Source organism: Oncorhynchus gorbuscha, linkage group LG01 (assembly GCF_021184085.1).
Source record: "Oncorhynchus gorbuscha isolate QuinsamMale2020 ecotype Even-year linkage group LG01, OgorEven_v1.0, whole genome shotgun sequence".
NCBI lineage: Eukaryota > Metazoa > Chordata > Actinopteri > Salmoniformes > Salmonidae > Oncorhynchus > Oncorhynchus gorbuscha.
The window spans coordinates 30,228,252-30,300,340 of record NC_060173.1 but is presented as its reverse complement, the minus strand read 5'-3'; the positions used below and the strand labels follow the sequence as shown (position 1 = coordinate 30,300,340).

The window sequence follows — 72,089 nt, the reverse complement described above, 5'->3', positions numbered from 1 at the left end:
GCACTCATAACCTCTGTTCATACATCAGGTGGAGAGTGGAACATTTAAAGGTAACTGAAGAACATTAACAGCTCTCATTGATTTGATGATATGTGATTTAATACAGTGTGATGGTTGGTTGATATAGTCTGATATAATTGACTCATAATGTATTACCTGAATGACAGCAGAGTATCTAACTGTGGTAGCTAGCTGACCCAAGCGATAAAGTGATAAATCCTTTAGTGAGACGGTGTTCTGATTCTCCCTCTCTTATATACACTATGTCTCTCTGTAAAAAAATGGACTGCCACAGACCCGTTTAAGCCTGCCGCGAGGAGACCAGTACATGGGTTACAAGCATACATACAGTACATACAGAGAGAGAGAGACCAATACTATCTTGAAGCACTTGAACAGCATCTAGCACAACATTCTCTATTAGTCTGGACTAGAATAGTCCTAGTTGGCAGAAACACAAGCCCCACTCACAATCTCTTTAACAACACAGAGACTGAAGTATTTTTTACAATGTCTAGTATTGTCAGTGAGAAGAACAGAGATCATAGCTCCATTAGGCCAGTATGTACATGTATGTTTATAAGGAGCATTGATTTGAGTTGGGGCTAGTGATTAAGATGAGGAAAGAAGGGGAGCCGCGACCTGTCTGGTTCTCAGTCAATGCAGTGTCATATCCCAGCATGGCTCAATCACTTACAGCCCTTGGTGAACCGGCTAGTAATGTTATCTCCTATTTGTCAGAGGGCAGGTCTGACCTCCAACAGGACAAATGTTCTACTGACACCTGTCCCACAATGCAGTATGTGCTGTGTGTACTCCATAGGCCTGGATCCAGATGTCTATTTTCAGCCAGTTGCAATTTATTCCCTATTACTTACCATTATTAAGTTTCATTTGAAAAGTCCATATGTATGAAACAGGCTAGTAAAGCATTCCCCTTCTTCTTCTAGGCACATTGCTTCCTGTTTAGATCTACCTTCCAGTTATTTCCCCTGCAGAGTGGCAGCCTGATACGGTCGCTGTTCACCGTCATGTGGTGCTGAACGGTGAAATTCTGATGCATCGCTGTCTGCTTTGGTGGTGCTGAATCGCCAGTAGCTTGTTTATTTACTTTAACACCAATGGACCTTCAACATTTGTGTCAAATGTTATCATAACCAAATGGGAATATTCCTGGTGTCTTAAGATGCTTATTGTTCTGTGCAAGAGATAGTGTAAGGGAAGCCAACATGGTTTTAGGGCAATTCGTATTATTCTGTAAGTAAATCTGTGACAATCCATTTAGTATGATATGTTATTTTATGTTACATTGTGAAAGGAATAGCGGTTGTTCAATGTCATACGAATTAGAGGATGTATACTGTAGTATCATACTTGGAGGACATATTGGAGGCATATTGGAGGACATATAGTATTATACATCTTTCTCTGAGACCAGGTTGCTTGTTGCATTGTAACAACAAAGGAGAATTACGGGGACAATTTACATTGGTGGTTAGGTGAACTAACAACAAAGTTTAGGTTCATTGACGTAGTGAGTTGGGTTACATTAAGAATAAAGGTTAGGGGAAGAGTTAGCTAAAATGCTCCAGTTGTCCCCGACACGACTCAAATGCGCAACCTTTGGTTTGCTAGACGGTCACGGAAAACGCCCACCCTTCCTCCCCAACCAACCTTCTATCTTTTGTTCCTGTCTAAAATAAATAGACCAATATCAGCTATCATAAGTATTGGAGGTGAAATATGTAAAGTGTGTTTCTTATGGCTCTGAGGCCGGGCTGAGAAAGCACAGTAATTTTTCTGTCGTGTGCTTTGGTCACTGGGACTTGAGCTTCTATGTTGTCCTGTCAAAAACTATCATTTTTATTCCCAAACCTACATGGTATTTATTTAGCAGTAATTTGATACAGTCTCTGGGATATTTTCTGTCATTTTCATGGCACAGATATTTAGTATTTTTTTATATTTTATTAGGATCCCCATTAGCTACAGCCTAAGCTGCAGCTACTCTTCCAGGGGTCCACACAAAATACAATGCATAACCTTAATAGACAATTACAGTTGAAGGACATAACTACATAAACAACATTTTATTCAATACAAGGATATAACCAGGAATTAACCAGTTGGTTGGTCCTCTGCCATCAGAATGTCTTCACAAACTAGTGTTGGGGATTTGTATTAGGAGAGATGACTTCTGCTGAGCTGAACATTAATGGCTTCCCAATACCCACCTGTGTTGTTTTAGAAGTTTCAGCCCAGTCACTGTGACACAGCTTGGCACTGAATGTGTTTCAGAAGTGTACCGGTGTGTGTGTGTGTGTGTGTGTGTGTGTGTGTGTGTGTGTGTGTGTGTGTGTGTGTGTGTGTGTGTGTGTGTGTGTGTGTGTGTGTGTGTGTGTGTGTGTGTGTGTGTGTGTGTGTGTGTGTGTGTGTGTGTGTGTGTGTGTGTGTGTGTGTGTGTGTGTGTGAGTGTGTGTGTGTGTGCTTGTGACTGAGGGCTTATTGAGAGTGACAGTGTAGATTACAGCTGTAAGTACACACACATCGCCTGGTAATTAATTGAATTGTTAATGTAGCCAACGACTTCATTTTTAATTGCCCCTCAATGGATTAAGACAGAACTCTGTGATATGCGCTGAAGGTTACACTCATCTGCTCTAAACTGTAAATGCCTTGGTTCTAAAAATCCAGTTGATTAATACACTGAAAACAACCTGAAATTACATGTGGTGTTTTATCCCAGTAGTCTAATGTTAAATAACTGTGTTGAAATAATTAGTTAACAATATGTACTCAAAGAAAGTTGACCGTATTTGTCTTTTTGGGGGGATTTAAATGTCTGAGGTGGCAGTAAAGAAGTGCAGTGTTTGTGGTTTTCCCGGATGTGTCTCGGAACAACTCTAGGAGGGATCCTTTGATCTTAGTTGTAATTAGCTCTTAGTCCCCTCTAGTATTTCCCTGTTCTCTACTGCTAAGACAATACTCACAACCAACCAACACCATTTCTGCCTACTGCAGCATTTACTGCAAGTTTCTCCTGAAGGGCATAAAACTCTTATTTTTCTCTAAGTGTATCATGAATACACTGGTAGTTGACGTGACACCCCTTTTTCTGTCCATAACTGCAAACACATTTGATATGAATTTGATATGTTTTGCTTATTTGCCTTGTTGTTCATCATATCCTGTGCTTGTGCTCGCCATTTTGTACATTTAAAATGTAAGTGGGCATTTTATGAATTTCTTTTATTGAATGGTATAAAGGGAAAATCAATTCATTATGCAGTCCCTGAAATCTTAGGTTTTATAGTGACGACTTCATTTAAATGTGTTTAACATTGTGACATATTACTAAAAGCATTGTTTTTTTACCTGGATCATAAGTAAATCCATGCTGTGTATTATTTGTTTTCTTACAATTTTGAACCAAATATGTTATTTGACGCGAGATGAAATCTTGCGTCTTGTGACGGCCGGCCGCCCAACAACCTGCCCGCTTGACCCTATCCCCTCCTCTCTTCTCCAGACCATTTCCGGAGACCTTCTCCCTTACCTCACCTCGCTCATCAACTCATCCCTGACCGCTGGCTACGTCCCTTCCGTCTTCAAGAGAGCGAGAGTTGCACCCCTTCTGAAAAAACCTACACTCGATCCCTCCGATGTCAACAATTACAGACCAGTATCCCTTCTTTCTTTTCTCTCCAAAACTCTTGAACGTGCCGTCCTTGGCCAGCTCTCCCGCTATCTCTCTCTGAATGACCTTCTTGATCGAAATCAGTCAGGTTTCAAGACTAGTCATTCAACTGAGACTGCTCTCCTCTGTATCACGGAGGTTTGTGATACAAACTGATACAAACCTCCCCACACTGCTAAAGCTAACTCTCTCTCCTCTGCTCTCATCCTTCTAGATCTATCGGCTGCCTTCGATACTGTGAACCATCAGATCCTCCTCTCCACCCTCTCCGAGTTGGGCATCTCCGGCGCGGCCCACGCTTGGATTGCGTCCTACCTGACAGGTCGCTCCTACCAGGTGGCATGGCGAGAATCTGTCTCCTCACCACGCGCTCTCACCACTGGTGTCCCCCAGGGCTCTGTTCTAGGCCCTCTCCTATTCTCGCTATACACCAAGTCACTTGGCTCTGTCATAACCTCACATGGTCTCTCCTATCATTGCTATGCAGACGACACACAATTAATCTTCTCCTTTCCCCCTTCTGATGACCAGGTGGCGAATCGCATCTCTGCATGTCTGGCAGACATATCAGTGTGGATGACGGATTACCACCTCAAGCTGAACCTCGGCAAGACGGAGCTGCTCTTCCTCCCGGGGAAGGACTGCCCGTTCCATGATCTCGCCATCACGGTTGACAACTCCATTGTGTCCTCCTCCCAGAGCGCTAAGAACCTTGGCGTGATCCTGGACAACACCCTGTCGTTCTCAACCAACATCAAGGCGGTGGCCCGTTCCTGTAGGTTCATGCTCTACAACATCCGCAGAGTACGACCCTGCCTCACACAGGAAGCGGCGCAGGTCCTAATCCAGGCACTTGTCATCTCCCGTCTGGATTACTGCAACTCGCTGTTGGCTGGGCTCCCTGCCTGTGCCATTAAACCCCTTCAACTCATCCAGAACGCCGCAGCCCGTCTGGTGTTCAACCTTCCCAAGTTCTCTCACGTCACCCCGCTCCTCCGTTCTCTCCACTGGCTTCCAGTTGAAGCTCGCATCCGCTACAAGACCATGGTGCTTGCCTACGGAGCTGTGAGGGGAACTACACCTCAGTACCTCCAGGCTCTGATCAGGCCCTACACCCAAACAAGAGCACTGCGTTCATCCACCTCTGGCCTGCTCGCCTCCCTACCACTGAGGAAGTACAGCTCCCGCTCAGCCCAGTCAAAACTGTTCACTGCTCTGGCCCCCCAATGGTGGAACAAACTCCCTCACGACGCCAGGACAGCAGAGTCAATCACCACCTTCCGGAGACACCTGAAACCCCACCTCTTTTAGGAATACCTAGGATAGGATAAGTAATCCCTCTCACCCCACCCCCCCTTTAAGATTTAGATTCACTATTGTAAAGTGACTGTTCCACTCGATGTCATGAGGTGAATGCACCAATTTGTAAGTCGCTCTGGATAAGAGCGTCTGCTAAATGACTTAAATGTAATGTAAATGTAGATGTAAGGTTGTGGAACTTTCAACTGACGTTAATTAAAGGAAAAAGGTGTAAAACTCCCTTCACCTACTCTTGTACTTATGACACAAAAGTGTATTTCAAGAAGTCCCCAAGTCCATTCATGATGTTTCCAAACATTTTGTCCCCATAATCAATTTCCACATGGTGTGACACAATTCTGTGAATAAACAACGAACCAGCATTTGGGCACCATTGTGCGGGACAGAGTTCTCTTGCAATGAGGAAGTACAGAAGAAATTGCTGGAGCACATGGTCTGAACAGATTGTCATCTTTTGTAGAAATAGGTGTACAAATATTACATATTTTCTACCATTGCCATAAAAGGGGTATATTTCTTAGTCATTTGGTGTGACATCTTTTGAATGAATAATTGAAAATATTAGTAATTTTTTCATAATTTAAGTATAAAAAGCTATTGTTTATTTTTTGTGGTGAAATCAAATGGAAGGCTTACTGATAACAATAAGGTCCACAATAAATACATATTCCAAACATACTCTGGGACAGTTGTGGGATGCGATAGATCCCAAATTATTACAACCACTCGCACCAATTTTTTTTTAAAGCAATGAGGCTGATGCAACATATCAGAACGTTTAGCTTAAAATGATAAACTATTAGGCTTTTTTTTCACATTATAAGAATAGCAATGCGCACACGGCTGCCACGACTTCCGCCATAGTTGGTCCCTCTCCTTGGTCGGGCGGCGTTCGGTGGTGAAAGTCACCGACCTTCTAGCCATCGCTGATCCACTTTTCATTTTACATTGGTTTTGTCTTGTCTTCCATCACACCTGGTTCCAATTCCATCAATTCCATGTTGTGTATTTAACCCTCTGCCCCCCCCCCCCCCATGTCCTTGTTGGTAATTGTTTGTTGTAGTGCTTATGCAACGGTATGCTGGTATTTACCGGGTTTTGTTTGACCCATTTATTGTATTGTTCTGTTGACGGTGGTTTGTGGATATTAAACGACACCGTTGTAAATCAGTTTCTGCGCCTGACCTCTCTGCCGCCAGTACGCACCTCGCTAAGCGCGAATGTACCAAAATGCTGTTCTCAAAAGTGACAGCAAATGCGATTATGCATGTAATACTTTATTATAAAGGTGCATTTTTATGGTGAATATGAATTTGAATCTAACACGCAGCCTATGTATGCCAGTTAGGCTCTACACTGGTTATAAAGCAGATTATTCTTGGCCAATTTAGTTGTGATACAAACCTTATCAAAACATATCGGCCTATGGGCTAGGTTAGATAAGGTGTGCAAACATGATTTGAAAAAGTCATGAACTGTTTCTTGCCTTACTGCACATTCTGGGCATCATTCACAAGTGACAAAACATCATTCACAAGTGATTGGCTAATATTGTCACCCATCAGACTATTCTTAATTTAATGTTGTCTTTACATTTACTAAATAATATATGTGTGAAATGAGTTTTGATTGAGAATGGACCATTACCATGCACCGGTCTCAAAACAGGGGCAGGGGAAAAAATACATGTTATCTCTGCACTTAAATAGTTAATGGAGGACGCTTTTCCCATGGTCAATTTTCATGCCAGCCAGGTAGGTGATAATCCTGTTGTAAAGCGAAGCAATGTGCTTAATATTAGGAAAGTTGATAATAAATACAGTTGGCCTAGCCTATAGAAGGCTGATGGGATCAACATGAGCTCTTGGGCTCTCATGAAGTGTTTCATTAGATTTTCGATTCATTTGCATTGATGTCAGAGTGATTAGAGGGACAATAGAGTGCTGAGTACCAGACAGTTAGCAAGTTTGGTAGCCTACCATTAGCAGCATCAGAGCTTAGAGAAGCCTAATTACCGTGACTAAACGGTCAAGTGGAATTTGACATATTACCACCGGTACAGTGGTAATATGGTCACCGTAAAAGTCCTTAGGTGTGACAGCTTTTCCCCTTTGGTGTGACATCAATATTGTGTCACACTAGAGGAAATCGCTGTCAGTACAGAACACATAACCCATTAATAAACTTCTATAATGACCCTTTAAGACTTATTTTTCAACAAATACAGTAGCTTGCAGGGTGGGGACAGACAGCCCATCTCATATGTACAGAGGCTTGCCTCAGGGTGGGGACAGACAACCCATCTCATATGTGCAGTAGCTTGCAGGGTGGGGACAGACAGCCCATCTCATATGTACAGTAGCTTGCCTCAGGGTGGGGACAGACAACCCATCTCATATGTACAGTTGCTTGCCTCAGGGTGGGGACAGACAGCCCATCTCATATGTACAGTAGCTTGCCTCTGCATTAATGCTCAGGGTGGGGACAGACAGCCCATCTCATATGTACAGTAGCTTGCCTCTGCATTAATGCTCAGGGTGGGGACAGACAGCCCATCTCATTTGTACAGTAGCCTGCGAAAATATTCACCACCCTTGGCATTTTTCCTATTTTGTTGCCTTACAACCTGGAATAAAAAGGAATTTTCTGGTGGTTTGTTTAATTTGATTTACACAACATGACTACCACTTTGAAGATGCAAATTATTTTTTTATTGTGAAAAAGACAAGAAATAACAAAAAAAAACAGAGAACTTGAGTGTGCATAAATACTTTGTAGACCCACCTTTTGCAGCAATTACAGCTACAAGTCTCTTCGGGTACAAGCTTGGCACATCTAGACACTGGGATTTTTGCCCATTCTTCAAGGCAAAACTACTCCAGCTCCTTCAAGTTGGATAGATTCCTCTTGGGTGTACAGCATTATTTAAGTCATACCACAGATTCTCAATTGGATTGAGGTCTGGGCTTTGACTAGGCCATTCCAAGACATTTAAATGTTTCCCCAAAAACCACTTGAGTGTTACTTTAGCAGGATGCTTAGGGTCATTGTCCTGCTGGAAGGTGAACCTGCATCCCAGTCTCAAATCTCTGCAAGACTGAAACAGGTTTCCCTCAAGAATTTCCCTGTATTTAGCGCCATCCATCGTTCCTTCAATTATGACCAGTTTCCCAGTCCCTGGGATGCTGCCACCACCAATTGGCTCTTTCATCCCCCTCCTCCCCCTTGTAACTATTCCCCAGGTCGTTGCTTTAAATGAGAACGTGTTCTCAGTCAGCTTACCTGGTAAAATAACAGAAAAATAAAAAAATACAAAATAAACCATGCTTCGCTGTGGGGATGATGTTCTCAGGGTGATGGGAGGTGTTGGGTTTGCGCCAGACATAGCATTTTTCTTGATTTTATTTTACCTTTATTTAACTAGGCAAGTCAGTTAAGAACAAATTCTTATTTTCAATGACAGCCTAGGAACTGCCTGTTCAAGGGCAGAACAACAGATTTGTACCTTGTCAGCTCAGGGGTTTGAACTTGCAACCTTCTGGTTACTAGTCCAATGCTCTAACCACTAGGCTACCCTGCCACACCAAATGGCCATAAAGCTCAATTTGAATCTCATCTGACCAGAGTACCTTCTTCCATATGTTTGGGGAGTCTCCCACATGCCTTTTGGCAAACACTGAACGTGTTTGCTTATTTTTTTCTTTAAGCAATGGCTTTTTTTCTGGCCACTCTTCCGTAAAGCTCAGTTCTATGGAGTGTACATCTTAAAGTGGTCCTATGGACAGATACTCCAATCTCCGCTGTGGAGCTTTGCAGCTACTTCAGGGTTATCTTTGGTCTCTTTGTTGCCTCTCTGATTAATGCCCTCCTTGCCTGGTCTGTGAGTTTTGGTGGGTGGCCCTCTCTTGGCAGGTTTGTTGTGATGCCATATTCTTTCCATTTTTCAATAATGGATTTAATGGTGCTACGTGGGATGTTCAAAGTTTCAGATATTTTTTCATAACCCAACCCTGACCTGTACTTGTCCACAACTTTGTCCCTGACCTGTTTGGAGAGCTCCTTGGTCTCATGGTGCCGCTTGAATAGTGATGCCCCTTGCTTAGTGGTGTTGCAGACTGTGGGGCCTTTCAGAACAGATGTATATATACTGAGATCATGTGACACTTAGATTGCACACAGGTGGACTTTATTTAACTAATTATGTGACTTCTGAAGGTAATTGGTTGCACCAGATCTTATTTAGGGCTTCATAGCAAAGGGGGTGAATAAATATGCACGCAACACTTTTCTGTTAATTTTATTTATTTTTTTCATTTCACTTCACCAATTTGGACTATTTTGTTTATGTCCGTTACATGAAATCCAAATAAACATCAATTTACAATACAGTTTGTAATGCAACAAAACAGGAAAAACGCCAAAGTGGATGAACACTTTTGCAAGCACTTATATTATACATATGTTTATCCTGTTGCAATTTTGATCATTATAAGTGTTCTCCTGGTTTCTCCCGCCCTGCAGTTGATCATTGCTCCAGAAACCGATGAGTGCCCATATTACCCGCCAGCATCAAAGACACCTTGCGTTTTTCTCCAGGAAACTCCAAATACTGTCCAGCAGGACACCTCTCGAGCAGTGCCTCGGCTTCAGCTGTTGGTAGGTTGGGGCCTTGCTGTGTGGCCAGGTACACCTCAATGTAGTGGGGGTCTACCTGAGTGATCCTGCCAGTCTTCTCTCAAAGATTAAGCCATGCAAGCCTTAGTGCAGTGAAACTGTGATTGGCTTATTAAATGAGTTATGGTTCCTTCGATTGCTCCAACATTACTTGGTTACTAGGATGACTGCAGCAAACAAGTTAAAACATGCCAACAAGTGCTGATCTTCGCGGATGTATGCATTCATTCACACCCAAAACCAATGCAGGGTACTCTCAGGCACCACAGATGCTTTTGGTAACTCTATGACCTCAACTGATGACGTCTATTTTGAATGTCTGTGGTTTCAACGTTGGATGGTACTGATGGTAGCTTCTTACTTTCTATTTTTATTTGTGTGTTCTTGTTCTACCTTATGTTGCATTGATATTTATTACTGGATTGTTGCGTTTGGAGCTAATAAGAAAGCAATTTCATTGTACTGGTGCATGTGACATTAAATCTTGAAAACGTGGCACTTTCTGTGCATATCATGGTGACCACTGATAACAGGGAATCAGGGCTAGATTCCAGGGAGGGAGCCTAAGAAATGGCTACCACATTCAAGGCACCAGGCAGGCAAATTACCCACTCCTGACGGCTAGGTAGTGACGAAAAGTAACAATACAGGACTCCTATGAGGAATAAGGACTCATTGGAATGAGTACACTTTAAATCCTTTAATGAGGATCCATTACTGATGTTTAGAAGATACATTTTACAGCGGTCAGAAACTTCTGAAAATGTCACACTGGGGAGGACATCATGTGTGTAACAGAGCAGCAGTAGATACAGATCCTCTATCCTGCTGATCGTCCGTCCGTCCGTCCGTCTCTATCTCTGTCTGTCTCTCCTTTTCTTAGAGATGTTAGTAGAGGATAAGAATATTGACACCATGGATAGTGGGATAGTGTAAGTAGACCCTCTAGAGTGGTATCTGTATGAAGCGCTAGTTGTAGCAGGCCAGCAGTATACAGACTGTCATTAGTCTGTGTGTCAAGGTTTACCAGAATTGGACCCAGAAGCAGACCAGGACAAGGTGAGTATTTATTAATCAATGAGAACGTGGAGGTAGATAGTTCCGGGTGGAGGAGCGGGTATCGGAGGTGGATTGATGGGGGTGGATAGGCAGATCCAATGGATAACAACACACTGGTGACGAGCAGACAGGGATGGGGTATGGGTTCCGGGTGGAGGAGCGGGCAGCGGAGGTGGGTTGATGGGAGTGGATAGGCAGATCCAATGGATAACAACACACTGGCGACGAGCAGACAGGGATGGGGTATGGGTTCCGGGTGAATGGCTGTAGACAAAACAAACGGCGGTAAGTTAAAGGCAAGCAAGACGTACAAAACAATAAAACAAACTCTATAAACTGGAGGCTGGTTCGTGGGCACAACATACTGTTCATGGCTAACGATCCGGCAGGGAATGGATGTCAGGTCAGAGCTTTTGAAGGGGAGAGGTGATGATCAGGACAGGTGTGCAGATTACTGATGGGATACAGGTGCGGGTGAACATCGATCTCCCAACAAGCTAATTCGCCCAGCAAACAGACAGGGTGCGTTCCAGGACACCGGAAACACACTCCAGGACAGAAACACAGGCAAACACATACTCAGGAAGCGGGATTCGTGACAGAGTGAGTGTTTGGGCCACGGCAGAGTGACTCCAATCCAACATTTCTGAGGTGTGTTTCCACTCATCCACTTCCTCAGCCCAGCACAACCACAGGAGGAGCTACACACACACACACACTGTGTTGTTATTTCTGACAGCACATTACCCAGTTCAGGGCACACGCACACTGGGGAGATGACTGGCGCAAAGACAATGACACTGAACATACAGACTCTATAATGAACTGCATGGGCTGTTGTCCCCACAAATGAGTGTGGGTGTACGAGAGAGAAACAGAAGAGCATGAGGGGGGGTTCAATTTGTTTTTGTGTTAAAGAAAAGAGGAAGAAAGAGAGAAAGAGAGAGAAAGAAAGAAAGAAAGAGAGAGAGAGAGAAAGAGGGGGAAGGGAAGGAAGGAAGGAAGGGGGGGGCAGAGAAAGTATGTATCTCTGTGTATGCATATAGAGTAAAAACTAAGGTAGAGTTTTATCTCCCTGGCAGTAGTAGTCCCTGAGTACAACTCTGTTATCCCCTGAGTTATTGTTATTTGGGACTGGAGATCCTTGATGAAGCTCTCCCCATCAACAAACTAAGAGCTGCCACTGATCCCTCGACAACAATGCTTCCCTGGTTGCTGTGGGGAGTGCCATGGAGACCAGTGCCAACACTCTACCGAACTGCTAATCAGTCCCAGCTGTCAGATGGCACCTGGCCTGACACCTCTGGTTAAAACCTGTCTCCAGGCATCCACTTATTAAAGTTGCCAGCAGAGAGAAAGAGAGAGCAGTCCTATAGTGAGTATGTCAGGAGTGGAGTGGAGTGGATGGGTATTATTAGATAAGTAGTGGTGTGGATGGAGTTTGTACAAAGACAGATGTACAGTAGTGTGAATGTGAGAGGGGTGTCTGGGGGTGCTCCCCTCATTCTTGTAGGGAGTGAGGGGTCCCAGGACAGCGCTGGGGGGGACAGGTGAGGGACAGGACTATTACTGGACCTGACATTTGGGGCTCTAGCCTACTAATCTCTTACATACACCAATTTACTCACTCACACACAAACACTCAACTTTCTGATCAATGGGACTATTTAACAGTACTTTGTGGACTGCACCATATTCTGAGGTAATTGACAATGGTAGCTTGGTGTGTGATTTTGAAAAGTTTTGGGCATCTGTAAAACTATGATATTGATAACTAGTCACAAACAGCACACACACACACGCATGCACCTACACACACACAGCCTCTCATTTCTCTAGCAGCTGGGCCTTCCTTCAGAATAACAGTCCTGTCACAGCCAATACTCTAAAGCCCCCCTCCTTTCTCTCTCTCCAACACTGTCACTCATAATTTGTCTTTTCATTGTTGCCAATTAACATGCAATCCTCCCCATTAATGATACCAACTGTTCACCAACGATGTCAGAGCATAGCAGAGAGGAGAGGAAGGGGATGAGGGAGGGAGTGAGGGAAGGAGGGAGGGAGTGAGGGAAGGAGTGAGGAAGAGAGGGAGGGAGTGGGGTAATGATGCCACCTCAGCGGAGAGAGGGTGTGGGGCGGAGCAAAGAGAAGTCTTATTGTTCTGGATTTAGTGACTTTCTCTCTCTCTCTTTTTCGTTCTGTCTCCCCTCTCTCTATATATCAGCAGGGTTTATTTAATAACCTGGGTAGATGTACATGTGTGTTTTTTTTACAGGTTTTATTTCCCTGTCAGCAGTAGGCATATTCCTGTGCTTGGTGAGTTATACATACATCTGTTTCAGCGTGGTAGGATTCATCTCAAAACATGAAACACACTGGGTGTCAATTCATTAATACATATTTACTGCTCTGCTTTTATATTGCTCAGTGCAAAGGTTACTGGAAACTGCTGTGTTTTCTGGTATCAATGTCGCAACCCATAATGCCTTGTATGATGTTATTGTGTTTACATCCTGTAACGAGTGTATACACACTGTATTGTAATGGGCATATATTGTATTTTATGTACCACAGGCCTCACAAAATTTATTTCCATGAAAATGGGAAATAAAGTATAGAATCGTATATTTTGGTGTAAGGTATGAAAATTGTATCAATACAGCTGGGTTGGTTGAGAACAAATGAATACGTTGAACACAATGATGGTTTAGAGAAAAATCTTTTGAAGATGTGTTCCAATACTTCCCTTTTCTGTTTCCAACCAGAAGAATCCATGTCGTCCCATGGACTTCATCTGTAGAATATAATTATACCTATTTTAAAGGGTTGAACAACAATATCCATAGCATAAATTAGAGAGAGATGTCAGGATTTGGCCAGGGTTGTTCCGGTTTTTGGTCACTAGATGCCCCCATTGTGCCTTTTGACCTTTTGTTTTCCCTTGATCCCCATTATTATTTGCACCTGTGCCTCGTTTCCCCTGATTGTATTTAAACCCTTTGTTTTCCTCTGTTCTTTGCTCTGTGTTTGTATGTTAGCACCCAGCCCTAGTACTCTGAGAACTCGTGTTGATCCCGGTGGACTCTCTTGTGGAATTCTGTTTTTTTTTGTTCTTGTTTGTTTGTTTTTTGAGTATCTTTTGAGGCTTTTTGTGCTTTACCTTCCACCTTGTGGATTTACCTTTTTTGTCTTGGAGGATTACCTTTGTTCTTGTAGGATTCCTTTTGAGGTTGTGGAGTTACATGTTTTCCTGAAGAACTTCACTTTTTACTTCATTAAATACACCGTCTCAAGTACTGCTGTGTCTGCCTCATTGATAGAGGAATTCTAAATTCCTTTAATGTTTTAATTGCCAATACCAATTAGCACTCATTTCTAATTCATTTAATGAGTTGTAAGTTCATTAATTATGCATGAAGTAGATTGAGACCAGTCTTAAAAGCCAGGTTAAAGAGCGTTTTAATTCCAGAGAGTACTAACCACATACACAGATTTCCACAGGTTATAAACTCAAAATGACATCATCAGTTTCCCACGATAGCCCCGTTGTTTTTTTGTTTAGGTCCGGAGATGCTTTCTACTCCCCTCATAAACCAGACATTACAACCTGTCTAAAAGATACAGATTTCTCTCAACAATGGAACAAAACCCAAACATTCTTATCTGGTCTGAAAAGCTTTTTCTCCCCCTTGACCTTCCCAAGAGGCACAGACAATCAAATTAGTTCTGCTTACATTTTCAGTAACAGCTTAACCAATAACCTTTACTTTTCATATCATAACATAATAGTATTAGAATAAATGGTTTCTAATCATTAACGAATACATAATTGATCATCTAAACTATATTTTCCTCTATCACTCATCTTCTGGGTTCTGCCGACTATTCGTGGCTCAGTTGGTTAAGTGACTGTTTCTCACTCCGGAGACCCTGGTTCGTAACCGGGTCCTGACAGAAACACAGAGCCAAAAAATGAACCCAGAGGCAACCAGTTCCCAGGACCTTGTTGCCATGCTGTCCCACCACCAGGAGACTGTCCAACGCCACAAAGCCGCCCTGGTTCAGCAAGAGGCCTTAATGGCTAGACATTCTCATCTTCTGTCGGAGATGCTGACTTCCATAAAGCAGATATCTGATCGACTTACCCCGGCAACAGTTCCCATCCCAGTACCTCAGATTCATGTACCCATGGCAGTTAACCCTCTGGCTGAACCTCGTCTTCCACCTCCCCAATGGTTCTCAGGTGATCCAAGTGCTTGTAAAAGGGTTTCTCACCCAATGTTCTCTCTCCTTCGAGCTGCAACCCTAGTCGTTCCCCACCGACCGGTCTAAGATCGCATATATCATCACCCTGCTGTCGGAAAAAGCCCTGGCCTGGGCTACTGCTGTGGGGGATGCCCATAGATCCTGCTGTGCCAGCTACTCTGCCTTTGCTGAGGAATTCAAACGAGTGTTTCAAGGCCCAAGCAGTGGTCCTGACTCAGCCAAACAGCTCCTGACTCTCCACCAAGGTCGGCGCAGCGTGACGGACTATGCCATTCAGTTCCGCATTGTGGCAGCAGCGAGTGGCTGGAACAACGAGGCGCTCACGGTGTGCTTTCTGAAAGGCCTTTCCGACACTATCCAAGATGAACTGGCCACTCGGGAACCACCGGACAATCTCGAGTCCCTGATCAAGTTGGCCTAACGCATTGACCAGCGTCTGAGAGAGAGAGAACTCAACCGTAGACCTCTAGCCCCTATCAGTCCCAGCTCCAAGTCCCCACCTTTATCCTCGCTGGCTCCACCGGAACCCATGAAGATTGGACGCATCTCCCAGGCTGAGAGAGACCGCTGGATGAGGGAGCGACGCTGTCTATATTGCGGCAAACCGGGCCATTTCCGTTCCACGTGTCCCGGGCTCCAGGGAAACGCTCTGTCCCGTACAGACCGGGGGGAACTGTAACGGGAAACATAACCTCCTCCCATCCGTCCATCTCCCGTCTGCTCATTCCAGTCACCCTTTCCTGGGACAACCACAAGCTTCACCTTCAAGCCTTGGTAGACTCTGGAGCCGCAGGTAACTTCATGGATGGTGTCTGGGCGAAGGAGCATGGCGTTCCCTCTGAACCTCTAAGTGACCCCATGAGGGTTACTACATTGGATGGAAGCCCTTTGGGATCTGGACTTGTCACTCATGTCACTACCTCCTTGCGACTTTCAGTTTCACAACACCAGGAATTGATGAACTTTCATTTGATCTCCTGTTCCGAGTTCCCTCTCGTCCTTGGAAACCCCTGGCTTCACAGCCATAACCCTCACATCGACTGGTCTGTGGGCACTATCAAGCAGTGGGGTCCTACGTGCCAAGCTACTTGTATTTTCCCGAATTCCACGAGTTCTACTCCTGAGTCTTTAGAATCCATCGACCTGACCCGAGTTCCCGAGTGTTACCATGACCTCAAACTGGTATTTAGCAAACAGAGGGCCACCATGCTACCACCCCATAGAACTTATGATTGCCCCATCGAACTGTCTCCGGGCACTTGCCCTCCCAGGGGTCGGATCTTTTCCCTATCTCCACCCGAACGAGCTGCTATGGATACCTACATCAAGGACGCTCTGGAAGCAGGCCTCATGCGTCCATCCACCTCCGCGGCGGGAGCAGGGTTTTTCTTTGTGGCCAAGAAAGACGGTGGATTACGTCCTTGCATCGACTACCGGGGACTCAATGCCATAACCGTCCGTAACCGTTACCCGCTACCCCTTATGGCCACAGCCTTCGAGCTGCTCCAGGAAGCAGTTGTTTTCACTAAGCTTGACCTGCGGAACGCATACCATCTTGTGCGGATCAGACCTGGTGACGAGTGGAAGAACGCTTTCAACACGCCTACTGGTCAATATGAATACTTGGTGATGCCCTTCGGCCTGACCAACGCCCCAGCGGTGTTCCAAGCGCTCATAAACAATGTGCTTAGGGATATGCTTAACATATTTGTGTTCGTTTACTTGGATGACATCCTCATCTTTTCGAGCGCTCTTCAAGAACACACAAAGCATGTCAGACAAGTACTCAAACGCCTCCTAGACAGCCATCTGTACGTTAAGCCGGAAAAATGTGAATTCCATTCATCCCGAGTACAATTCCTGGGATTTGTAGTGGAACCCGGTCGAGTCCAAATGGACCCCAGGGAGGTAGTGGCGGTAGCGGATTGGCCCACCCCCAAATCCGTTAAGGAAGTTCAGCGTTTCCTGGGCTTCACTAACTTTTACCGCAAGTTCATCAAGAACTTCAGCCTGGTGGCAGCCCCTCTCTCAGCCTTAACCAAGGGTGGCAATGCAAGGTTTTTGTGGGGAAGAGAAGCTGAGATGGCCTTCCAAGGACTCAAGCAGCGCGTCCTCTCTGCTCCTATCCTGATACTACCGACTACGGATGAACCGTTTGTGGTGGAGGTAGACGCCTCAGAGGTTGGTGTTGGAGCTGTCCTGTCTCAGAGGGGTGAAGACAAGAAGCTTCATCCATGCGCTTTCTTCTCACACCGGCTTACCCCGGCTGAGAGGAACTACGATGTGGGGGATCGTGAACTCCTAGCGGTTAAGATGGCATTGAAGGAATGGAGACACTGGCTCGAGGGGGCTTCTCATCCGTTTCAAGTGCTTACGGACCACAAAAATCTGGAGTATATCCAGCAGGCGAAGCGGTTGAACTCTAGACAAGCTAGATGGTCTCTTTTCTTCAATCGATTCCAGTTTATCCTCACCTATCGGCCCGGGTCGAAGAATCTCAAACCGGATGCCCTGTCCCGAGTCTACGCTCCTGCCATTCGAGATGACACGGACATGCCTGTCCTTCCTACTGCTAAGATCGTGGCTCTGATCTCGTGGCAAGTTGAGGATACCGTGAGACGAGCTCAAGCTATTGAACCGGACCCGAAAGGAGGTCCTGCCAATCGGTTGTTTGTCCCCAAGGCAGTGAGGACTCAGGTCCTTCTGTGGAGGCACTCCTCTCGCCTCACCTGTCACCCGGGCGTAGGTCGCACCTTGGAGTTCATCCAGCGTAAGTTCTGGTGGCCTACCATAAGAGAAGACGTTGCCACTTTCGTCAATGCCTGCCCCGTGTGCTGCCAGGGCAAATCTTCTCATCTCCGCCCGCAAGGACTCCTTCACCCTTTACCTGTTCCCCACAGACCCTGGTCCCATATCTCGTTGGACTTCATTACTGGCCTTCCTCCATCCCATGGCAATACTACTATCCTAGTCATTATCGACAGGTTTTCAAAGGCGGCCAGGTTCGTCCCTCTGACTAAGTTACCTTCTGCCAAGGAAACGGCTGAGTTGGTAATTAATCATGTGTTCCGAGTCTTCGGCATTCCTCAAGATATGGTTTCTGACAGAGGTCCCCAGTTCGCCTCTAGGTTTTGGAAGGCCTTCTGCCAACTCATGGGGGCTTCTATCTTCAGGGTACCATCCGGAGTCCAACGGCCAAACTGAGAGGATGAATCATGAGCTGGAAACCACCCTCCGATGTATGACTCGTAACAACCCGTCCACATGGTCGTCCTTCATTGTTTGGGCCGAATACGCGCACAACACCTTGCGCTCCTCCTCCACTGGTATGTCCCCGCACGAGTGTCAGTTTGGCTATGCCCCTCCATTGTTCCCGGACCATGAGGCAGAAGTCAGAGTGCCTTCAGCCTTGAAGTTTGTCAGATGCTGTCGGCTTATGTGGAGGAAGACCCGTCTTAATCTTATGCGTTCCTCACAGAGGTACCAACAACAAGCCAACAGACGTCGCCGTCCCGGGCCTACCCTGCGCCCCGGCCAGAGAGTCTGGCTCTCCACAAGAGACTTACCACTACGGGTGGAGTCTCGCAAGCTGTCCCAAAAATACATCGGTCCCTTTAAGGTTGCCAGGAGAGTTAACCCAGTTTCTTATCGCCTACACTTACCCAGATTCCTTAAGATTAATCCCACATTTCACATTTCCTTATTAAAACCTGTTGTTTTTTCTCCCCTTGTCCCGGCAGACAGACCTCCCCCTCCGCCTCGTGTCATTGGAGGCCAGCCGGCTTATACCGTCCATCGGATACTGGATTCCCGCCGGGTGCAGCGGTCCTGGCAGTATCTGGTGGACTGGGAAGGCTACGGTCCCGAGGAGCGCTCCTGGGTTCCTGCCAAAGACATACTGGACCCTGCCTCATTCGTCAGTTCAGGGCCCTCCACCCTGAGAGAGCTGGTAGGAACGTCAGGAGCCGTTCCTAGGGGGGGGGGATTCTGTCAGGATTTGGCCAGGGTTGTTCCGGTTTTTGGTCACTAGATGCCCCCATTGTGCCTTTTGACCTTTTGTTTTCCCTTGATCCCCATTATTATTTGCACCTGTGCCTCGTTTCCCCTGATTGTATTTAATCCCTTTGTTTTCCTCTGTTCTTTGCTCTGTGTTTGTATGTTAGCACCCAGCCCTAGTACTCTGAGAACTCTTGTTGATCCCGGTGGACTCTCTTGTGGAATTCTACTGCTGTGTCTGCCTCATCTTCTGGGTTCTGCCGACTATTCGTGGCTCAGTTGGTTAAGTTACTGTTTCTCACTCCGGAGACCCGGGTTCGTAACCGGGTCCTGACAAGAGAGACAGAGATAGAAATGGAACGTGCGCGGAAATTGAAGTCAGAGACAGAGCGAGAGCAAGAGAGAGAGACAATGAATAACAGGCAGTGATCCCTCTCTCTGCCCTCTAAATCACCTTCATTATCTCAATATATTTTGATAAATAATGTTGTGGCAAAAGAATGTCCGATCAATAGAAAAACTACACTAATGATGTTTTACAAGACAGATATTGTATCTGGTCAAGGTGTGACATGGTCCATTGTTTGTATCAGGCCTCAGGATAAGACCCAGATGCAGACAGATGTGTATTACAAAACAGGGGTCAGGGAAACAACAGGTCAAGGGCAGGCAGAGGTCAGTATTCCAGGGCAGTGTCAGTGAGGTACAGAACGACAGGCAGGCTCAGGGTCGGGGCAAGCAGAATGGTCAAAACCAGGGGGAATAGAATTACAGCAACTATAGCAACTCGAAAATGGGGAAAAACACACTGGTGGGACAAGACGAACTGGGAACAACAAACAGAAAATGTGAGTATAAATACACAGGAAATAATGTGGACAACTGGGAGACACCTGGTGGAGGATGGAGTCAAGCACAAAACAGGTGAAACAAATCAGGGTGGAACAGTTTGTTCTTTACTTGTCCATGTAATGTTAATTATACTGTTTCCTTTTCTACATCCAGTATTGCCATACTGTATATAGATTCCCTCTTATATTGTTTACATCACCACTCCAAATGCCTAATGCATTTTTTTAAATTGAAAGGGACAATAAAAACAAATATAATACACATGAGAATCATGTCAACATTTGATGAAAAACAGAGAAACATGAAAAACTAGATTCCATAAACTATCATATTACTAAATGCAGTATGTTCATTGTTTATATAATTTATATGATGTACCCACAGCACGTCATTGCTGTAACCCCATTGATAGAGAGACAGAACCATGTTGAAGCTATAGGGAGGAGAGAGACGTACAGAAAAAGAGAGGAGGAAAGGAGGGAAGGAGGAGAGTGGTTCAAATATAGAGTTGGTAGTGGTGCCATTTTAAAAGAGGAGGTCTGGATTAACAGAAATTAATCCCTCAAACAGACAATAACATTATGGCTTAATCCCCCCGAAGTCTCAGATTAGACAAACTGCTCCCCTCCTCTCCGCTGCACAGTAGGAGCCACGGCTAGCCGCTACGCTAGCCTCCACACTGACCTCTGGATGGGAACACGCTAGCAAACGATGTCATTACCACTACTGCTGCGGCTAGTCAACAAAGTCCCATGAACTGTTGTTCACCTAAAGATTCATTTAACCTTTTGGAAGTTCCTTCACAGGTATACTGTAGGTTGAGAGTTGGAGTTTGGAAGTGTATTTTGCAGTGATGGGTTTACTGTTGGAGTTGAAGCAACACGTTGATTTTAGGGGGATGGAGGAGGCAGAGAAATTGGTAGTTTAAACGTTTTTGACACTTTTGATCTTAGTGTAAAATCACATTCTGTGATTGCTTCTAAAAACAGAGACTGAAAGTGAAAGAACCCAACAACTTCCCATAAATTCAACATTTCATCTCAAAGAATGTAACCAGTGTTGAGTAAATAACGCCTATACTTCTCACGTCGGTGTGCCGGTTACTTTACAAAATCATTTATTGAATAGACAAAAGACATCACAAAAGAAGATGCCTCCACTATCAGAGTATTTGACTGTGAAGACCTTGATGATTGTATTAAACCTGTAGTTAGTAGGAGAGATAAGAGCATATAATTACCTCTAAGTACCCCAGAGTCAACAAATATGTTCATCCAGCAAATAAAGTATTACTCTGTGTGTACAGTACTTCACTCCTTAACTCACCCAATTCACCTGGGAGAGACAGAATATAACGGAGAGAGGAAGAGAGGAAAAACTGCTGACATCCACTCCTACATAAGAGCAATGGGTCTCCTTTTTCCAGAGATAAAAAACAGAAATAGCCAAATGCTCTTAGGGATTTTAAAGTGTATTTAAGTGTGTATACCCAGCTGTATTTCATGTTGACTCTTTTTCTCTCCCTTCTTTAAAATATATGTGATGAAAGTTGGGGACGGCCTCAGGTTTGATTTGAATTGTGAAGGAAGTTGCCTGGTTTTATAGGACAATTACAACACTTTATAACCAGTTATTACGCTGTTAGAATACAGTGCTTTCAGAAAGTATTCAGATCCCTTGACTTTTTCCACATTTTGTTGCGTTACAGCCTTATTCTAAATGGATTAAATACATGTATTTCCTCATCAATCTACAAATGTTCCATTTAAGAATGAGGGAAGCCACTATGTTCTTGGGGACCTTCAATGCTGCAGACATGTTTTGGTACCCTTCCCCAGACCTGTGCCTCGACACACTCCTGTCTCTGAGCTCTAAGGACAATTCCTTTGACCTCATGGCTTGGTTTTTGCTCTGATGTGCACTGTCAACTGTGGGACCTTATTTAAATAGACAGATGTGTGCTTTTCCAAATCCTTTCCAAGCAATTTAATTTACAACAGGTGGACTCCAATCCAGTTATAGAAACATCTCAAGGATGATCAATGGAAACAGGATGCACCGGAGCTCAATTTAGAGTTTCATGGCAAAGGGTATGAATACATTTGCAAGAATTTCTAAAAACATGTTTTCACTTTTTCATTATGGGGCATTACGTGTAGATTGATGAGGAAATACATTTAATTCATCCATAAGAATAAGGCTGTAATGTAACAAAATGTGGAAAAAGTCAAGGGGTCTGAATACTTTCCCGAATGCACTGTATGTATACTGTAGCCAATAAGGTAATACTAAGTGTATGTTGTGTTGTAGCCCAGCTGTTTGTAGCCCATGTGCCTCACCTGTCACGTTCGTCATAATGAGGAGACCAAGGCGCAGCGTGATAAGAACACTAAACAAACTAACAAAATGAACGTGAAGCTATAAGACACGAGTGCTGACAGGCAACTACACATAGACAATAACCCACAAAACCAAAAATGGAAAATGGCAACCTAAATAGGATCCCCAATCAGAGACAACGATAAACAGCTGCCTCTGAGAACCAATTCAGGCCACCATAGACCTACATTAACCTAGACAAACCAAAACCCCATAGACGTACAAAAAACCCTAGACAGAGGAAAACACACATACCACCTTCGTCACACCCTGACCTATCCAAAATAATAAAGAAAACAAAGATAACTAAGGTCAGGGCGTGACAGTACCCCCCCCCCCAAAGGTGTGGACTCCCGGCCGCACACCAAAACCTATATGGGAGGGTCTGGGTGGGCTTCTAACCTCGGCGGCGGCTCTGGTTCTGGACGCCGCCCCCCTTCTTTACCCTGAGTCCACTCTTGTAGCATTGACCCGTGGATCATCGTTGGAGGTTCTGGACTGTGGATCCTCGCCGTAGGGCCCCGGGATGGGGACCCTCGCTGCGTGGATCATCGCCGGATTTTCTGGACTGGGCACCGTCGCTGGAGACCCTGGACTGTGGCCCGTCGCTGGAGACCCCGGACCGTGGCCCGTCGTTAGAGACCCCGGACTGTGGCCCGTCGCTGGAGACCCCGGACTGTGGCCCGTCGTTAGAGACCCCGGACCGTGGCCCATAGCTGGAGACCCCGGACCGTGGCCCGTCGCTGGACGATCTGGACTGCCGAGGCTGTAGGCCTGGAGCGTGGTGCCGGCACTGGTGGTACCGGGCTGGGGACACTGGTGGTGCAGGGAGGAGGAACAGGGCTGGGGAGGCTGTAGGACTGGAGCCCACTGGTGGTACAGGGGGGACACGCACCTCAGGGCGAGTGCAGGGAACAGGGCGTAGACCCTGGAGGCGCACTGGAGGCCTGGTGAGTGGTGCCGGCACTGGTGGTACCGGGCTGGGGACACGCACCTCAGGGCAAGTGCGAGAAGCAGGAACAGGGCGTACTGGACTGCCGAGGCGCACTGTAGGCCTCGTGCGTGGTGCCGGAACTGGTGGTACCGGGCTGGGGACACGCACCTCAGTGCGAGTGCAAGGAGCAGGAGCAGGAACAGGGCGTACTGGACCCTGGAGGCGCACTGGAGGCCTGGTGCATGGTGCACATACCACCCTCGTCACACCCTGACCTAACCAAAATAATAAAGAAAACAAAGATAACTAAGGTCAAGGTGTGACATCACCCTAGTAATTTGGTCCCTTTCGTCCCTCATAACTTAGGATACTGTTCTGACTTGATGGTGTGCATGTAGCTTATAGCCTGTTGTAGAGAAATGAAATCATTGAATATTGTAATAGCTTTCATTGTCTGCTTATATTCCAACTTTATTTATCCTATGGTTCTGACTTGGTGTACAGGGAGAATACTGTAATAACGGTCTATCTGCTATCGCGGTGCATTTCAAAAGTGATGAACAAATAGTTCTATTGACTGCATCCGTCCCAACTCGCTTATTAGTGTCTAATAAGAAAATTACGGATGGCCTCTTTTCCGCTCGTCGTTCCTTTATGCCATAGTTTGTACATCTCAAATGTCAGTGGAAACCACATTTCTTTAAGCAAGTCAACCATATCAGTTATGTTTTTTAATAAGGCAGTAAATTAAGCTAAATGAACTGCCAGACAAAGCTCCGCTGATAACCAGGTATACCATTGGTAAGGATTCACTCCATGGTGAAATGGTGCTGAAAAGAAAGCTCTGCTGTTGGGGCAGCTTTATATAGGCCCTCACAGTTTGTGGGCACCGTTTGTCACTGTTATAGTACAATTAACGTATTGTTTAGTGTTGTGTTGGATAGTGGCTTTGCTGGCATGTATTTAAAAAATGTTTACCCCACCAAGATTTACATGCTAATATTGCCACTGAGTATACTACATACTATTGATAGATGAGAACATGTAGTAGCCATTTATTAACTCATCTCCTTGTGGGACAATGTTTATGGTACAGTTGAAGTCAGAAGTTTACATACACTTAGGTTGGAGTCATTAAAACTTGTTTTCAAACACTCCACACATTTCTTGTTAACAAACTATAGTTTTGGCAAGTCGGTTAGGACATCTACTTTGTGCATGACACAAGTCATTTTTGCAACAGTTGTTTACAGACAGACTATTTAATTTATAATCCACTGTATCACAATTTCCAGTGGGTCAGAAGTCAACATACACTAAGTTGACTGTGCCTTTAAACAGCTTGGAACGTTCCATAAAATGATGCCATGGCTTTAGAAGCTTCTGATAGGCTAATTGACATAATTTGAGTCAATTGGAGGTATACCTGTGGTTGTATTTCAAGCCCCACCTTCAAACGCAGTGCCTCTTTGCTTGACATCATGGGAAAATCAAAAGAAATAGATGGTATCATGAGTCAGGAAATATATGTGGATATATTGAAGCAACATCTCAAGACATCAGTCAGGAAGTTAAAGCTTGGTTGCAAATGGTTCTTCCACTCTACAATTTTATTTTTATTTGACCTTTATTTAACTAGGCAAGTCAGTTAAGAACAAATTCTTATTTTCAATGACAGCCTAGGAACAGTGGGTTAACTGCCTTGTTCAGGGACAGAACAACAGATTTTCATCTTGCAACCTTCCTGTTACTAGTCCAATGCTCTAACCACTAGGCTACCTGCCACCCCAAGCATACTTCCAAAGTTGTGGTAAAATGGCTTAAGGACAACAAAATCAAGTTATTGGAGTGGCCATCACAAAACCCTGACCTCAATCCTATAGAAGATTTGTGGGCAGAACTGAAAAAGAGTGTGCGAGCAAGGAGGCCTACAAACCTGACTCAGTTACACCAGCTCTGTCAGGTGAAATGGGACAAAATTCACCTAACTGATTGTGGGAAGCTTGTGCAAGACTACCCAAAACATTTGACCCAAATTAAACCATTTAAAGGCAATGATACCAAATACTAATTGAGTGTACGTAAACTTCTGACCCACTGGGAATGTGATGGAAGAAATGAAAGCTGAAATTAATCATTCTCTCTACTATTATTCTGACATTTCACATTCTTAAAATAAAGTGGTGATCCTAACTGACCTAAGACAGGGAATTTGTACTCGGATTAAATGTCAGCAATTGTGAAAAACTGAGTTTAAATGTATTTGGCTAAGGTGTATGTAAACTTCCCACTTCAACTGTAGATGGCCAATAGAAAAAAGGGAACAACCCTTTTTGTACGGTATCATTTCAACAAATACTTTCTCCACAGGTAGGTCTAAATAGTGACAGGGGTTAGCTCTCATTTGAGGTATCGCTTGACTTTGAAATCTGTGTATTTGTTGGTGGCCAGCGCTTTATTTGATTTGATTTATTAGGATCCCCAATAGCCAACACCAATGGTACAGCTAGTCTAACTGGGGTCCGACACATAACAAACATTACAGACAAAAGACTTTACCATTTCCAGACATTTAAAAACATGAACATGTAGTGTGTGTGTGTGTGCATCTATCAGTTACACATACATGTCAGTACATACACACAACAAGTAGGTCACATGGGGGAGATGTGTTGTGCCATGAGGTGTTGCTTTATTTGTGTTTTGAATTTAGGTTTGCTGTTCACTTGCGCTATATAAGATGGAAGTGAGTTCCATGCACTCATGGCTCTGTATAATACTGTACGTCTCCTTTAATTTGTTTTGGACCTGGGGACTGTGAAAAGACACCTGGTGCCATGTCTGGTGGGCTAAGTGTGTGTGTGTTGATGCTGTGTGTAAGTTGACTATGCAAACTATTTGGAATTTCCAACACATTAACGTTTCTTATAAAAAGAAGTGACGCACTTATTCTTTCCTCAACTTTTAGCCAAGAGAGACTGGCGTGCATAGTATTAATATTAGCCCTCAGATTACAATGACGAGCAAGACGTGCCGCACTGTTCTGGACTGCAGCTTGTTTTTGCAGCACTTGACCACATGACTGTACAATAATCAAGATAAGATAAAACTAGAGCCTGCAGGACTTGCTTTGTGGAGTGTGGTGTCAAAAAAGCACAGCATCTCTTTACTACATACAGACTTCTCCCAATCTTTACAACCACTGAATCTGTATGTTTTGACCATGGCAGTTTACAAACTTAGGTAACACCAATTAATTTTGTCTCCTCAATTTGTTCAACAGCCACGCCATTCATTACCAGCTTCAGCTGAGGTCTATAACTTATGAAATGATTTGTACCAAATACAATGCTCTTAGTTTTAAAGATGTGTTTCAGTGACTTCATTAGCTATGGTTGCTGATGCGTATATGGTAGAATTATCAGCATATATGGACACACATGCTTTGTTTTACGCCAGTGGCTGGTCATTGGTAAAAATAGAAAAGAGTAGAGGGCCTAGAGAGCTGCCTTGTGGTACACCACACTTGACATGTTTGACATTAGAGAAGCTTTTATTAAAGAAAACCCTCTGAGTTATATTAGAAAGATAGCTCTGAATCCATGATATGGCAGAGGTTGAAAAGCCATAACAAATAAGTTTTCAAAACAAAAGTTATGGTCAATAATATCAAAGGCTGCACTGAAATCTAACAGTACAGCTAATCTTCTGATCATTCATTTATTGCAACCAATAATCAGTCATTTGTGTCAGTGCAGTACAATCTGTATGTTTCCTTGAATGTGTGTGTGGGGTTGAGTGCCTTTCTCTATAAGCATGCTGACAGTCTGTTATTAATTTGTTCACAGAGAATTGGCATTGTATTTGGTCAAACACCATTTTTTTCAACAGTTTGCTAAGAGCTGGCAGCAACCTGATAGGTCTGCTGTTAGAACCAGTAAAGGCCGCTTTACCACTCTTCGGTAGTGGAATAACTTTGGCTTCCCTCCAGGCCTGAGGACAAATACTTTCCTCTATGCTCAAATTAAAGATATGACAGATATGAGTGGCTTTAGTGTCAGCTACCATCCTCAGTTGCTTTCCATCTAAGTTGTCAATGCCAGGAGGTTTGGCATTATTGGTCGATAACAGTACATTTTCCACCTCTCCCACACTGACTTTACAAAATTCAAACTTGCAATGCTTTACTTTCATTATCATTGTTTTTTAATGCATTTTTATGGCTCTCTGTTTGTTGTTGGCATTTCCTGCCTAAGTTTGTCCACATTGCCAATTAAGTAATCATTAATATAATTGGCAACATCAAATGGTTTTGTGATGAATAAGCCATCTGATTCAATGAAAGGTGGAGTTGAATTTGCCTTTCTGCCTATAACTTAATATAATGCTTTTTTATATCATTTATATCATTGATCTTGGCTTCATAATTCAGTTTCTTCTTCTTTTTATTGAGTTTAATCACATAATTTCTCAATTTGCAGTAAGTCAGATTAATGATTTATAAGCCAGACTTATTAGCCACTCCTTTTGCCTCGTCTCTGTCAACCATAGAGTTTTAAAATTCCTAATCAATCCTGGCGCTTTAACAGTTCATTTCATAACAAGTGCATGTTTATCAGTAATTGGAAAAAGCAATTTCATAAATTCAACAACAACATGCAGCGTCTGGATGCTCCTTATTAATGACATCAGACCAACAAGTATTTTTAACAGCATCCACATAAGAGTTTTGTATGATCTCTTATACACATTACATTTACATTTAAGTCATTTAGCAGACGCTCTTATCCAGAGCGACTTACAAATTGGTGCATTCACCTTATGAGTTTTGTCACTAACAATAGATCTAAAACTTAGGGGGGTGGGGTGAGAGGGATTACTTATCCTAATTTTAGCCCCAGCTTTTGGAACTTTGGCTTTCCTGGATAAAGCCACGATATTGTGATCACTGCTTCCAATGAGTATGGATACAGCTTTAGAACAAATTTCTACTGTATTAGTAAAAATGTGACCAATGTGACCAAACACACTGGTAGGTTGATTAATAACCTGAACCAGATTACGGGCACTGGTTACAGTGAGAAGCTTCCTTTTGAGCAGACAGCTTGATGAAAACCAGTTAATATTCAGGTCCCCAAGAAAGCAGACTTCTCTGTTTACATCACATACAATATCACGCATTTCACACATACTATTTAGAAACTGACTGTAAGCATGTGGTGGCCTATAGCAACACCCCAAAAGAAAAGGCTTTAGATTTGCCAGGTGAACCTGCAACCACAACACTTCATTAACATATGACATAAGATCCTCTCTAAGCATTACAGGGATTGTCATCAAAGCCCCATATACTAACCACCACTGCGACCTGTATGCTCTCATTGGCTGGTTCTCGCTACATATTCGTCGCCAAACCCACTGGCTCCAGGTCATCTATAAGTCTTTGCTAGGTAAAGCTCCGCCTTATCTCAGCTCACTGGTCACAATAGCAACACCCACAGTAGCACACGCTTCAGCAGGTATATTTCACTGGTCATCCCCAAAGCCAACACCCCCTTTGGCCGCCTTTCCTTCCAGTTCTCTGCTGTCATGTCGTCCATTCTTTTATTAGCGGACTCCACCAGTATTTGGACAAAACACTTGCAGCTATTTTCTTTTTGTTGTAACAACTGCTTGTAGAACTATTTTTGTTTGTTTATAAGATCCTTCACCTGTGATAGAGAGACACCACTGTCCCCAACAGTACTCCTGTCGACTTTGGTCTTTGTCATGGTAACAACATAGGTTACACTGTTCCTCCTCGCAGTTCCAGACAAAGCAGGTTACAGGGAAGAATGAAAACAACAACAGCAAACAGCAGAGGTCTAGACAGCCACAAGCCTGGGACAATCTGCGGTCCCAGCCACAATGGCTAACCGTGTCGCAGGCTGTGTTTATGCCCTCAAGAAAACTCCACTACCTTGAAAGGCAACTAGTTAGCAGCTATGCTAGCTGCTATTCCAAACAGCACCTCAGACCCGTCCTTGGTAGGCAGGATCACTGGACAGAGAGTAGCACTCCCAGCAAGTGATACCAACAGTGTTTTTGTAGTTATCTGAACTTTACTATTTATTTATTTTTCAACTTTTACTTCACTACATTTTGAATGCTTAGCAGAACAGAAAATGGTCTAATTCACACTTATCATGAGAACACATCCCCGGTCTTCCCTACTGCCTCTGATCTGACGGACTCACTAAACAGAGAACATCCCTGGTCATCCCTACTGCCTCTGATCTGGCGGACTCACTAAACACAAATACTTTGTTTGTAAATTATGTCCGAGTGTTGGAGAGTGCCCCTGGTTATCCGTACATTTAAAAATACAAGAAAATTGTGATTTGTTTAATATAAGGAATCTGAAATTATTAATATTTTTACCATTACTTTTGATACTTAAGTATATTTTAGCAGTTACATGTACTTTCAATACTTTTGAGTATATTTAAAACCAAATACTTTTTGACTTTAATACATGTAGTTTTTTTGACTTGGACTTTTATTTGAATCCTTTTCTATTAAGGTATCTTTACTTTTACTCAAGTAGAACAATTGGTTACTTTTTCCACCACTGCACATATGATAAAAATCAATGGTACGAAACCAAATCTAATAATCTGTTTAAAGCAATTGATTTAGTGTCACCTTGTGACTGTAACCTTTAATATTAAAATGACCAATCTGAGGTTGAAATGGTGTGAAATTTCACTCAATCGTTTGAGGTAAATATGAGAGCTTGTGTAAGGTATTAACACAAACTGTCCACATCAAAGATAACAGCCAAATGCAGCCTTAATGACTGTCCAAGCTACCATCCAACAACACTGTAGGCAAGGGTGCAATGGCTGCCAAAGCTGCAACTTCAACAGTGATTGTGGGAGTGGTTTTGCAGAATGGAATCAATGGAGTTTGAGCCTTTAACAACAGAAAAATATTAGAGTAAGCTGACTATAAATATCATGCTGTAGGCTTTTGAGAATCTATTAGATGAAGACAACCAGAGCAACACATAGCAGTGTTCCAATATGATCAGAAAACTACAGACATGTTATATAGATAGCTGAAAATAATTAATTGTATATGTCATCTCAGGGATCCTACTTGAAAACATCACAGAAAAGCAAATTCCGGTTTTGCTCATCACTAAACAGTCAATAGACATGAAATCTTAAAATGACACTAAAACTGTGTAGGGCATCACTAAATACTTCATAATAACAACCCAAATGTTAAAAGTGGTGGAGTTGCCCTTTAAAATTATATGGTTTATCAGTTTAATAGAATAGATTAGAATAGAACACTCTATGTGGATTTTCTATTCAGTCTTGCAAAAGGTAAAAGGTAATAAAAATAAGACCACACAACAGCAGTCAGAGTTTTTTTTAAATCAGACGGACCATTCAAATCCAAGTGTTCGAACATGACAACAGTAGCACACAATCTCAGACTAGTTAGTTTGTTTTTGCTGATGGGGTACAATGCCACAAGTTCAGACAAGAAGGGGACTGTTTTGAGTTAAAGTACAGTTGACTAACTTCATCATCATGTGTTGTATAAATGTGAATCCTCTGGCCTAGTTTCTGTCATAATTAAGGTAATAGAGAGTGAGGAGTGACCTGTATTAACGTTGCCTTGGGGCAGAACCGGCTGCTTTCTGCACTGCTAAGCTGTCAGGCTGACTGGTAGAGGTATACAGACCTAAACCCCTGCAGCTGTGAATGTGTGTGATGACTGCTGCACTGTCCTGAACTGTTTGTGTAGGTAAAAACTTAAAGAAATGCATCAAGACATCTTTATGTTGACAGACAAATAGGTTTCTGAGGTAATAATGGGTGATGACAGTATGTCTGAAGCTTTAATTAAGCCTGTAGATTTACAGGCTTAATTAGAATAGAATAGAATAGAACACTCTGTGTGTATGGAACACTCTATGTGTATACAGTGTATTCTGCCCATGCGTGTATACATGCCCACTTGTGTATGTGTGTGTGTGTGTGTGCCTGTTTGTGGGTGTGTGTGCATGTCAGTTTGTGTGTGTGTGTGTGTGTGTGTGTGTGTGTGTGTGTGTGTGTGTGTGTGTGTGTGTGTGTGTGTGTGTGTGTGTGTGTGTGTGTGTGTGTGTGTGTGTGTGTGTGTGTGTGTGTGTGTGTGTGTGTGTGTGTGTTTCCAGCTGTGTGCTTTTGTGTGTGTTTTCTGGAGCTGGCCCAACACAGCAGTTACGGGGCGCAGGGCGATGTCACTCTAGCAGCGCTGGCAGAAACAGTAAAGCAAGCCCAGCTGATAGCAGTTATTCATATTTAACTGGCCTCTATTAAAGTTTGAGGAGGAAGAGGTGGAGATGGAGCAAATAAAAATAATGTATTGATCACAGGTCGTACACTACTGTAAATACACTGACTAAAGCACTTAAAGGTATTACACTATCGGTACTGAGAGGTGCATTACAGAACAGTGTGGTGAGTGGTGGGTGGTGGGTGGCAGTGACTGGGACTGCTGTGGTGCTCTATGATTTAGGCTACTGCAACTAATAGAACCACACTTATGTACAGACCTTACACTTTCCACCACTTCAGTCAGATTCTGGACCTTTTCCCTCCGTTTGTAGCTTGTTAGCTAGATCCTGTAACTATATCAAAAACAAAAACATATGTCAGATATTCACAAGCAATTGTGAAATAGAACTGCCATTACTTTGTGAACCAATCCACTTCCATACATGGGCTAGTTCATAAAGGAGCATGGTTACTGTGTGTGGTAAAGAGCTGCATCACTGTCCATTTGATTGGCACATTTAGTGGCCTGAGCCATCAGGGTTCCATGAAAACACTTGTGTAATTTCCTTTGTCATGAGATTTCCATACATTCACTTTTATTTGCTGTAGTAAAACCTTACCAGAAACAAATAAAACCTCCATATGGTTCATTGTCGCCTGTTCTTACAATACACCAAGCCTTCTATTTTGATTTAGAGAGCTCAGCGGAAAGGAGCCAGTTATGCCAACTACAGTAGTGCAAGCTCACTCACACTCATACTCTCATGTTTCCTCATCACTCTTAAGCATCTTAATACATTCAAACTGGGACCAGTTGGGAAAGTCTGTTTTTCCACCTCTGAGGAGAACCAAGCTACAGTTGCACATATGCTCCAGCAGTAGGCCAGCTACAGATAGGTAAGGCATCTCCCAGTGAAGCCCACCTCACAGAGAGTCTCGTAGTAGTATGACCTTTTGTTATGAATTTGATGTATAATGACTAAATGATGTATACATTTAAAGTAATGATAGGATTATTTCTAACAGAATTCTACCCTCTCTCTGTATAATGATGAAGAATGTTTGTCCATAAGAAAGAGGGACTGTTAGCAGGCAAGGAACTGTGGCAGACAACTTGTGACCACTGTGAAACTGATAACAGGGAAGGAAATCTCCCCACCCAGGGAGGTGGAGAAACCTTGGGCTTGTTGTAGATTGTATAACAGGTGGCATGATGGGATAAGTAATGTATGAGTAGGAGAAGACTTGTGAACTATATTGTCATTGTCTTAGAGGAGGAGGGACATTTATGATGAAATGAGAGATATATAAACCAATGTACAGGAAATGATAAGCAGAGCTCTCGTAAATAAACGTTGCTGACTATTGTAGACTGGCCTCTGTCTGATTCATTTCAACAAGAATCTTACAAATTCTTGGTAGCAGACCGAGTAGTTTAATTGAAGTTCAGTTAATGAACATTGAGAACATAATTCTCGTAACACCTTTCCCTGACGTTTTGAGGCAAAGCAGCCCAACCCAGGTTACAGCCAGGAGTAGAGGCTAGAGCAGGAGGGTTTAACGTACTGTAAGGCTGCTGTAGAAGAGTAGGCTGGCTGGCTGAACATGAGCATGAAAAATACCCCACCTCCACACTGACCCATATCATCCATTATGTGAGGTGATTATGAGAGCAGAGCTGCCTTGTGCATGCATGGAGACCAGGGAACTATACCTCACTGTCAACCTGTAGTCTTAACCCACTTCATTATGGTTCACACTACCAAACCACTGACTAAACCATCCTGGACCATGTTCAACCACTCACCCACTGCCTTCCAACCATACACTAACCGCCTTAACCACTGAGCTACTCACAGATCAGTTTTATTTTGGTAAATTCTGTGTGAATAAGTAAAATAGGTTACTTCTGTGATATTTACTGTTGTATTTGTGATATTTATAAAGTCAGTTTGAGCATCAAGTCATTGTTCAGTCAGGAGTTGAAATAGAAGGAGCTCTCCTCCTTAAGAGCAGGGTGAAACTAACTGGACTTCTAATGCATAATCCACACATGCAAATCACAACCTCCTGAGCTCTGAAGTAATATTAAAACCAGAAACCTCTATCAAAAGTATTAGCCTTTTAATGACATTTTCAAGAATACAAATTCACGACTGGTCTGAGTGCAATTCCCTGTAGATGATTTAAAGTGAGTGTGCTGGCCAGGTTTATCTTAATAACTGATCTGAGCTCAGTGGGATGGGTGTTAAGCCTGACAGTCGCAGGCAGCGCTCTACGCAATCACAGCTTTGCCCTTTGTAGCGTAGCTTTACTCAGTGACCAGAGCAGAATTAACACACACACACACACACACACACACACACACACACACACACACACACACACACACACACACACACACACACACACACACACACACACACACACACACACACACACACACACACACACACACACACACACACACACACACACACACACACACACACCTCAGTGCACTCCAATATAACGTATCTCCATTGATATATGCAGTTAATTATATTGGGTTGATTATTAGGGAACTCAAGGCCTGGTCAGGGAAGCCATCCTAAATATCTACGGGTCACATAGTGCATAACAATTCTGACTGTATATACACATGACAGTCTGGGCCCAACTACAATAAGCCATGTCTACTTATCCTTTCAAAACAAAATAAGTAGTATTCTACTTATTTCATACAGCTATACTGCCTTTAGGGTCCTGAGAAAATGTTTTGCAGAAAGCCCTACAATACCATTGCACAGTTGTGCAGACGGGGTACTGTGTGTGTGTTTTGGTGTGTGTGTGATGCTCTCTCCCTTACCTGACATTAGTGCGGCCATGGCAGAGACAGTCCTTCATTATCAACCTATTAGGATTGGAACAGATTATGCTATTATATAGATATGTGGAAGAGAGTAATGCTCTGCTAATTAACACATCATTATGGTAAACTCGCAACATGGGGCGCCAGCGTGTGTGTGTGTGTGTGTCTCATAGTAGGTTAATCTTCTACTTGCCCCAGGTATGCCTTCTGTAGTGTGTGCAAATCTCTCTTTATCTCACACTCACACACACACACACACACACACACACACACACACACACACACACACACACACACACACACACACACACACACACACACACACACACACACACACACACACACACACACACACACACACACACACACATAAAAAAGTGGATTACAGAGAAAGGCAGACTAGCCAGGCCAATTTCAGCCAATTTTATCCATGCACTATGAACACGCAGGTTAGATAAGGGTCTCATCTTGGAAAGCTTTTAACCTTCACTCAGACTAGACATGTTTTTATTCTGATTTACAAGAGACTGACTGACTGTCTGACACATACATACACACACACACACAGTCTTGTATAGCTAACCTTGTGGTGACACAAAATTCAGTCCCATTCAAAATCCTGTTTTCCCTAAACCCTAACCCTAAACCTAACGTTAACCCTTACCCTAACCCTAATCTTAACCCTAACCTTAACCAAAAACCTTAACCCTAAGCCTAACGCTAGCTCCTAACCCTAAACCTAACCCTAGCTCTTAACCCTAAACCTAACCCTAGCTCCTAACCCTAAACCTAGCCCCAGCTCCTAACCCTAAACCTAGCCCTAGCTCCTAACCCTAAACCTAATTCTAAGCCTAACACTAATTCTAACCTTTATCCTAACCCCCCTAGAAATAGCATTTGACCTCGTGGGGACTAACAAAATGTCCCTAGTTGGTCAAATTTAGTTTGTTTACCATTCTGAGAATAGTTGAACACACACACACACTCATTTGTCATGTATAAACTGCAGGGTCAGTATTAGCCTCATCCTCTCTGCAATGGTACTGCACCACAGTAAAGGTTGGAGGATTACACTTCTCCCTATTCATCCTTTGAAATTTCAACTATATATTCACAAAACATGAAGAGGATATGATTCTTCAGAGCCCAAACACATTTGAATAAATCTCTCTGGCTTTTTCATAATGGTACTTCTCTCTGGACTCTAGTGTGTGAGGCTGGACTCCTATCATTGTGTGCATAGCAGGAAGACTGATAGGAGTCTTTAGAAGAGACCTGCACCTGCCTCAGATTAGGAGCTCATTAGCATTTAAGGTGCTGTCATAAAGTCCTGCAAAAGAGAAGAACAGGGACAAATGAAGCAGAATTATTAATAGGTTGCTACTGCTAGCGTTACACTACACACTGACCGATAGTGGGGATTGACTGGCTAGGTCACCTTGGGATAGAGGGGTGGGAAAGAGATAGGAGAGAGGGATTGAGAGAGGTAGGCGAGACAGAAGGGATGGGTGGGAATAGATGTATATGGCGAGAGAGTGTTGGGAGAGAGATGAGCGTGTATGGAAAAGAGCAGAGAGGGGTGGGAAGAGATGGGGAAAGAGAGGTAGGAAAAGAAAAGTAATGATAGAGAGATGTAAGGAGTATTATAACCCGATGTGCTGACCTTGCCTCACACTGACCAGTGCAGAGGTAATACGCTCCTTGTATGGTGACTGATAGGCTACAGAGTCTAGCTCTACAATGCTTAAATGTAGCCAAGAGTATATCTGTGTAACAGTGCCTCAGTTTGAGACTGCAAGGGAAGGAAAAGACCTTGGCTCACAAATGTCTGGTCAGGAATCCAACCCAGGTTAAGACTGTGAGGTGACAGAGGCTATTGTGTTTATATAAAGTCCTTTTACATAAAGTGTTCGAAGGAAAAATGCTGAATAACATACTTTGTCATTGGAAAGAGAATGATAGAGACGTTTGAGTATAATTTATTTGAAAGTAAAATGTCTTTGATAAACACAAGTTTCAAGTTTTAATGTCACAAGCAACAGTACAGTGAAATGCAATTCTTGCAAACTCAAAACTCAAAACTCAAAACGTATTACTAGAAAAAATACACGCGAGAAATGAGAATAACAATATGAAATAAACAATAAAGTAAAAATATTTTTAACTTCTTCGATATAGGGGGCGCTCTTTTAATTTTGTTTTAAACTAGATATTTTGTCACGAAAAGATACTCGACTATGCATATAATTGACAGCTTTGGAAAGAAAACACTCTGACGTTTCCAAATCTGCAAAGATATTATCTGTGAGTGCCACAGAACTGATGCTACAGGCGAAACCAAGATGAAATTTCAAACAGGAAATGCCCCAGATTTTGAATGCGCTTTGTTCCAATGTCTACTTATATGGCTGTGAATGCGCAAGGAATGACCCTACACTTTCTGTCGTTTCCCCAAGGTGTCTGCAGCATTGTGACATATTTGTAGGCATATCATTGGAAGATTGACCATAAGAGACTACATTTACCAGGTGCCCCGCTTGGTGTCCTCCGTTGCAATTATTGTGCAATCTCCAGCTGCGTGTTTTTTACCATTTGCTTCAGAGGAGAAACCAAATTGTCACGAATGACTTATCATCGAATAGATATGTGAAAAACACCTTGAGGATTGATTCTAAACAACGTTTGCCATGTTTCTGTCGATATTATGGAGTTAATTTGGAAAAAAGTTTGTCGTTGTAATGAGTCAATCACCACCTTCCGGAGACACCTGAAACCCCACCTCTTTAAGGAATACCTAGGATAGGATAAGTAATCCCTCTCACCCCCCCCCCCTTTAAGATTTAGATGCACTATTGTAAAGTGACTGTTCCACTGGATGTCATAAGGTGAATGCACCAATTTGTAAGTCGCTCTGGATAAAAGCGTCTGCTAAATGACTTAAATGTAATGTAATGTAATGTAAATGTAATGACTGAATTTTCAGGGTTTTTTCTTAGCCAAACGTGATGAACAAAACGGAGCGATTTCTCCTACACAAATAATATTTGTTCATTATTTAATCCTCTGTTCCCCCATGTTTGTTTGTGAGTGATTGTTTATTGTATTGCGGTCTGTTATTGTGGCCTTGAATTTATTTGACGTCTGTTGTGATTATTGTTGAGTAAAATTGTGTACATTACTCATATCTGCTGTCCTGCGCCTGATTCATCTACACCAGCTACACACAGACGCACTACAGAATCACTCACCTGAAATAGAGTCAGCAGGAGCAGACGACCCCGCTTTGGCGGTAGAGGAGCGCGTCCAGCAGCTCCTCTCCCAAAGTTGGATCATTGGGAGAGAGGAGGAGGTCGTCCAGCGCCTCCACCAGCCCCACTACAGCAAGCCCCACTGTCCACCCCTCCTTCACCCGGTCCCAGAGGGGTTCGGCTCACACTCCCGAGGGAGTATGATGGGACGGCTGCCGGATGCCAGGAGTTCCCACTCCAGCTAGAGCTCTACCTGGCGACCGTCAACCCGGCTCCTTCGGGACATGAGAGCGTGTCCGCCCTCGTCTCCAGCCTCTCAGACAAAGCCCTGGAGTGGGCCAACGCCGTGTGGAGTGAGGGAGATGCGAGGTTGGACCATTACGCAGAGTTTTCGACCACCCACCTGAGGGTGAACGTCTGTTCCACCTGAGGCAGGGGACGAGGAGAGCGTAGGATTTCGCTTTAGACTTCCAGACCCTGGCCGCCAGCACGGGATGGAACGACTGGGCCCTGATCGATCACTAGGATCGAAGTCTAGTGGCTACCCGCAAAGTCCTGCTGGCTACCCGCGGATGTCCGGATCGGGGCCTGTCAGTTCCATCCCCCAGCAACTCCGCTCCGATACCCATGGAGCTGGGAGGTGGTGTGATTAGGGCGATCGGAGGAGGCGTCATTCCTTGCACCACCTGCGGCCTCAGAGAGCACACTGCTGGTCGGTGCTGGGGGGGTTCCTCAGGAAGTCGAGTCAGCAGGCAGGGCACTATCGTGTCACTCCAGGTGAGTCGGCACCAGACTCACCCAGAGCTCCCTATTGCTCACATGTATATGTAGGTGTGTAGGGGTTTCCATCAGTGCGAATACGGTGGAAAGTCCAGACCAGGTCTCCACCGTGCGCATCCCCTCAGAATATACCAATTTGGTTCTTGCCTTCTGTAAGAAGAGGGCAACTCAATTACCAAACCATCAACGGGGAATTGTGCGATAAATCTCCTGGTAGACGCAGCACTTCCCAGGAGTCACGTGTATCCTCTGTCAGAGGAGGAGACGGCAGCTATGGAAACATATGTCTCTGAATCCCTGGGGCAGGGATACATTCGGCCCTCCACTTCATCTGCCTCCTCAAGATGATTTTTGTGAAGAAGAAGGATGGGGGTCTGTGCCCGTTTATTGACTATCGAGGGATAAATCAGATCACTGTGAGGTACAGCTACCCGCTGCCTCTCATCGCCGGTGATATCGAGTCAATACACAGGGCGCACTTCTTCATAAAACTGGATCTCAGGAGCGCTTACAACCTGGTGCGTATCCGGGAGGGGGACAAGTGGAGGACGGCATTTAGTACCACCTCAGGGCACTATGAGTACCTTGTCATGCCGTACGGGTTGGTGAATGCTCCATCAGTCTTCCAGGCCTTTGTTGACAAGATTTTCCTGGGACCTGCACGGGCAGAGTGTAGTGGTGTATATCGACAACATTCTGATATACTCCGCTACATGCGCCGAGCATGTGTCCCTGGTGTGCAGGGTGCTTGGTCAACTGTTGGAGCATGACCTGTACGTCAAGGCTGAGAAATATCTGTTCTTCCAACAGTCAGTCTCTTTCCTAGGGTACCACATTTCCACGTCAGGGATGGAGATGGAGAGTGACCACATTACAGCAGTGCGTAATTGGCAAACTCCCACCACGGTAAAGGAACTGCAGCGGTTCCTAGGGTTTTCCAACTACTACCGGAGGTTTATCCGGGGCTTTGGTCAGGTAGTGGCTCCCATTACCTCATTGCTGAAGGGGGGACCAGTGCGGCTGCAGTGGTCGGCTGAGGCGGAAAGGCTGAGGCGGAAGGCTCTGTTTACCTCGGCTCCCTTGCTGGCCCATCCGGATCCTTCTTTGGCGTTCATAGTGGAGGTGGACGCATCCGAGGCTGGGATAGGAGCTGTGCTCTCTCAGCGCTCGGGTACGCTGCCAAAACTATGATGTGGGGGACTGGGAGCTGTTGGCAGTCGTCAAGGCTCTGAAGGTGTGGAGACATTGGCTTGAGGGGGGCGAGACACCCTTTTCTCAGCTGGACAGACCACTGCAATCTGGAGTACTGGTACTGTCACGACTTCCGCCAAAGTTGGTCCCTCTCCTAGTTCGACGTCACCGGCCTTCTAGCCATCGCCGATCCACTTTTCATTTCCATTTGTTTTGTCCTTGTCTTATACACCTGGTTTCAATCCCACATTACTTGTTCATTATTTAATCCTCTGTTCCCCCATGTTTGTTTGTGAGTGATTGTTTATTGTATTGCGGTCCGTTATTGTGGCCTTGGATTTATTTGACATGTATTGTGATTGTTGTTCATTAAAATTGCGTACATTACTCATATCTGCTGTCCTGCACCTGACTCATCTACACCAGCAACACACAGACACACTACGATAACAAATTTACAATGTGCAGGGATACTTGAGTGATGGAGGTAGATATATACAGCGTATTCAGAAAGTTTTCAGACACCTGGCCTTTTCCATACATTACAGCCTTATTCTAAAATGTATTAAATTGTTTTGTTCAATCTACACATAACACCCCATATTGACAAAGAAAAAACAGGTTTTTAGAATTTTTGCTAATTTATTCAAAATAAAAAACTGAAACATCATATTTACATAATTATTCAGACCCTTTACTCAGTACTTTGTTGAAGTACCTTTGGCAGCGTTTACATCCTTGAGTCTTCTTCGGTATGACGCTATAGGTTTGTCACACCTGTAGTAGTATTTTTTAGGAGTTTCTCCCATTCTTCTCGGCAGATCCTCTCAAGCTCTATCAGGTTGGATGGGTTGCGTTGCTGCACAGATATTTTCAGGTCTTTCCAGAGATGTTCGATCAGGTTCAAGTCTGGGCTCTCTGGCTGGGCCACTCAGGGACATTCAGAGACTTGTCCCGAAGCCACTCCTGTGTTGTCTTGGCTGTGTGCTTAAGGTTGTTGTCCTGTTGGAAGGTGAACCTTCGGCCCCAGTCTGAGGTCCTGAGTTCCCTCGATCCTGACTAGTCTCCCAGTCCCTGCCGCTGACAAAACATCCCCACAGCATGATGCTGCCACCACCATGCTTCACCATAGGGATGGTGCCAGGTTTCCTCCAGACGTGACGCTTGGCATTCAGGCCAAAGAGCTCAATATTGGTTTCATCTCTACAGACAATTCCTTTGACCTCATGGCTTGGTTTTTGCTCTTACATGCACTGTCAACTGTGGGACCTTATATAGACAGATGTGTGCCTTTCCAAATCATGTCCAATCAATTGAATTTAGCACAGGTGGACTCCAATCAAGTTTTAAAAACATCGCAAGGATAATTAATGTAAACAGGATACAATCAAGCTCAATTTTGAGACTAATAGCAAAGGGACTGAATACTTACATAAAAAAGGTATTTCTGTTTTTTTGCAAACATTTCTAAAATCCTGTTTTCGCTTTGTCGTTATGGGGTATTGTGTGTAAATTGATGAAGAAAATGTTTTCTTCTATCCATTTCAGAATACGGCTGTAATGTAACAAAATGTGGAAAAAGTCATGGGTTTGAATACTTTCCGAATGCACTGTGTAAGGAGACGAGGCAACAGGATATAAGATAAACAGAGTAATTGTGAACAGAACCCCTTTACTGTAATGTTTTGTCTTTGTTGTCTGGTTAAACATCAAGTGCCTGTTTTCGGTTTGAACAACCAAACCGTTAGACTAATACACTCTCTAATCTTTCTTATACATAAATGAATGCACAAACGTTTTATTCTGTGCAGTAGATCATTGTGGCTAATGCCAAATCAAAAGTTTACATGAAAAAACTAAATAGAGGCATTGCCCACATCCAAACGTGGCAGACAAGCAAGAAAACAGAAATACAGCAATGAAGAGACAATTTTGCTAATATTGTTTTGACCATTTGCTGCACCGAAACATTATCATCATTCTAATTGAACAGAGCTGTGACTGAGATTGATGCTGCATACTGTCTGAGTAGAATCATTGACGGTGTTCCACTCAGTCTGTACCTGAAATTGTCATCTTATAGAAGTTCACTGTTGACTTCAACAAGTCAATGAGGCCAGGGTGACAGTCTGCCTTTATGCAATTTAATAACTCCTAGCCCTCACAGCAGCAGGGAAAAGGTGACTTACAGCTAATCTATAACAATAAAACAAGCCCCACAGTCTTTAATTTCATCTCCAACACCCCTCACACACAGACCCTCAATCCCAACTTCAACTCCAACCCTATACCCCAGCCCGAGCCCGAGCCCTATCCCCCATCCCCAACCCTATTCCTCAGCTCTATCCCTCAGGCTTATCCCCCAGCTCTATCCCCCAGCCCTATCCCCCAGCTCTATCCCCCAGCCCCAACCCTATTCCTCAGCTCTATCCCCCAGCCTTAGCCAGAGCGTAAGAAGATTTCTAACAGTAGTACATTGACCTTGAGTGGCTACCATTTATTTCCAGTAACGCCTCCCAAACAACGGTCCGTACCCCACCATGTGCTGCAGGTCTGTGATTGGGAACACGTTTCCCAAATTCCGATAGCGTGTCTCCTGCCCGGGATGATGGATAGTCATCCTGTATCCCATCAATCCTCACCTGCCGCCGAGGAGGTGACACCTGGGTCTGATTTATCATCATCTACAAAATCCTGCCAACCGGCCAATCAAAGGAGAGCATCCTAAATGAAGGCCCCTCCCCTGCCAGGAGGGTTCCGTCACGGGCGAAAACAGATTTCTTCCACCTCTGACGAGGGGGAGAGGGGGGTTGGGGGGGGGGGGGTTACACTGTGATGCATGCTGAACTAGACCTACAGATCATTGGGCTACATGAAAGTGAACTCTACTCTACTCTCTAGATCATGTGTTTGACTCAGGTCTGCAGGCCCACTGAAACTGTCATCATTTATTGATCCTCAACATCGTTGGACTGAAAACCACACCCTGTATTTCCACACTCGTGTATGTCTTACATAGGTGTGCGTTACAGTATATTTTATGAGATGCAATAATCTGATTTCCTCTTTCCTGTAAAACAGTGCATGGAAGCAGAAGACAGAATCACAGAGCCATGAATGAACTAATCTAATTAATGTCCCAATGTTCTTTCTGCTGCTTTTATGGCTAGTTAAGAACCTTCTGCTTGTTATGGCCATCACAAGCCAAGTGTGAGCTATCTATCTATCTTTCACTCTATTCTATTCTCTCTCGCCATCAACAGTCTTAGATGCTATTCAATTCATTTCCGATAGCAATTTCAGAAGTGCATTTTGAATTTCAAAATCAGTTGTCAACTCCCTCCATCCAGGACACGCAGCTGTGCAAATCAAACACACCTCTGTGTGTGGAATCTGGAAATCCACTATCTATCTGTAACTAAATTTCAGCCATAGAGCTATCTTCTAAATTAGCTGCCTTTAGAGGATTTGTTGGACAAAGAGAACAACCAGTGTTGGAGTGGCTGAACAAGCCACTAAAGAGGGAAACTCAGACCAGAGCCGAGTCCAGAAAATACACAATACGCCTTGGCAAAGCCTCAGGTCTAGCTTGGTCCTTGCCAGGACTTACCCCGATCACTCTCCCTCTCTCTTTCTCACTCTCATTCTATCCCTTAAGTATTTGTCTTCTCCCTCCCCCTCTACCCTATCCCATCCTTCCCTCTCCCTCTCTTCTCTTTCTCCAGAAGCTCCAGTAGTCTCAGTGAGATTCACCAGGCTCTGTTCTTTACCCGGTGTAATCCTGCCAATCCTATTTCATTAGTCAACCATCCTAAACAGCTTAACCACACAGACACAGCACCAAAACAGAAAAGTGGCCACTTACCCCCCAACTCCCTCTATCTCAATCTCCTCCTCTCTCCCTCCCTCTCCCTCTCCTTGCCAAAGGAGTCAAGAATGGACTAGAGATGGCATCAAGGTGAACGACATATTACCAATTGATTGAAGGGAACGGGCCATTGTTCTCCTCACAGTAAAATGTTGGATCTGGGCTGAGTACTGTCTATAATGCTGCTGATTTGGTGATGACGTTTGAAGGATGGACTGTTTATCTCAGTCTGCAGACAGAAGTACTGCTGCTGCTTGATAAGTAGAGTAGATGGAAGATGGTATTGGGCTATTGTACTATTGTACTAGTGTGCTATTGTCTTATAGCAGAGATGTGGGGAATATAATAGCTAGAGGATTCGTGTTTTAGACTTTCCCTAAACCGTACGTGCCAAACCCTCTCTGAAACCAACCAAAGACTGATCTTAGTACTGTTGGAGCACTAGAAACACCAGCAAGCCAGCTTTGGCACATTAGTAGCAGAGCTGTGAGAACTGATAGACACCAATGATTTCACCTCTCAAAGCTCTTATTTGAATGAGTTTCGCTCTTATCAAAATTCTTCACATGAGTTCACATGTTCCTGCTTACAAGAAACTGGTGGAGTAAGAGTAGAGATTCCTCACTAGTTTGTAACAGACCTAAACCCCTGATTCTAGATTACACATAACTTAGTAAATGTTTGGTATGGTTACATAAGACAGTAGGTTACTTAAGGAAAAAACAAAAGTAGGGTGGTTGGTCGGGGTGATTGGGTAGGTGTATAATGCAAACGTCTAGCAACCCAAAGGTTGCGTATTCAAATCTCATCATGGACAACTTTAGCATTTTAGCCCATTAGCAATTTTACAACTATGTACTACTTTTGACCTACTTTGCAACTATTTAGCATATTAACTAACCCTTCCCATAAACCTAACCTTAACCCTTGAACCAATTCGTAACATGTTGTATGAGTTGCAATTCATAACGTATCATACGAAATGAATGATGGACATCCACAAATGAATTCAAAAATTCTAAAAGAAAAAAAAGTATGAAAAATGTATGCACTCACTATTGTAAGTCACTCTGGATAAGAGTGTCTGCTAAATTACTGAAATGCAAATGCAATACATAAAATATGAAAATAAACGTAACATATCATACTGATTGAAGTGTCCTGGATGAACATTTACTAAATTATGCCTACCCCAGAGTCCAGGTTGCTCTAGTGGGTCCTGACTTTAGGTTTTCACTGGTTTTAATCATCCCCTGACTCCATGTTATACCCTACTGACCCTATCCAGCTAGCAAATTTGTTTCCTTGGAAGTTGCGGGAATGTACGTTTTTGGTTTCACATTGGTTGTGGGAACGAAGCCATACGTTTCTTGACCAGTAAAACAGGAACAGAAGTGAACATTTCACTTATTCTGGCAACATTTTCCCTGATTCTTTGAATGTTTTCCTGGGAGATTTTATTGACTCTCAGAGAACGTACCATTTTGCTTATTTGGAGGTATTTGAATAACTTCCTTAAAATGTTCACTAAATGTTTCAATATAACACTGCTAGCTTATTTTGGATTAACGTTTTTGAACTCCAAGCACAGATAAGACACATGGAAATTCCTTTCCTTATGCATTAATCATGCAAACACATTTATATTTCATTGTGACACAGCAACAGTGCGATTCAAACATATAATCTTATGTTCGCTATCCATGGAATGAGTCCACTGCACCACCAGAATTGAGCTAGTATGCCATGTTTTCTTATTCATACAAAACTGTTCATTCCCTTTTCAAGGGAAACAAGCTCTCATTACGCTCAGGTTTGGCCAATTAGTGGGCGCGGCCAACACACCTGAACACGCTTAACAAGATAGAGAGTTTTGTTGACGCTGAGAACAGAATGTTTTTAAATGACATTCTTAGAACGTTCTCTGAATTTTACTAAAGTTTTCCTGTGGTTTTTATAGACAGATTTGTTCATGTTCCCAGAACAATTTGAGAACATGATTTTAAATAGAACCATGAGGAACCCTGTAGGAAACGTTATGCTGAAGTACTGAAATTACCTAAGAAGAATGTTATTTATTGAAGGTGCCACATAGTCATCCCATTTCCCAACTAAAAATAGCCTTTGAATGACCAAAACATCCTATCTAATATATTTACACTATTAAAGGTATATTTCAGGATTTTGGCAATGAAACCCTTTATTGAAATGCTCAGATGAAGAAATGGTACATTTTCTCTCATCTCTAACTATCAGGAAGCCTGAAAGAAAAGGCTGAGTGGGTGGGGAGCTTGTACCCATGAGCTCGCATTGCCTGACAGCTCTTTGAAATGCCCTTGTGCCAGATAACAAAGTAAACTACGGGCCACATGGCATTGCTGACAAGGTAAACGATGGACCACAAGTCATTCCAAGCCTAAATAGAATACCTCGCCCCTTTTCTCTGAAAAATACTCTAATGGTCAACAGAGCTGATCATGGACTGTTAGATATCAGATAAACAGCAGCTATATAAAATCAAATCAAATGTATTTGTCACATAAACAGATGTTAATGCGAGTGTAGCGAAATGCTTGTGCTTTCTTGTCCTGACAATGCAGTTATAACCAACGAGTAATCTAACCTAACAATTCCACAACTACTACCTTATACACACAAGTGTAAAGGGATAAAGAATATGTACGTAAAGATATGAATGAGTGAGGGTACAGAATGGCATAGGCAAGATGAGGTAGAGGGTATCGAGTACAGTATATACATATAAGATGAGTAATGTAGGGTATGCAAACATTATATTAAGTAGCATTGTTTAAAGTGGCTAGTGATATATTTTACATCAATTTCCATCAATTTCCATTATTAAAGTGGCTGTAGTTGAGTCAGTGTGTTGGCAGCAGCCACTCAATGTTAGTCTGATGGCCTTGAGATAGAAGCTGTTTTTCAGTCTCGGTCCCTGCTTTGATGCACCTGTACTGACCTCACCTTCTGGATGATAGCGGGGTGAACAGGCAGCGGCTCGGGTGGTTGTTGTCCTTGATGATATTTATGGCCTTCCTGTGACATCGGGTGGTGTAGGTGTCCTGGAGGGCAGGTAGTTTGCCCCCCGGTGATGCATTGTGAAGTCCTCACTACCCTCTGGAGAGCCTTACGGTTGTGGGAGGAGCAGTTGCCGTACCAGGCGGTGATACAGCCCGACAGGATGCTCTTGATTGTGCATCTGTAGAAGTTTGTGAGTGCTTTTGGTGACAAGCCAAATTTCTTCAGCCTCCTGAGGTTGAAGAGGCGCTGCTGCGCCTTCTTCACAACGCTGTCTGTGTGGGTGGACCATTTCAGTTTGTCCGTGATGTGTATGCAGAGGAACTTAAAACTTACTACCCTCTCCACTACTGTCCTGTCGATGTGGATAGGGGGGGTGCTCCCTCTGCTGTTTCCTGAAGTCCACAATCATCTCCTTAGTTTATGTTGACGTTGAGTGTGAGGTTATTTTCCTGACACCACACTCCGAGGGCCCTCACCTCCTCCCTGTAGGCTGTCTCGTCGTTGTTGGTAATCAAGCCTACCACTGTAGTGTCGTCTGCAAACTTGATGATTGAGTTGGAGGCGTGCATGGCCACACAGTCGTGGGTGAACAGGGAGTCCAGGAGTGGGCTCAGAATGCACTCTTGTGGGGCCCCAGTGTTGAGGATCAGCAGGGTGGAGATGTTGTTACCTACCCTCACCACCTGGTGGGCGGCCCGTCGGGAAGTCCAGTACCCAGTTGCACAGGGCAGGGTCGAGACCAAGAGTCTCGAGCTTGATGATGAGTTTGGAGGGTACTATGGTGTTAAATGCTGAGCTGTAGTCGTTGAACAGCATTCTCACATAGGTATTTCTCTTGTCCAGGTGGGTTAGGGCAGTGGGCAGTGTGATGGCGATTGCGTCGTCTGTGGGACTATTGGAGCGGTAAGCAAATTGGAGTGGGTCTAGAGTGTCAGGTAGGGTGGAGGTGATATGATCCTTGACTAGTCTCTCAAAGCACTTCATGATGACGGAAGTGAGTGCTACGGGGCGGTAGTACACAATTGCATTTCTATTGTTTTGTAACTAATTACAGAATACTGTTCACTGATACACTTCTTCACACAAATTAGTAAAGTTCGAATCCTCTTAGAAACTTAGACATAAAGGAATGTACATGAAACAGCATACAATAAGTGTACTGGACAATGTATTGGCACCTCTGCATTAACATTATAAATAACAATATGTTCAGAATTGTATGCATTGATCAGACATTTATGTTATCAGTAACAATAGGCCAGCATTGCTGAAATATTGATCAACATGAACACTCATGAGAAATAAAGGTGAGAAATAACGGTGAGATACTATTTGACAACAAAACAAGACGTAAGCCTAATATAGGCACCCGGCCGCCCTACAGAGTGCAGGACCCATTGAATCATATCATTTATAACACTCATCTCCTGTCCGAAAGCTTGAAGAAAACAATACAAAGTTACAAAATCTGATATCATATCACGTAAAAGTGATTTACTTAGGCTTTAGGAAATGCAACAAACTACAGAGATTAATGGGGAGGGGAGTGGGAGAGGAGGGGGACCCATGTATCCCGCTTCAATCAAGTACTAGCTGTGGCCTCCTCCCTTGTCAGGCCTCTCACACTGGGTACACAGGGTCCTGGGATGGGTACCTCACACAACTTCCCCAAATACGTAGCTGGATCAAGGGTGACCTTGTTGAAGAGGAGCTCCAGAAACTTGTCTACATAGCCTGTAATATTTTTGTTTGTTAAATGGGTAGTGAATTGAATTTCCTTTAATTGACTTACAATCCTATCAATTCGTTGATGAAGTGATCTACTTTTTCTATACTGAACAAAAATATAAACGCAACATGCAAAGTGTTGGTCCCATGTTAATGAGCTGAAATAAAAATCCCAAAAATGTCCCACACGCACAAAAAGCTTATTTCTCTCAAATTTAGTGCACAAATTTGTTTACATCCCTGTTAGTGAGCATTTCTCCTTTGCCAAGATAATCCATCAACCTGACTGGGTGTGGCATATCAAGAAGCTGATTAAACAGCATGATCATTACACAGGTGCACCTTGTGCTGGGGACAAAAGGCTACTCTAAAATGTGCAGTTCTGTCAAATAACACAATGTCACTGATGTCGGAAGTTTTGAGGGGGTGTGCAATTGGCATACTGACTGCAGGAATGTTCACCAGAGCTGTTGCCAGAGAGTTGAATGTTCATTTCTCTACCATAATCTGGCTCCAACTTCATTTTATAGAATTTGGAAGTACGTCCAACTGGCCTCAGAACCACAGACCGTGACAGCCATGACAGCACAAACTGTTAGAAACCGTCTCAGGGAAGCTCATCTGCGTGCTCATTGTCCTCACCGGAGTCTTGACTGCAGTTCAGCATCATAACTGACTCAGTAGGCAAATGCTCACATTTGATGGCCACTGGCACGCTGGAGAAGTGTGCTCTTCACGGATAAATCCCGGGTTCAACTGTAGACAGCATGTATGGCGTCGTGTTCCTGATGTCAACTTTCTGAACAGACTGCCTCATGGTGGCGGTGGGGTTATTGTATGGGCAGGCATTAGCTACAGCCAACTAACAGAATGGCATTTTTTTATTTATTATTATATATTTTTTTACCCATTTTTCTCCTCAATTTCATAGTATCCAATTGTTTTAGTAGCTACTATCTTGTCTCATCGCTACAACTCCCGTATGGGCTCGGGAGAGACGAAGGTTGAAGGTCATGCGTCCTCCGATACACAACCCAACCAAGCCGCACTGCTTCTTAACACAATGCGCATCCAACCCGGAAGCCAGCCGCACCAATGTGTTGGAGGAAACACCATGCACCTGGCAACCTTGGTTGGTGCGCACTACGCCCGGCCCGCCACAGGAGTCGCTGGAACGCGATGAGACAAGGATATCCCTACCGGCCAAGCCCTCCCTAACCCGGGCGACGCTAGGCCAATTGTGCGTCGCCGCCACGGACCTCCCAGTCGCGGCCGGTTACAACAGAGCCTGGGCACGAACCCAGAGTCTCTGGTGGCACAGCTTGCGCTGCAGTACAGCGCCCTTAACCACTGTGCTACCCGGGAGGCCCTCACAAATTTGAATGCACAGAGATACCATGGCATTCATCCGCCTTCATCACCTCATGTTTCAGCATGATAATGCACAGCCCTATGCGCAAGGATCTGTATACAATTCCTGGAAGCTGAAAAGGTCCCAGTTCTTCCATGGTCTGCATAGTTACAAGACGTGTCACCCATTGAGCATGTTTGGGATGCTCTAGGTTGACGTGTATGACAGCGTGCTTCAGTTCCCGTCTATATCCAGCAACTTCGCACAGCCATTGAAGAGGAGCTGGACAACATTCCACAGGCCACAATCAACAGCCTGATCAACTCTATGCAAAGGAGATGTGTCGAGCTGCATGAGGCAAATAATGGTGACATCAGATACTGATGTAATGTTCTAAGAACGCTCTCCAACTGGTTTGACATTGGGAATGTTCACAAATAGATCAGAGAATGAAATGAAACGACTTTCTTCTCTGGAAATTTCAGTACTTCAGCATAACATTTCCTACATGTTTCCTCATGTTTCACAGCTACAGTTGCATTGTCTAACATTAGCCCCCTGATCACCCCAAATTTTGGTTACCGTGTCAAACTCATCAAACTCTGATACTTACATTATGGTCAGCACTTGCAAGATGTCCCATTGAATGTTCTCCCCAATTGATAAAGCAATTTTGCTCTAAATGTGCACTGCACATGAGAGACATAATCGTGATATTTGGTGCAACCTGTCCACCCGAAATGAAAAGCAGATGTCTTCATTCTTCCGAAAATAGTGTTACATAAAATGTACACTATGGCATCCAGTCACAACACTGTGTGCTTTTGACGGCATGCTAGTAAGTACTGTAGCTTGCTAGCTAATATTCACACGATAGATGTAAACTAAGCCAAAGCAAGGCGTAGGCGCACATGTTTTAAGGCAGTACATATTTAAATTAGTAAAGATAAGAAGCTACCGTTGGTGCAACACATATTCGGCTTTACTGTATGTGACGTTGCATAAAGCCGGGAATAAACCCTTGGTAATGGCTGCCTCCTGAATCCAAGTGTTTGACACGGAGGAGAGGACCTGTAACTTTATGATCAAACTTTATCAATGTACCAGCTATAGTCAGTTTTTCATACTTGGGTCACGCTACTTTGAACTGGTTTAAACCAAATTTCCTCCAATTTCCTAAAAAACATGATTTTCACTGTCCAGGACCTTTATATTCTTGGAACAATTTGAGAACATGACTTTAAATAGGACCATGAGGAAACCTGTTGGAAATGTTATGCTGAAGTACTGAAATTTCCAGAGAAGAAAGTTGTTTCATGACATTCTCTGATCTATTTGAGAACATTCCAGTTGGAGAACGTTCTTAGGAGAACGTTCTTAGAACATTTGTCTCGCTTGTCTCCTTCAGATAAAAATGAAATTGAATGAACTTTTAGGATATGTTATGTTAAAGTAATGAAAAACCAAGTAATGTTTTTTTGTGAAGTTCCTTAAATGTGTTGAGAATATTCCAAAGCCAAGCAACTATCCTGCACCATTCCAGAAAGTTGTGGGAAGGTTGTATGCAAAATAACCATAGGACAACCATGCTCTTCGCTCTAAGAAACATATGGTTCTAGCTGGGTAGTGTCAGGTTGTCAGGGGCAGGAGAGTGGTCGACAGTGTATATTTGTATGCATCCGTGTGTTATTGTCAAGGTTCGCACAAGGCGCTTAAATATTTGAATTTGACACTGAAATTCAAGTACTCGAATACCTTGATAATCAGAAATGTTCTCAAGTTGGAACTTGAAAAGTACTTTATTTAAATGAGAGGAGAATAGAAAATGAATTTCCTCACGTGTTTCGCTCTCTGGTTGCCAGGCAAGCTCACTCATTCCACCCACACTGCCAATCAGCCAGGCAGGTACAGGACTGACTGATTAGGCACATCGATAGCTAAAATGCTGGGCAAATTTATGTTTATGAATGGGTTTTGCCAGACCCAACCAGGGATGTAATGGAGGGTAAACACATTTAAACACTGTTTAGACACCTTTTAATTTGTGAAATAGCATTTACTCACATTTTTATTTTCTTAATTATCATTTAACCACTTATTAATACATTCCCAGCGTTGATCAACGCTCAGAAGGCTTCTTGATCTGAGTTCTAATCGTGCCTACCTCTGTGAACAAGTGGAATCATCAATTCATGTCTGCTCGTTATGTTCACCTGTTGCCCCCGGATTTGCTGTGTTAGCAGCACATTCAGAGTCTGTCCAACAGGAAACTCTGCCCACGACACAGGCAGAGAGGTGAAACTAACTACCTCAGCCCAGACCTACAGTGGCAAGTAGAAGAGACGCAGCTGACAGTGGGAATTATTTTAAAATCCCTTGACTGATGCCGTGTCAACAGACATCCCCAAACCCTCCCTGTCTGAGTCTGTAATACCAACATGTTTCAAACAGACCACCATAGTCCCTGTGCGCAAGAGGTAACCTGCCTAAATGACTACCGACCCGTAGTACTCACGTCTTTAGCCATTAAATGCTTTGAAAGACTGGTCATGGCTCACATCATCACCATTATCCCAGAAACTCCCCACTCCAATACCGCACCAACAGATCCACAGATGATGCCATATCTATTGCACTCAACACTGCCCTTTCCCACCTGGGCAAAATGAACACCTATGTGAGAACACTATTCATTGACTACAGCTCAGCGTTCAACACCATAGTGCCTTCAGAGCTCATCACTAAGCGAAGTACCCTGGGACTAAACACCCTCTGCAACTGGATCATGGACTTCCTGATGGGTCGCCCTCAGGTGGTAAGGTTAGGTAACAACACATCCGCCACGCTGATCCTCAATATGGGGGCCCCTCAGTGGTGAGTGCTCAGTCCCCTCCTGTACTCCCTGTTCACTCAAGACTGCACGGCCAGGCACAACTCCAACACCATCATTAAGTTTGCTGATGACACAACAACGACAATGATAAGACAGCCTATAGGGAGGAGGTCAGAGACCTGACCGTGTGGTGCAAGGACAACAACCTCTCCCTCAACGTGATCAAGACAAAGGAGAAGATTGTGGACTACAGGAAAAGGAGGACCAAGCACACCCACATTCTCATCGACAGGGCTGTAGTGGAGCAGGTTGAGAGCTTCAAGTTCCTTGGCGTTCACATCACCAATAAACTAACATGATCCAAGCACACCACGACAGTCATGAAGAGGGCACGACAGGAAGGCCCAAAATATTGTCAAAAACTCCAGCCACCCCAGTCATAGACTATAGACGGAGCACCAAGTCTAGGTCCAAGAGGCTTCTGAACAGCTTCTAACCCCAAGCCATAAGACTCCTGAACAGCTAATCATATGGCTACCCAGACTATTTGCATTGCCCCCCGTTTGACCTCTGTCATTACCAACAAAGGGTATATAACAAAGTATTGAGATAAACTTTGGTTATTGACCAAATAGTTATTTTCCACTATAATTTGCAAATAAATTCATTAAAAATCATACAATGTGATTTTCTGGATTTTTTTCTAATTTTGTCTGTCATAGTTGAAGTGTACCTATGATGAAAATTACAGGCCTCTCTCATATTTTCAAGTGGGAGAACTTGCACAATTGGTGGCTGACAAATACTTGTTTGCCCCAATGTACATACATAATTACCTCAATGACCTCGACACCGGTGTCCCCACACATTGACACATTGACTCTGTACCGGTACTCCCTGTATATAGCCTCCACATTGACACATTGACTCTGTACCGGTACCCCCTGTATATAGCCTCCACATTGACACATTGACTCTGTACCGGTACCCCCTGTATATAGCCTCCACATTGACTCTGTACCGGTACCCCCTGTATATAGCCTCCACATTGACACATTGACTCTGTACCGGTACCCCTATACAGCCTCCACATTGACTCTGTACCGGTACCCCCTGTATATAGCCTCCACATTGGCTCATTGACTCTGTACCGGTACCCCCTGTATATAGCCTCCACATTGACTCTGTACCGGTACCCCCTGTATATAGCCTCCACATTGGCTCATTGAACGAATTGCAAAAATCGCTGAAGTTGGAGACTTTTATCTCCCTCACCAACTTCAAACATCAGCTATCCGAGCAGCTAACCGATCGCTGCAGCTGTACATAGTCTATTTTCTTAAAACTGGAAAATAGCCCACCCATTTTCACCTGACCTCATTCCCATACTGTTTTTTATACTGTTTTTATTTATTTATTTTTCTGCTCTTTTGCACACCAATATCTCTACCTGTACATGACCATCTGATCATTTATCACTCCAGTGTTAATCTGCAAAACTGTATTATTCACCTACCTCCTCATGCCTTTTGCACACATTGTATATAGACTGCCCATTTTTTTCTACTGTGTTATTGACTTGTTAATTGTTTATTCCATGTGTAACTCTGTGTTGTCTGTTCACACTGCTATGCTTTATCTTGGCCAGGTCGCAGTTGCAAATGAGAACTTGTTCTCAACTAGCCTACCTGGTTAAATAAAGGTGAAATAAAATACAAATAAATAAATTGACTCTGTACCGGTACCCCCTGTATATAGCCTCCACATTGGCTCATTGACTCTGTACCGGTACCCCTGTATATAGCCTCCACATTGGCTCATTGACTCTGTACCGGTACCCCCTGTATATAGCCTCCACATTGACTCTGTACCGGTACCCCCTGTATATAGCCTCCACATTGACACATTGACTCTGTACCGGTACCCCTATACAGCCCTGCTATTGTTATTTACTGCTGCCCTTTCATTATTTGTTACTCTTATCTCTTACTTTCGGGGGCTATTTTCTTAAAACTGCTTTGTTGGTTAAGGGCTTGTAAGTAAGCATTTCACTGATGCGTAACTAGTTTACACACATTCACTCAATCTACCCAGAGGCGCACAGCCAAACACTCAATCTACCCAGATATATGAAAGCCAAAGAGAGGAGAGAGGGAGGAGGGATGACAAATTCAATTTGATTTGATTTGAGAATTCAATTTCCTATCATTATGTGTTGGGAAAGCCTGTGGGTCCTAGAATTTTGTGAAATACAGTATAAAGGACATTTAAATATAAATTAAATGTAATATTATGCACACTGAACAAAAATATAAATGCAACATGCAACAATTTCAGAATTTACAGTTACAGTTCATATAAAGAAATCAGTCAAAATCATCCGTCCTGACTTAATTAACACTCATGCATGTTGTAAATAAGTGGAGGAAGTTTGAGAAGAACTTGTAAGGTAGTGATGAATAGTAAGTTCGTTGTTTTTATCCATGAGGTTGTTATTATACAATTGCATAATAGGAACTACTACAAATTGATGGTCCTTGAAAATAAATATTAGTGCTTGAATAAGTACTTGAATGTACTTGAATATGACTTGCCACTATCTGTACGAACCCTGTCTTGTGCATGGGAGTGTGGGCGGTCATTGGGGGGTGATGGGGGAGTAGACAATCAGTATTAGATGAGATTGTCATTGTAAATGGGGGCAGGGATGGAAGTGTGGGGAGGGGGTTGGGGTGTTGGGGGGTGGGCCAGAGGGGAGAGTAAGGTGCAGATGAGGGGGAGCGGTGGCACACGAGGAGGTGGGACAGGGCGGACAGAGGCTGCCGCCATATTTCTTCATGAGGGAGGAAGACAGTGACACAGCAGCAGCTTTATGAATGGCCTGTCACAGGAAATGAGGACGGATAGTTCCTGTGTTCCGCGGCAGGAGAACCCTTCAAGCATCAACGGGGCAAAAGCTCGCTAAGAGGAGGACTTCAAACCCGGCTAACTGCTAACACTATGTGACCACTCCTGTTTCCTCTGTGTGCTCACTGGTACAGGACATTCTACAGTGGCCAACTGTGACCAGATGGGTTGGAGAGTTTGAGAATGCAAGATTGTGTTAGCCTGCTGAGCTAAAGTCTAGGCATTCATGCAGGGAGCCATGTGTCCATCATCACCATTTGTGTTCTCTCTCTCTCTCTCTCTCTCTCTCTCTCTCTCTCTCTCTCTCTCTCTCTCTCTCTCTCTCTCTCTCTCTCCTGCTTCTTTTCCCTCTTTATTTTCCTCTCTCTCTCTCCCATAATTACTAACTAAGTAATCTGAACGACACATCCCAGTCTATGTATCTCTTTTTCCTTGAATCCTCCCTCCATCCCTCACTCTCTCTAGCATCATTTGTGACTGTCCCATGTTGAGAGTTGAGGGGAGTTTAATATGAACTACGTCTCCCAGGGGCCTACTCCTTTACTTCCTGCTGGAGGAATAAGTTGCCAATTGATTAGTTATCAGGACCTAAATTGGGCTGTGATCTCCCTTGCCCTCACACAGACTTAGATATATGACACACACACACACATACACACACATGCGCACACACACACACTGTGTGGGAACACACATACACTCAATCTACCCAGATATATGACCCTCCCGACAGCCAAAGAGAAAGAGAGAGGGAGGAGGAGGAGATGGGAGAGGGGAGAAAGAGGAGGGGCGAGGGTTGAGTGATCGGAGCTGGCCTGACACAAATCTGGCAATACTCTACTCAACCAAATGTCTTCCTTAAGATGTCAATGACAACTTCAGCCTCTTTCTTTCTCTCTCTCTCTCTCTCTCTCTCTTTCTTACTCCCTCTCCCTCTCTCTCTTGTCCTCATCATATCATACCAGGGGAAATTATTCAATCTCTCAAATGATATGGCCAGAAAGAGGTACAGCAGGTTTGATGCAGAGTGGAAATTACAGGTGTAGGATCTTAATTTGATCACTCTTTAGACACTGAGAATTTTCATGCACAGAAGGAAATGCAAACGTATAGTGTATTTGATTTTTAAAAAGGCTTCTAAAGTTTGCAATTTCCACTTCGAAATTTCAGACTTGATTTGCCCTAACAAAAAATTTACCAACCCCTACAAAATGTCCATGAATTATAATCCACAAAATAATTCACATTTCCTGTTGCTGCAAGATTATTTTCCTGTTATAGCAAACTGGCTCAAATTAAGATCCTACATCTGTATGATCACCTATTTCTGGTAAATTTCTCCCTCCAAATAAACTCTTGCCATTCTAATAAGACTTTTTAAATGAGAACGACGCTGCAGCTTACAGAGAGAGAACTTATCTGAGCTGAGTAAGCTCATCGTTAGCACTGGGATAATTCCCTGGGAGGGATTTCAATACAAAGTGAGGTGCTGAAAGCGGATCAGCAACAGGAAGGGTGTGTGTGCTGCTGTGTGGAAACATCCAAATCTACAGTGAGCAAAGAGCTATGACTAACCCTGGCAAAGACTGTTCGCCTGTTTAAGGGAAAACTTAAAGGAACTTTCCTCTCCCCTCCATCTCTTTCTCTCTCTCTCTGACTATCACTAGCTCTCATCCTCTCTCCATCTCTCTTCAGGGGAAGTCGGAATCTCTCACTCTGCGTATCCTAAATGGATCTTGTCTTATTTAGCTGTATCAACCCCTGTCCTCTCCCCTGCAACTCTTCCCCAGAAATGAAGACAATTTCCGCTTTCTGAGCAAACACATACACACATGCATACACACCCGATGGTCACTCTGACATACGTAGGTCCTTTGCATGACTCACAAGGCAGAAACCACAATCCCTCCCTCTTTCTCTCTCAAAACCAACCAAAATCTAATTTTTACGGTCAAAATTGCCATCATCAAACATCCACTTGTTACATCCGCTCTGTTCATCATTCAGCCTTCACTCATTCCCCTGTCCACCACAGTCCACCCCTCCTCTCTTCTTTCCTCCTCATCCCTTCTTTCTCCAGGAGGACAGTTGTGAGCACACACACACACACACACACACACACACACACACACACACACACACACACACACACACACACACACACACACACACACACACACACACACACACACACACACACACACACACACACACACACACACACACATACTTCATCCTAATTACTTACACCCTACATTGTCTTGTCCTCTACACTTCAACTATCTGATCATTTGAATGATTGATTTTGATAGGTTTTATTATTACAGTGTTATGCACCTTCAGGATGCCAAGCCAACATGGGCTTATAAAACACTGTATTTGCTGTAGCTAAATACAATAATAATGTATGCACTCATACATACACTGCATTCAGAAAGTATTCAGAGCCCTTGACATTTTCCACATTTTGTTACGTTACAGCCTTACTCTAAAATTGATGATATGCAATTTTTCCTCATCAATCTATACACAATGCCCATAACGACAAAACAAAAACAGGTTTTTAGACATTTTTGCAAATGTATAACAAATGTAAACAGAAATACCTTATTTACATAAGTATTCAGACCGTTTGCTATGAGGCTAGAAATTGAGCTCAGGTGAATCCTGTTTCCATTGATCATCCTTGAGATATTTCTACAACTTGATTGGAGTCCCCCTGTGGTAAATTCAATTGATTGGATATGATTTGAAAAGGTACACACCTGTCTATATAAGGTCTATATAAGGTCCCACAGTGCTTGTCAAAGAAAAAAACAAGCCATGAGGTCGAAGGAATTGTCCGTAGAGCTCCGAGACAGGATTGTGTCGAGGCACAGATCTGGGGAAGGCTACCGAAACATTTCAGCAGCATTGAAGGTCCTCAAGAACACAGTGGCCTTCATCATTCTTAAATGGAAAAAGTTCAGAACCACCAAGACTCTTCCTAGAGCTGGCTGCCCGGTCAAACTGAGCAATCAGGGGAGAAGGGCCTTGATCAGGGAGGTGACTAAGAATGAGATGGTCACTCTGACATACGTAGGTCCAGGGTTCCTCTGTGAAGATGGGATAACCTTCCAGAAGGACAACCCTCTCTGCAGCACTCCACCAAACAGGCCTTTATGGTAGGGTGACCAGACGGAAGCCACTCCTCAGTAAAAGGCACATAACGGTCCCGCACTTTACTGGATTAAAGACTCTGTTTTCGCCAAGTCGCTTTTGGGTCCTCTTTCACCTGCATGACACCACTCCTCAGTAAAAGGCACATAACGGCCCGCTTGGAGTTTGCCAAAAGGCAAACTGGACTCTCAGACCATGAAAAACAAGATTCTCTGGTCTGATGAAACCAGGATTGAACTCTTTGACCTGAATGCCAAGCTGAAGTCTGGAGGAAACCTGGCACCATCCCTACGATGAAGCATGGTGGTGAAGGCATCATGCTGTGGGGACTTTTTACAGCAGCAAGGACTGGGAGAATAGTCAGGATTGAGGGAAAGATGAATGGAGCAAAGTACAGAGAGATCCTTGATGAAAACCTGCTCCAAAGCCCTCAGGACCTCAGACTTGGTTGAAGATTCACCATCCAACAAGACAACAACCCCAAGCACACAGCCAAGACAATGCAGGAGTGGCTTTAGGACAAGTCTCTGAATGTCCTTGAATGGCCAAGCCAGAGCCCGGATTTGAACCCAATCAAACATCTCTGGAGAGACCTGAAAATATCTGTACAGCCACGCTCCCCATCCAACCTGACAGAGCTTTAAAGGATCTGCAGAGAAGAATGGGAGAAACTCCCCAAATACAGGTGTGCCAAGCTTGTAGCATCATAACCAAGAAGAATCGAGGCTGTAATCGCTACCAAAGGTGCTTCAACAAAGTACTGAGTAAAGGGTCTGAATACTTATGTAAACATTTTAAAAAAACTGTTTTTTCTTTGGCATTATGGGGTATTGTGTGTAGATTGATGAGGGGGAAAAAACAATTTAATACATTTTTCAATAAGGCTGTAACTTAACAACATTTTGAAAAAGTCAAGGAGTCTGAATACATTCCGTATGCACTGTATATATAAACATACGTTCATACGACAGTGAAAAACAATTGAGAGAAAAAATGTAGAATAATTCAATTAACTTATCTTGTCATATCTTCCACGCTTGGGAGATCAGATTTACAACCAGGAACTCTTCTTTCCTAAATATCCATTCAAGTTTTTCTTCAGCTCTAATCCAGAATCGTTCCTGATTTCTTTGCAACACTTTATCAAACAGTATCGCTCTCAAATCATAATTTAAAGGACAATTGTTGATCATATTGACATTGCATAGTAACTTGTTTCCAAATATGTGTTGGAGATCAGCTTCCTGAAATATAACATTGAGTTCCTTTGTCCAAGGGTAGCTGGGTTTTGGCCTCTTAGGCAGTAATGTCATGTTTTTAAACAACAAATGAATAAAATAATAGTTTCTGATATTGAGCGAGAGTAGTGCCTCTGTGTTGATGGATGGTTGTAAGGCCAGGCCTCGTGTGGGTTGTATTTTCTCTATCTGATAGAGTGGAGAGTGAAACAGAGAAATCTGTGTTTAGTGAATATGGTCTTTCACACACACCTCCGCCCAAAGAGCTATGGGGGGATGATGCTCCTATAGGAAGAACTGATGAGGGAATTATCAGGTAGGAGAATAATTCATATGAACATTCATCAGCAAACCACTTTAATCAAACTGTGTTTGGAGGTGTTTGTTTTCCCATTATTCTGTTAATATAGGTAAGGTCCTCTCCTCTCTCTCTCCTCTCTTTTGTCTCTATCTAGAGAAGACAGTATAACCCGTACTGGAGAGAGATGGCCTGGGCACAGACATGGTTAGTAAATTGTTACTTGTAAGAAGAAAGGAGAGTATTCACATACTGATGCATATACTCAACCAAATAGGATAGCAGTTAAACAGGAGCAGAGTGGCCTGTACTGTGCTGTACTCACAAAGGCTGATTGTGTGTGTTTTGCCCAGTGAAAATCACCAGTGTTCATGCAGTGTAGAGTCAGATAAATAGAGAGAAAGAGAGAGAAAGAGGGGGAATGAGTACTTTACCATCATTTGGTGTGTGCCACACATTCAGTGCAGATGGTGCAGAGTGGAGAAATAGCTCCACCCTTCAGTTCTGATGCCAGAAGTAGGGGACTCTGACTAATGAGGAACTCCATATGTATACCGTGCACATATATAATATCCTACAGTATACACACCACATAAATAACAACACACATTCACGCACAAAAGCATGCACACACACATACTCAGCCACATAAATAGCAGCTTCCAGCCCAGGCCTCCCTCAACCTGCAATATGAATCACAATAGGTGAGAGGCCACAGCTCTGATGTTACACTGCTAAAATAATGCACATAGGCAACACAAACACAACGTAAATCACAGAGCTAGAAATATGTACTTACAGGGAAACATAGGGTCAGATTACCACGGATTACAAACATGTACAAAGTATTAACATTACCTGTCAGATGTTCTCCTGCATTGGGAGCAGGGTTAGCAACTACCTTCACTTATCTACTTTGGGTCACACACACACACACACACACACACACACACACACACACACACACACACACACACACACACACACACACACACACACACACACACACACACACACACACACACACACACACACACACACACACACACACACACACACACACACACACACACACACACACATGGGTGATGCACACCACACAATGTGGATCACTAATGAGCCTAATGATGTAGCAGTGTGTGTCTAATGAGAAAGGATGAGCTCCAGCAGCTGCATTCACACGGCTAGTCTATCAGTCAGTGTGGATACACTCCTGTCATTCAGTGTAAGTGACAGTGACAGATCACAGATCAACTAGCTCTAACAGTCTCACGTCAGAATTCGACGTTCATCTATGTTTCTCAAACGTCAAATTTCGAAGTTGTTGCAAACATCAAATTTAGAAGAATTTAAGGTTACGTTTAGGCAATAACTCAGAATGTTTAAGGTTAGGGTTCAGTTTAGGCATTCTCTCCCAAATCTTCAAGGCCATGTTTCACTTGAAAATAAATACATAATAACGAGCAGTGCATATAGAGCAACAAGAAAAAGTATGTGAACCCTTTGGAATTACCTGGATTTCTGCATAAATTGGTCATCAAATTTGATCTGATCTTTACCTAATCAACAATAGACAAACACAATCTGCATTGCACAATCTGCATCTGCAGTATTTTTATTGTCTATATTGAATACATAATTTAAAAATTCACAGTGTAGGTTGGAAAAGTTATGTGAACCCCTAGGATAATGACTTCTCCTAAAGCTAATTGGAATCAGGAGTCAGCTAACCTGGATTCCAATCAATGAGACGAGATTGGAGATGTTGTTAGAGCTGCCCTGGCCTATAAAGACCACTCACATAATTTGAGTTTACTATTCACAAGAAGCATTGCCTGATGTGAACCATGCCTCGAAAAAAAGAGATCTCAGAAGACCTAAGATGAAGAATTGTTTACTTGCATAAAGCTGGAAAGGGTTACAAAAGTATCTCTAAAAGCCTTGATGTTCATCAGTCCAGGGTAAGACACATTGTATATACATGGAGTAAGTTCAGCACTGTTGCTACTCTACTGAAGAATGGCCATCCTGCAAAGATGACTGCAAGAGCACAGCGCAGAATGCTCAATAAGGTTAAGAAGAATTCTAAAGTGTCAGCTGAAGACTTAAAGAAATCTCTGGAACATGCTAACATCTATGTTGAAGAGTCTACGATGCATAAAACACTAAACAAGAATGGTGTTCATGGGGGACACCACAGAAGAAGCCACTGCTGTCCAAAAAAACATTGCTGCATGACTGTAGTTCACAAAAGAGAACCTAAATATTTCACAGAGCTACTGGCAAAATATTCTGTGTACAGATTAAACTCAAATTCATTGTTTGGAAGGAACACACAATGCAGAGGCAAGCTAGTGTACATATGAGATGGGCTGTCTGTCCCCACCCTGAACATTAACACAGAGGCCGTAGAGAAGACAGATTTAGACATCACATATAATATAACAGTTCCATTTCACGGCATGCTGTTCATATAAATAATTTATTATAATTTAACAGTTTCTCGCAGTTATTTATCCCTGGAGAAGGGAGTGGTTTTGGGCAGTAAATCTCTGTAACCAGGTTCCCGCCATTCAACCCCAGAGGAAAATGGAGCACTCCGTGCCAGTAAGTCATATGATTATTTTCCTTTTCATTATATTATACCATTTCAAGAGCTAATACTACACTCATATAAGAAGTGAAGAAGCCCTATGCACCATACAAAGGACTACTTCTGGAGTAACTCCCTGTCAGAGAGACTGTGATTAGAGGATTAGCCAGGAGACCCTGGGCCAGTGGGAGGTCAGGGGTGAGGGCCCTCTTTCAAGCACACTCACTACCTCCATCTCTCTCCAGGTGCTACAGAGACAGACTGGTCCAAGGACCTCCAGAGCCATCTGACCAATTACCTGTGATCTCTCCAGAACACAGAGAAGTTTCCACTCGTTATCATATACTTAATGCACCATGTAAACCTCCTTCACTATGGCAGTCTGCTTGTGTGATGCTGGCATATTATCCAGGGCCAATGGTTGGATTCGATTTATTGTACTCACTCCAACTCATGCTCTCTCCTCCCTGTATGTCTGCCAGACTGATTAAAACTAACATGTGTCCATCCCCCTTTTCTCATGTTAGTCTAAATATGCAGACAAACACACTTAGAGTGTATGATTTAAAAGGTCTAAAATAAATGCAAGTCTTATGTCCAGAGTGAATACATGTGTATTAACGTATATCATACAGGTGTCTCAACTAAAGAATGGGACAAAGTGAATATAAGTCGGTGTTTGTGTCCATAGCAGTTTGTATTCATTTGAGTGGTTACATACAATACATGTTGACAGAATGTCTGCGAGACAGAGAGAATGTTGTTGTACTCCCAGGTAAGTCCCTTGCTTCCGGAACCACTAAAGACCCCAGTATTCAGTCAGGAAGCTAGAAGATGTGTGTCACCATCCAAGCCCATGTCACAGAACGCAGTGGCCTGATAGGGGGATGATAAATACATTATGTACCTTTCACCAAAGCCATGTTCACTACACATGTTGCTGAACAATTTAACCATTTTGTTAGTGTCATTGATATTGTAGCCTATCACACAATGTTATTCAAATTAGTTGATGTATTGTAACGGCTGTTGGAAGGAGTGGAGGACCAAGGTGCAGTGTGGTACGTGTTCATCTTTATTATTTGAACTGAACACTGAAACAACGAAGAGAACGATCGAAACCGAAACAGTTCTGTCTGGTGCAGAAAGACACAAAACATCTACCCACAAAAGACAGGAGGGAAAAAGCTACCTAAGTATGGTTCTCAATCAGAGACAACGATAAATCAAATAAAATCACATGTATTTATATAGCCCTTCGTACATCAGCTGATATCTCAAAGTGCTGTACAGAAACCCAGCCTAAAACCCCAAACAGCAAACAATGCAGGTGTAGAAGCATGGTGGCTAGGAAAAACTCCCTAGAAAGGCCAAAACCTAGGAAGAAACCTAGAGAGGAACCAGGCTATGTGGGGTGGCCAGTCCTCTTCTGGCTGTGCCAGGTGGAGATTATAACAGAACATGGCCAAGATGTTCAAATGTTCATAAATGACCAGCATGGTTGAATAATAATAAGGCAGAACAGTTGAAACTGGAGCAGCAGCACGGCCAGGTGGACTGGGGACAGCAAGGAGTCATCATGTCAGGTAGTCCTGGGGCATGGTCCTAGGGCTCAGGTCCTCCAGAGAGAGAAAGAGAGAAAGAGAGAATTAGAGAAAGCACACTTAAATTCACACAGGACACCGAATAGGACAGGAGAAGTACTCCAGATAAAACAAACTGACCCTAGCCCCCCGACACAAACTACTGCAGCATAAATACTGGAGGCTGAGACAGGAGGGGTCAAGAGACACTGTGGCCCCATCCGAGGACACCCCCGGACAGGGCCAAACAGGAAGTATATAACCCCACCCACTTTGCCAAAGCACAGCCCCCACACCACTAGAGGGATATCTTCAACCACCAACTTACCATCCTGAGACAAGACTGAGTATAGCCCACAAAGATCTCCGCCATGGCACAACCCAGGGGGGGCGCCAACCCAGACAGGATGACCACATCAGTGAATCAACCCACTCAGGTGACACACCCCTTCCAGGGACGGCATGAGAGAGCCCCAGCAAGCCAGTGACTCAGCCCCTGTAATAGGGTTAGAGGCAGAGAATCCCAGTGGAAAGAGGGGAACTGGCCAGGCAGAGACAGCAAGGGTGGTTTGTTGCTCCAGAACCTTTCTGTTCACCTTCCCACTCCTGGGCCAGACTACACTCAATCATATGACCCACTGAAGAGATGACTCTTCAGTAAAGACTTAAAGGTTGAGACCGAGTTTGCGTCTCTGACATGGGTAGGCAGACTGTTCCATAAAAATGGAGCTCTATAGGAGAAAGCCCTGCCTCCAGCTGTTTGCTTAGAAATTCTAGGGACAATTAGGAGGCCTGCGTCTTGTGACCGTAGCGTACGTGTAGGTATGTACGGCAGGACCAAAATCAGAGATAGGTAGGAGCAAGCCCATGTAATGCTTTGTAGGTTAGCAGTAAAACCTTGAAATCAGCCCTTGCTTTGACAGGAAGCCAGTGTAGGGAGGCTAGCACTGGAGTAATATGATCAAATCTTTTGGTTCTAGTCAGGATTCTAGCAGCTGTATTTAGCACTAACTGAAGTTTATTTAGTGCTTTATCCGGGTAGCCGGAAAGTAGAGTGTTGCAGTAGTCTAATTTAGAAGTGACAAAAGCATTGATACATTTTTCTGCATCTTTTTGGACAGAAAGTTTGATTTTTGCAATGTTACGTAGATGGAAAAAAGCTGTCCTTGAAATGGTCTTGATATGTTCTTCAAAAGAGAGATCAGGGTCCAGAGTAACGCCGAGGTCCTTCACAGTTTTATTTGAGACGACTGTACAACCATTAAGATTAATTGTCAGATTCAACAAAAGATCTCTTTGTTTCTTGGGACCTAGAACAAGCATCTCTGTTTTGTCCGAATTTAAAAGTAAAACGTTTGCAGCCATCCACTTCCTTATGTCTGAAACACATGCTTCTAGCAAGGGCAATTTTGGGGCTTCACCATGTTTCATTTAAATGTACAGCTGTGTGTCATCCACATAGCAGTGAAAGTTAACATTATATTTTCGAATGACATCCCCAAGAGGTAAAATATATAGTGAAAACCACACCCGGCCAAACACACAGAAATAGAAAACATAGAACACAAAACATAGAATGCCCACACCAACTCATGCCCTGACCAAACCAAAATAGAGACATAAAAAGGATCTCTAAGGTCATGGCGTGACAGCAAAACCTAACCCTATAGGGGAGGGTCTTGGTGGGCATCCACCCGCGGTGGCGGCTCTGGTGCGGGACGTGGACCCGCTCCACCTTAGGCTTGGCCCACTTAGGTGGTGCCTCTGGAGCGGGGACCCTCGCAGCGCGGACAGGAGGGCGACTCTGGCAGCTCCGGACAGGAGGGCGGGCAGCCCGGACAGGAGGCAGCGGACAGGAGGGCGACTCTGGCAGCTCCGGACAGGAGCTCCGGACGGACTCTGGCAGCTCCGGACAGGAGGGCGACTCTGGCAGCTCCGGACAGGAGGGCGACTCTGGCAGCTCCGGACAGGAGGGCGACTCTGGCAGCTCCGGACAGGAGGGCGACTCTGGCAGCTCCGGACAGGAGGGCGACTCTGGCAGCTCCGGACAGGAGGGCGACTCTGGCAGCTCCGGACAGGCTGCAGGCACAGGACTCACCAGGCTGTGGAGACCTACTGGAGGCCTGGTCCGTGGAGGAGGCACAGGATAGACCGGTCTGTGGGGGAGCACTGGAGGCCTGGTCCGTGGAGGAGGCACAGGATAGACCAGGCTGTGGAGACCTACTGGAGGCCTGGTCTGTGGAGGAGGCACAGGATAGACCGGGCTGTGGGGGAGTACTGGAGATCTGGTGCGTAGCCTTGGCACCACTCTTCCAGGCTGAATGCCCACTTTAGCCCGGAACGTGCGGGAGCTGGAACAGGCGGCACTGGGTCCTCCTGGCGAACTGAGAAAACCGTGCCTAGAGCCGGCGCAGGACTCACCGGGTAGTGGAGGTGCACTGGAGGTCTGGAGCGCCAAGCTGGCACAAGTTATGCAGGGCTGGGGAGGCGCACAGGAGGACTGGTGCGTGGGGCTGGCACAGTCTTCACCAGACGGCGAGCACGCACCTCAGGACGAGTATGGAGAGCTGACTCAGCTGACATCAAATCGAGGACACGCTCCGTCAGGCGGATGTCCTGCCTCATGCACCAACACAGCAACTCCCTCATTACTCTCAGCTACAATCTCCCCATCAACTCCTTCACTGTCTCTGCGTCGCTCCCTTCACTCACCTCCAATTCCACCCCGACTGGCTCTGGTTCCATCCTCGGCTCCTTATGGTAAGCACGGGGAGTTGGCTCAGGTCTGAATCCTGACTCTGCCACACTCCCTGTGTGACTCCCCAAAAAATAATTGGGGGGGGCTGCCTCTCGTGTCTACTTTGTTGCCGTAACTCCTGGTAGCGAAGTTGTTCCTCCCTCACCACTTCAACCTGTTTCCATGGCAGGGTCTTGTCCCCTGCCATCACCTCCTCCCATGTCCACAATGTCCTCCATTCTCTCTTCTCCTGGGCCCAGGATCCCTGCTCCTCCTGGCCACGCTGCTTGGTCCTTTGGTGGTGGGTAGTTCTGTAACGGCTGTTGGAAGGAGTGGAGGACCAAGGTGCAGCGTTGTACGTGTTCATCTTTATTATTTGAACTGACCACTGAACCAACGAAGAGAACAAACGAAACCGAAACAGTTCTGTCTGGTGCAGAAAAACTGAAAACATCTACCCACAAAACACAGGTGGGAAAAAGCTACTTAAGTATGGTTCTCAATCAGAGACAACGATAGACAGCTGCCTCTGATTGAGAACCACACCCGGCCAAACACACAGAAAAAGAAAACATAGAACACAAAACATAGAATGCCCACCCCAACTCACGCCCTGACCAAACCAAAATAGAGACATAAAAAGGATCTCTAAGGTCAGGGCATGACATGTATGTGATGATGAGAGTTTTTGGAGAAGTGCTTGTGTGCGTCGGGTTAGTGCTGGGGTCAACTGTGTTCATCCAAATAAATGACAACTTGATTATTTTATAGGAAACCATCAGCCTAAACTGTTTATGCTAGTCAACAAACTACATGTGAGTTTTTGTAGCCTTACAGGCTCGTTACAATATGGAAATTCACATACAAATATTCAGTTCATAAGCATTGACAGTAATACCTCTAGGATCTTGTGGTGAAAGACTGATGTGCAACAGCTTTCTTCCTGGGCCCTTATTCACAAAGTGTCTTCAGTGTAGGATTAGTGATCTAGGACCAATTCCCCTTGTCAATGTAATCATTCATTGTGATATAAAAAACTGATCCTAAAATCAGTACTCATACTCTAAGATGCTTTGTGAATATGGGCCCTGGTCTGTCTGCATGCTGCTTTCTAGTGATCAAAGTCCCTCTTCATCTGAAATGCAACACCAAAAACATAAATAAGAAATAGCCTACTCAGTAAGTTAGTTAACTTATGAAACACTAATGTAGATGTGCACAAGCCTATTCAGCCAAATTATACAAAAACAACAGCCTATATGCAGTGAAATCCAGAGGGGTGTTTTTCTACTTTTCCAGTCACCAGCGCATCAATAAACAGGCAGGGGAACAAAGTAGTTTGACAAAAAGTGTTCACAGTAGTCAGTATTATAGCTAGCAAATATATAGTTGTTATTCTCTAGAAACCTAGCTACAGTCCACTTAGTTAGCTATGGTGGTGAACTCAGACTGATGGTGGGAATCAGGTAACGTTAGCTAAATTTCCCCCAACAGTTTAAATCTAGCTAGCTAATGGCATTTTTAACAACTTTATCAATCAGATGGATATCTTAGCAAATGTAGCTATTTGTTTTCCCCTCGCATCTAAAGCTGCCTGATAAAGCTTGACTGTAATGCGTCTGTGTGTAGCTGGTGAGATGAGTCAGGCGCAAGACAGCAGATATGAGTAATGAAAGCAATTTTACTCAATAATATAACAGTACACATCTTATAAATACAAGGCCACAAATACGGACCGCAATACAATTAACAATTACTCACAAACAAACATGGGGGAACAGAGGGTTAAATAATGAACAAGTAATTGGGGGATTGAAACCAGGTGTGTAAAACAAATACAAAAACAAATGGAAAGGCCGGCTAGAAGGCCGGTGACGTCGACCGCCAAACGCCGCCCGAACAAGGAAAGGGACCGACATCGGCAGAAGTCGTGACATTGACAGCTTCAGAGTCTTCACCTGAATGAATGTCAATGACAAAATAACATGCTGCGTCATGCACTTATTTTTCTTTTCCAGCCACCCCCCTCCCAAATAAAAGAGTATTTATTTTCTATTTCCATCTACAAGGGGTGTGTATTCTATTTATAATGGCAACTTTCACTTGCAACATGGCCTTTAAGGTTAGGCATTAACTGTGAATGGTTAATGTAAGGGTTAGGATGGGGATAAAACAAAAACAACTTTCTATGGCTGGATTTGAATTTGTAAACCTTTGAATCAGAGGCAGATGCTTACACTCAGGACCCAGCCACCATCCCAGTCCACAATACCCTAGTAACACCTAGGGGAGAAAAATGGCTGCTTCCATTACGGCACTTTGTTTCCGTGGAGTGGAAGCTTATTATCTTGATATGCATTATTTTATTCCCTTCATAAAACACTGATGGAGAAAAGCGGGTTACCTATTCTTTGTGCTCCATCTTGGAATAGCTATTCACAGCTCCCTCATTCCATTACAGAAGATATAACACTAAGTTAAAACCCCACAAAACACTTCATCCTCTACACGGCTAATTAAATGATTGTCTGAAATCTGATAAAGCCCATTGGATCAGCGGTTTGGTCCTTCCCCATTAGGAGAGTGACTAGGATTTAATACATGGCATTAAATTGGGATTCTTACAGTGCATTTGGAAAGTATTCAGACCCCTTTGCTTTTCCCACATTTTGTTACGTTACAACCTCATTCTACAATGGTTTAAATCATCAATCTATAATGACAAAGCAAAAACTGATTTTATTTTTGCAAATGTATTAAAACTAAAAAAACACAAGTATTCAGACCCTTTACTCAGTACTTCGTTGAAGCACCTTTGGCAGCAATTACAGCCTCAAGTCTTCTTGCATATGACGCTTGTAACGATGTACACTGACAGTCGGGAAGCACGTTCAGGGAGTGAATGCCAACCACAGGGACAATCCCAGAGATCCGGAGCAGACTGGTGGCCTCCGCTGACGTGCAGAAACCTGACCAACCTGCTGAGAAGTGAGAGCCTGATGAGTAGGCTGAGACCTCCCCCGGTTGCCTCGGTTGAGGCACTGGAACCTGTTCACCCAGTTTAGGCATGGGAGCCTATCGAACCCCGGAAGCCTCCCAGGTAGCTCCGCTCCAACACCCGGACCGGACATCACCCCCAACACACACAAAACTCTTACGTTTCCCTTTGTTGAGTGGTCGTTCTGTAATGATGTACGCTGAGAGTCGGAGAGCAAGTTCAAGGAGAGAATACGTTTAATTAATAAATGAACAAAACAAGAAACAAGACTGGGGAAGAAACCAAAGGGAGTGACATATAAAGGTCAGGTAATCAAGGAGGTGATGGAGTCCAGGTGAGTGTCATTATGTGCGTAACACTGGTGACAGGTGTGCACCCTAACGAGCAGCCTGGTGACCTAGAGGCCGGAGAGGGAGCACATGTGACAACGCTACAAGCTTGGCACACCTGTACTTTTAAGGTGGAGCCGAGGATGATGACTGACGTTTTACGTGCCCGTAACCAATTGTGCTATTTTGTTCGGTTTTTTTGCGTTGTTTGTAACTTTTTAAAAACGTATTTTGTGCATAATGTTGTTGCTACCGTCTCTTACGACCGAAAATAACTTCTGGACATCAGAACTGGGATTACTCTCCACAAACTAGAAGAAGCTTTTTCCTTTAACGAGTACGATGAGAAAGATATACTGCTCTCCCAGGAACAAGCCTATATCCCCGTCATTTGCGTGAAGAAAAGACGGAGGAAAAGAGGACGCAGATCGGGCTGCATTTTGAGAATCCGTAGGCTAGCGAGTAAACTCCCCCTGCCATCAATTCTACTTGCTAACATGCAATCATTGGAAAATAAAATTGATGACCTACGATTACGATTATCCTACCAACGGGACATTAAGAACTGTAATATCTTATGTTTCACCGAGTCGTGGCTGAACAAAGACACTGATAATATAGTGCTGGAGGGATTTTCAATGCACCGGAAGAACAGAGAAGCTAAGAGGGGTGGGAGTGTGTCTTTTTGTCAATGACAGCTGGGGTGCGATGTCTAAAATTAAAGAAGTCTAGAGGTATTGCTCGCCTGAGATAGAGTACCTTATGATAAGATGTAGACTACACTATCTACCAAGAGAGTTCTCATCTATATTATTCGTAGCCATCTATTTACCACCACAGATCGATGCTGGAGCTAAAATCGCACTCAACCAACTTTATAAGGCCATAAGCAAACAAGAAAATGCTCAACCAGAAGCGGTGCTCCGAGTGGCTGGGGATTTTAATGCAGTAAAACTTAAATCAGTTTTACCAAATTTTGACCAAATGTGCAACCAGAGGAAAAAAAACTCTAGATCACCTTTACTCCACACACAGAGATGCATACAAAGCTCTCCCCCAAATCTGACCATATTTTCATCCTCCTGATTCCTGCTTACAAGCAAAAACTAAAGCAGGAAGTACCAGTGACGATACGGAAGTGGTCAGATGACGCTGATGCTACGCTACAGGACTGTTTTGCTAGCACAGACTGGAATATGTTCTGGGATTTATCCGATGGCATTGAGGAGTGTACCACCTCAGTCATCAGCTTCATCAAAAAGTGCATCGACTACGTCTTCCCCACAGTGACCGTAAGTACATAACCCAACCAGATGCCATGGATTACATTTTTCTGACAACCCAAAAAAAGTGTATGACTTATCCTACTACAACTGATTATTATTGTTTCAACAAGGGCATTGCGGATGTATTATCCTGAACTGGTGCCCGGCGTGACTGTTCTGTACTCGGATATCGAAAATATTCCCATCGGTGAAGTAATTTAGTGCTCCTACAACCACAAAACAACCATGGATACCTACGTAGCCATCCATGGCAAGAACATATCCCACAATCCCTCTCCTCCACCCAAGCCATGTCTATCGACAAGCTCTTCCCGGCTCTCCTGGAGTGTTTTGGGATCATCCTGTGTGGATACATCGCCGGTAGGACAGACATAATCACCTCCTATCAAGCTAAAGGATTAGGGAATTTTGTGTCTAAATTCGCCCTTCCGGCGCTGCTCTTCAAGAACATGGTTCTGTTGGACTTTAATAACGTGATCTGGTCGTTCCTGTGGAGTATCCTGATAGCCACGGTGTCGGTGTTCGTCCTGGTGTGTGTTCTGACGCTCGCCGTGGCCAGTCCGGAGAGCAGGTACAGCAAGGC

General features: G+C 43.9%; 1 pseudogene; it reads left to right on the top strand.

The window, feature by feature from the left end:
* Nucleotides 1-71,731: 71,731 nt before the first annotated feature.
* LOC124041863 overlaps nt 71,732-72,089 on the top strand; it is a 7,669-nt pseudogene continuing 7,311 nt past the window's right edge.